The 72,089-nt window shown below is 45.9% G+C and overlaps 2 protein-coding genes and 1 pseudogene across 2 annotated transcripts; 1 reads left to right on the top strand and 2 right to left on the bottom strand.

Annotated features, from left to right (window-relative positions):
* The first annotated feature begins 22,610 nt into the window (after nucleotides 1-22,610).
* On the top strand, nucleotides 22,611-24,004 carry LOC123143679 (GDSL esterase/lipase At1g20120). Its single transcript, XM_044562632.1, has 2 exons — nucleotides 22,611-23,005; nucleotides 23,126-24,004. The coding sequence occupies exons 1-2, from the start codon at nucleotides 22,681-22,683 to the stop codon at nucleotides 23,899-23,901; spliced, it is 1,101 nt and encodes a 366-aa protein (XP_044418567.1). The 5' UTR covers nucleotides 22,611-22,680; the 3' UTR covers nucleotides 23,902-24,004.
* A 9,938-nt stretch (nucleotides 24,005-33,942) lies between these two features.
* On the bottom strand, nucleotides 33,943-36,639 carry LOC123143678 (uncharacterized). The gene is made up of 2 exons (XM_044562631.1): nucleotides 35,152-36,639; nucleotides 33,943-34,218 (listed from the first exon to the last, which is right to left on the bottom strand). Exon 1 carries the CDS (start codon nucleotides 36,485-36,487, stop codon nucleotides 35,156-35,158), a length of 1,332 nt encoding a protein of 443 aa, XP_044418566.1. The 5' UTR covers nucleotides 36,488-36,639; the 3' UTR covers nucleotides 33,943-34,218; nucleotides 35,152-35,155.
* Nucleotides 36,640-37,589: 950 nt separating this feature from the next.
* LOC123143677 (disease resistance protein RGA2-like) lies at nucleotides 37,590-41,744 on the bottom strand (annotated as a pseudogene).
* Nucleotides 41,745-72,089: the final 30,345 nt, after the last annotated feature.

The following is a 72,089-nucleotide window of genomic DNA, read 5'->3' as shown; positions in this document are numbered from 1 at the left end:
TATACATGTTCCTATGACTATGAGATTATGCAACTCTCGTTTACCGGAGGAACACTTTGTGTGCTACCAAACGTCACAACGTAAGTGGGTGATTATAAAGGTGCTCTACAGGTGTCTCCGAAGGTACTTGTTGAGTTGGCATAGATCGAGATTAGGATTTGTCACTCCGATTGTCGGAGAGGTATCTCTGGACCCTCTCGGTAATGCACATCACTATAAGCCTTGCAAGCATTGTAACTAATGAGTTAGTTGTGGGATGATGTATTACGGAACGAGTAAAGAGACTTGCCGGTGACGAGATTGAACTAGGTATTGAGATACCGACGACCGAATCTCGAGCAAAGTAACATACCGATGACAAAGGGAACAACGTATGTTGTTATGTGGTTTGACCGATAAAGATCTTCGTAGAATATGTAGGAACCAATATGAGCATCCAGGTTCTGCTATTGGTTATTGACCGGAGATGAGTCTCGGTCATGTCTACATAGTTCTCGAACCCGTAGGGTCCGCACGCTTAAAGTTCGATGACGATCGTATTATGAATTTATGTGTTTGATGTACCGAAGGTAGTTCGGAGTCCCGTATGAGATCGGGGACATGACGAGGAGTCTCGAAATGGTCGAGACGTAAAGATCGATATATTGGACGACTATATTCGGACATCGGAAATGTTCCGAGTGATTCGGGTATTTTTCGGAGTACCGGAGAGTTACGGGAATTTGTATTGGGCCTAAATTGGCCATACGGGAAAGGAGAAAAAGGCCTCAATGGTGGTCGCGCCCCTTCCCCATGGACTGGTCCGAATTGGACTAGGGAAAGGGGGCGCCCCCTTCCTTCCTTCTCCTTCTCCCTTCCCCTTTTCCTATTCCATGTGGGAGGTGGAATCCTCCTAGGACTAAGGAGTCCTAGTAGGACTCCACACTTTGGGCGCGCCCTATGAGGGCCGGCCTCCTCCTCCCTCCATCCTTTATATACATGGCCAGGGGCACCCCATAGACTCACAAGTTGATCATTGATCTCTTAGCCGTGTGTGGTGCCCCCCTCCACCATAATCCACCTCGGTCATATCGTTGTAGTGCTTAGGTGAAGCCCTGCACCGGTAGCTTCATCATCACCGTCATCACGCTGTCGTGCTGACGAAAGCTCTCCCTCGACACTCTACTGGATCGTGAGTCCGTGGGACGTCACCGAGCCGAACGTGTGCAGATCGCGGAGGTGTCGTACTTTCGATACTAGGATCGGTCGATCGTGAAGACGTACGACTACATCAACCGCGTTGTCATAACGCTTCCGCTTATGGTATACGAGGGTACATGGACAACACTCTCCCTCTCGTTGCTATGCATCACCATGATCTTGCGTGTGCGTAGGAATTTTTCTTGAAATTACTGCGTTCCCCAACAGTGGCATCCGTGCCAGGTCTATGCGTAGATGTTATACGCACGAGTAGAACACAAATGAGTTGTGGGGCGATAATAGTCATACTGCTTACCAGCGTGTCATACTTTGATTCAGCAGTATTGTTGGATGAAGCAGCCCGGACCGACTATGCGTATGCTTACGCGAGAATGGTTCTACCGACGTGCTCATGCACAGGTGGCTGGCGGGTGTCAGTTTCTCCAACTTTAGTTGAATCGAGTGTGGCTACGCCCGGTCCTTGCGAAGGTTAAAACAGCACTAACTTGACAAACTATCGTTGTGGTTTTGATGCGTAGGTAAGAACAGTTCTTGCTCAGCCCGTAGCAGCCACGTAAAACTTGCAACAACAAAGTAGAGGACGTCTAACTTGTTTTTGCAGGGCATGTTGTGATGTGATATGGTCAAGACATGATGCTAAATTTTATTGTATGAGATGATCATGTTTTGTAACCGAGTTATCGGCAACTGGCAGGAGCCATATGGTTGTCGCTTTATTGTATGCAATGCAATCGCCCTGTAATGCTTTACTTTATCACTAAGCGGTAGCGATAGTCGAAGAAGCATAAGATTGGCGAGACGACAACGATGCTACGATGGAGATCAAGGTGTTGCGCCGGTGACGATGGTGATCATGACGGTGCTTCAAAGATGGAGATCACAAGCACAAGATGATGATGGCCATATCATATCACTTATATTGATTGCATGTGATGTTTATCTTTTATGCATCTTATCTTGCTTTGATTGACGGTAGCATTATAAGATGATATCTCACTAAATTTTAAGATAAAAGTGTTCTCCCTGAGTATGCACCGTTGCCAAAGTTCGTCGTGCCCAGACACCACGTGATGATCGGGTGTGATAAGCTCTACGTCCATCTACAACGGGTGCAAGCCAGTTTTGCACACGCAGAATACTCAGGTTAAGCTTGACGAGCCTAGCATATAACAGATATGGCCTCGGAACACGAAGACCGAAAGGTCGAGCATGAATCATATAGTAGATATGATCAACATAGTGATGTTCACCATTGAAACTACTCCATCTCACGTGATGATCAGACATGGTTTTAGTTGATATGGATCACGTGATCACTTAGAGGATTAGAGGGATGTCTATCTAAGTGGGAGTTCTTAAGTAATATGATTAATTGAACTTAAATTTATCATGAACTTAGTCCTGATAGTATTTTGTAAATTATGTTGTAGATCAATAGCTCGCGTTGTTGCTTCCCTGTGTTTATTTTTGATATGTTCCTAGAGAAAAATTATGTTGAAAGATGTTAGTAGCAAAGATGCGGATTGGATCCGTGATCTGAGGATTATCCTCATTGCTGCAAAGAAGAATTATGTCCTTGATGCACCGCTAGGTGACAAACCTATTGCAGGAGCAGATGCAGATGTTATGTATGTTTGGCTAGCTCAATATGATGACTACTTGATAGTTTAGTGCAGCATGCTTAACGGCTTAGAATCGGGACTTCAAAGACGTTTTGAACGTCATGGACGATATGAGATGTTCCAGGAGTTGAAGTTAATATTTCAAGCAAATACCCGAGTTGAGAGATATGAAGTCTCCAACAAGTTCTATAGCTAAAAGATGGAGGAGAATAGCTCAACCAGTGAGCATGTGCTCAGGTTGTCTGGGTACCACAATCGCTTGAATCAAGTGGGATTAATCTTCCAGATAAAATAGTGAGTGACAGAATTCTCTAGTCACCATCACCAAGTTAGTAGAACTTCGTGATGAACTATAGTATGCAAGGGATGACGAAAACGATTCCTGAGCTTTTCATGATGATGAAATCGATGAAGGTGGAAATCAAGAAAGAGCATTAAATGTTGATGGTTGACAAGACCACTAGTTTCAAGGAAAAGGGCAAAGGGAAGAAGGGGAACTTCAAGAAGAACAACAAGCAAGTTGCTGCTCAAGTGAAGAAGCCCAAGTCTGGACCTAATCCTGAGGCTAAGTGCTTCTACTGCAAAGGGACTGGTCACTGGAAGCGGAACTGCCCCAAGTATTTGGCGGATAAGAAGGATGGCAAAGTGAACAAAGGTATATTTGATATACATGATATTGATGTGTACTTTACTAGTGTTTATAGCAACCCCTCGGTATTTGATACTGGTTCAGTTGCTAAGAGTAGTAACTCGAAACGGGAGTTGCAGAATGAACAAAAACTAGTTAAGGGCCAGGTGACGATGTGTGTTGGAAGTAGTTCCAAGATTGATATGATCATCATCGCACACTCCCTATACTTTCGGGATTAGTGTTGAACCTAAATAAGTGTTATTTGGTGTTTGCGTTGAGCATGAATATGATTTGATCATGTTTATTGCAATACGGTTATTCATTTAAGTTAGAGAATAATTGTTGTTCTGTTTACATGAATAAAACCTTCTATGGTCATACACCCAACGAAAATGGTTTGTTGGATCTCGATCGTAGTGATACACATATTCATAATATTGAAGCCAAAAGATGCAAAGTTAATAATGATAGTGCAACTTATTTGTGGCACTGCTGTTTAGGTCATATTGGTGTAAAGCGCATGAAGAAACTCCATGCTGATGGAATTTTGGGATCACTTGATTATGAATCACTTGATGCTTGCGAACCATGCCTTATGGGCAAGATGACTAAAACTCCGTTCTCCGGAACAATGGAGCAAGCAACTGACTTATTTGAAATAATACATACTGATGTATGCAATCCGATGAGTGTTGAGGCTCGCGGCGGGTATCATTATTTTTTGACCTTCACAGATGATTTGAGCAGATATGGGTATATCTATTTGATGAAACACAAGTCTGAAACATTTGAAAAGTTCAAAGAATTTCAGAGTGAAGTGGAGAATCATCGTAACAAAAATAAAAGTTTCTACGATATGATCGCAGAGGTAAAATATTTGAGTTACGAGTTTGGCCTTCAATTAAAACAATGTGGAATAGTTTCACAAACTCATGCCACCCGGAACACCTCAACGTAATGGTGTGTCCGAACGTCGTAATCGTACTTTACTAGATATGGTGCAATCTATGATGTCTCTTACCGATTTGCCACTAACGTTTTGGGGTTATGCATTAGAGACAGTTGCATTCACGTTAAAACGGCACCATCTAAATCCGTTGAGACGACACCATATGAACTGTGGTTTGGCAAGAAACCAAAGTTGTCGTTTCTTAAAGTTTGGGGTTGCGATGCTTATGTGAAAAAGTTTCATCCTGATAAGCTCAAACCCAAATCGGAGAAATGTGTCTTCATAGGATGCCCAAAGGAGACAGTTGGGCACACCTTCTATCACAGATCCGAAGGCAAGACATTCGTTGCTAAGAATGGATCCTTTCTAGAGAAAGAGTTTCTCTCGAAAGAAGTGAGTGGGAGAAAAGTAGAACTTGATGAGGTAACTGTACCTGCTCTCTTATTGGAAAGTAGTTCATCACAGAAACCTGTTCCTATGACTACTACACCAATTAGTGAGGAAGCTAATGATGATGATCATGTAACTTCGAATCAAGTTAGTACCGAACCTCGTAGGTAAACCAGAGTGAGATCCGCACCAGAGTGGTACGGTAATCCTGTTCTGGAGGTCATGTTACTTGACCATGACGAACCTACGAACTATGACGAAGCGATGGTGAGCCCAGATTCCGCAAAATGGCTTGAGGCCATGAAATCTGAGATGGGATCCATGTATGAGAACAAAGTGTGGACTTTGGTTGACTTACCCGATGATCGGCAAGCCATAGAAAATAAATGGATCTTCAAGAGGAAGACGAACGCTGATAGTAGTGTTACTATCTACAAAGCTAGACTTGTCGAAAAAGGTTTTTGACAAAGTTCAAGGTGTTGACTACGATGAGATTTTCTCACTCGCAGCGATGCTTAAGTCTGTCCGAATCATGTTAGCAATTGCCGCATTTTATGAAATCTGGCAAATGGATAAACAAAACTGCATTCCTTAATGGATTTATTAAAGAAGAGTTGTATATGATGCAACCAGAAGGTTTTGTCAATCCTAATGGTGCTAACAAAATATGCAAGCTCCAGCGATCCATCTATGGACTGGTGCAAGCATCTCGGAGTTACAATATACGCTTTGATAAGTTGATCAAAGGATATAGTTTTATACAGACTTGCGGTGAAGCCTGTATTTACAAGAAAGTGAGTGGGAGCACTACAAAATTTTTGATAAGTATATGTGAATAACATATTGTTGATCGGAAATAATGTAGAATTATTCTGCAAAGCATAAAGGAGTATTTGAAAGGAGTTTTTCAAAGAAGGACCTCGGTGAAGCTACTTACATATTGAGTATCAAGATCTATAGAGATAGATCAAGACGCTTGATAAGTTTTTCAATGAGTACATACCTTGACAAGATTTTGAAGTAGTTCAAAATGGAACAGTCAAAGAAAGAGTTTCTTGCCTGTGTTACAAGGTGTGAAATTGAGTAAGACTCAAAGCCTGACCACGGCAGAAGATAGAAAGAGAATGAAAGTCATTCCCTATGCCTCGGCCATAGGTTTTATAAAGTATGCCATGTTATGTACCAGATCTATTGTATACCCTACACTGATTTTGGCAAGGGAGTACAATAGTGATCTAGGAGTAGATCACTGGACAACGGTCAAAATTATCCTTAGTGGAATAAGGATATGTTTCTCGATTATGGAAGTGACAAAAGGTTCGTCGTAAAAGGTTACGTCGATGCAAGTTTTGACACTAATCTAGATGACTCTAAGTCTCGGTCTAGATACATATTGAAAGTGGGAGCAATTAGCTAGAGTAGCTCCGTGCAGAGCATTGTTGACATAGAAATTTGCAAAATACTTACGGATCTGAATGTGACAGACCCGTTGACTAAAATTATCTCACAAGCAAAACATGATCACACCTTAGTACTCTTTGGGTGTTAATCACATAGCGATGTGAACTAGATTATTGACTCTAGTAGCCCTTTGGGTGTTGGTCACATGACGATGTGAACTATGGGTGTTAATCACATGGTGATGTGAACTATTGATGTTAAATCACATGGCGATGTGAACTAGATTATTGACTCTAGTGCAAGTGGGAGACTGAATGAAATATGTCCTAGAGGCAATAATAAAGTAATTATTTATTTCCTTATATCATGATAAATGTTTATTATTCATGCTAGAATTGTATTAACCGGAAACATAATACATGTGTGAATACATAGACAAACAGAGTGTCACTAGTATGCCTCTACTTGACTAGCTCGTTGATCAAAGATGGTTAAGTTTCCTAGCCATTGACATGGGTTGTCATTTGATTAACGGGATCACATCATTAGGAGAATGATGTGATTGACTTGACCCATTCCGTTAGCTTAGCACACGACCGTTTAGTATGTTGCTATTGCTTTCTTCATGACTTATACATGTTCCTATGACTATGAGATTATGCAACTCTCGTTTACCGGAGGAACACTTTGTGTGCTACCAAACGTCACAACGTAAGTGGGTGATTATAAAGGTGCTCTATAGGTGTCTCCGAAGGTACTTGCTGGGTTGGCGTATTTCGAGATTAGGATTTGTCACTCCGATTGTCGGAGAGGTATCTCTGGGCCACTCAGTAATGCACATCACTATAAGCCTTGCAAGCATTGTAACTAATGAGTTAGTTGCGGGATGATGTATTACGGAACGAGTAAAGAGACTTGCCGGTATAGAGATTGAACTAGGTATTGAGATACCGACGATCGAATCTCGGGCAAGTAACATACCGGTGACAAAGGGAACAACGTATGTTGTTATGCGGTTTAACCGATAAAGATCTTCGTAGACTATGTGGAAGCCAATATGAGCATCCAGGTTCCACTATTGGTTATTGACCGGAGACGTGTCTCGGTCATGTCTACATTGTTCTCGAACCCGTAGGGTCCGCACGCTAAAAGTTCGATGACGGTTATATTATGAGTTTATGTGTTTTGATGTACTGAAGGTAGTTCGGAGTCCCATATGAGATCGGGGACATGACGAGGAGTCTCGAAATGGTCGAGACGTAAAGATTGATATATTGGACGACTATATTCGGACATCGGAAAGGTTCCGAATGGTTCGGGTATTTTTCGGAGTACCGGAGAGTTACGGGAATTCGTCGGGGAGTATATGGGCCTTATTGGGCTTTAGGGGAAAGAGAGAGGAGAGGTTGGGCGCCCCCCAAGGCCTAGTCCGAATTGGACAAGGGGGAGGGGCTGCGCCCCCTCCTTCCTTCTCTTCTCTCTCCCCTTTCCTTGACTCCTACTCCTACTACTTGGAAGGGGGGGAATCCTACTCCCGGTGTGAGTAGGACTCCTCCTAGGGTGCGCCATAGAGAGGGCCGGCCCTCCCCCTCCTCCACTCCTTTATATACGGGGAGGGGGGCACCCCTTGGAGACACAACAATTGATCTCTTGATCTCTTAGCCGTGTGCGGTGCCCCCCTCCACCATATACCACCTCGATCATATCGTAGCGGTGCTTAGGCGAAGCCCTGCGTCGGTAGCAACATCATCACCGTCATCACGCCGTCGTGCTGACGAAACTCTCCCGTGAAGCTCTGCTGGATCGGAGTTCGCGGGATGTCCTCGAGCTGAACGTGTGCTGAACTCGGAGGTGCCGTACGTTCGGTACTTGGATCGGTCGGATCATGAAGACATACGACTACATCAACCGCGTTGTGCTAACGCTTCCGTTTTCGGTCTATGAGGGTACGTGGCCAACATTCTCCCCTCTCGTTGCTATGCATCACCATGATCTTGCGTGTGCGTAGGATTTTTTTTTTGAAATTACTACGTTCCCCAACACCTCTGCCTTTCCATTCTCGAGCTCCAACACCCAAGTTCTCGTTTCTTCCACCCTGAGCAAGCTCTCAACCATGTCCGCCTCTGGAGGCCAAGGCAAGTGGATGGCTTCCTCCGTCACGGGGAAGGACATCGCCGAGCTTCGGGAGGCCGGGTATCTGGCGAAGGAGATCGCCCACCGGCTTCCGGCCAAGGGACAAGTCATCCCCACACCGAAACCCAATGAGAGGGTGGTATTCCTCCCTCATTTCGTCCGCGGACTAGGGTTTCCACTCCACCCTTTCGTCCACGGACTTATGTTCTATTACGGGCTAGATTTCCATGATCTAGCCCTGAACTCTTTCCTCAACATCTCGGCATTCATTGTCATGTGCGAGGCTTTCCTCCGCGTCCAGCCCCACTTCGGTCTGTGGCTTAAGATCTTCAACGTGAAGCCGAAGGTGGTGGATGGCCAACACGCAAAGTGCGGAGGATCCATGGTGAGCAAGTTGCCCAACGTCACATGGCCCAAAGGCACGTTTGTGGAGACTGTCAAGGAGTGGCATAAGCTGTGGTTCTATATCACAGAGCTCCGCGACGCCACCTGGGCCGCGGCTCCCGAATTCAAGTCCTGGGCTCCAATGCGGCTGACCTCCTGGATGGAGAAGGGCCCAAATTGGTCTTTGTCGGACGAGCTGATGGCGCTGCAAACGCGCATCCAAAGCATGCTGGACAAAATCAAGCTCGTCGACGTGATCCAGGTTATGCTAGTTCGCCAGATCCTCCCCTGCCAAAGCCGAACTTCCCCTCTATAGGAATTCGATCCGGAGAAGCACCAGACCTTGGTGAGGCTCTTCGGCACCATTCACGAAGACGCCTGGAAGCTGCTCTTCAAGGGCGACGAGAAGCCGCCGGCCATAGACTCGGATCGTGGGCACGATCTTCCCACCCCGCCAGCGCCGTAAGTCCTTCACATCTCAAGGCGTACTCTCTACCTGCTTGTCCAAGGATGGCAACTAAACTTTGCTAATTTATCCTTTCAGGAATGGACGGAGAAAGCAGACCGAATTCACAGTTCGGCTCCGCTGCCCGAAGAACCAGTCATCCCGCTTCTGGCGAAGATGCTGGTCCCGGCGCCCTACCAGCCACCGGAGAAGAAGGCCAAGGGGGGCCGGGGTGGCCCCCGCCGCAAGGGCGCTTCGGACGTGATGTCCGAAGACAAGACTCACTCCTCTGCCGCCGAGGATGATGATGAGGAGGAGGAGGAAAGCAACCCTCCCCCTGATGTGGGGAGGAAGAAGAGGGCGGCCTCCACAAATCTGGAGGCGGAGGCGCCCAAGAAGGGGAAAGGCTCCCTCACGGATAAAACCGCGTGGGACGTCGACAGCAGTCCGGAGCGACGCCCCCGGAGCAAGCCCCTGGCCGCATCGTAAGTACTGACAGTCTCGTACTCGCCCGTGTATCCGGCCTTTTCCTCCTCATTGTATTAACATGGTTAATTGTGCAATTGCAGTCTGGCCCATGATAGCTCCCAGCGATCCTCATCAAGAGGTTCGTTGGATTCAAGGGCGATGGCCAGCGCGTCACCGCCGGCCGCTTACTCTCCCACGGCCAAGGGCGACGCCGAGGTGCTGTCGCGAAGGACTTTCCCAGGCCAGGGAGGGTCTCAGGAGGTTGTCAGGGTGGCGCCAGAGGGCGAAACCTCGGCCGCCGGACACATGGGGGAGCAGTCCCCCATGGAGACTGGCAATGGGGGCCGTATTCAGTTCGGCCCCCGTCCAGATACGGTTCTGGAGACCTACACGGCTCCGGAGTCCGGCGTGCAGCCTCCTTTGAAAGACGGAGGTGTGTCTATCCCACCGGTGACCTCTGTTCAACCAGAGGCACCGGACAATCTTCTGGAACCGCTCGAGGCGCTTCCATTGTGGAAGAACACCGTATCCTTATGGGTACGGTGATTGAGAGGGTTCAGTCTGTCAAGAGCGGACTGACCGAAGCCTGCAGCGGCCTGCTGACAGGTTTTGAGGTAAGCGATGCAAGGGAGAAAATCTCCATATAGATAGTAGCCCCTGAGACACTGTCCGGTGTTTGGAAAGCAAAACCGGACAGAGGATCAATTCATTTTTGCAGGAAACTAACTAAACGTGTCTTGTATTAATGAGCAGGCGTCGTTACTAGCCGCAACCTCACACGCTGCCGAAGTCTCCGGACTAAAGCAGAGACTGGAGCGGGCCGAGGAGGAGCTCGACCAAGCGAGGAAGCGGCTGGAGGACCAGCAAGGTATGTATTGACTCGCTGTGTATTCGGAAAGAATAAATGATGTGTATTGACCATAGTATTATGATATGTGCAGGGGCGACGACCGAGGTCGAGGCCCTGAAAAAGGCCCTGGCCGAAGCTGAGGAGAAAGCTGCCAAGGAGCAAGCCGCCCGTAAGAAGCTCAAGGCCAGGGTCAACGAGGTCCAGCAAGAGCTCCAGGACGCTGTGAAGAAATGCGAGGCCTTGGAGTGCGATGTTTCGGCTCAGGAGGCCGACCTCGCCAAGGCCCGCCAGAGCGCGGAAGAAGCCCGGGTCGAGGCCCAGGGCGCCCTCCAGGAGATCCATGAGGCCAGGAAGATCGCGGCGGGTAAGGCGTTTAGTATGCAAAGCAAGTATGTGAAGAAGCAGTATGTCTTACTAACCCGGATTTGGAGTTCTCCAGGGGCGTTTGCGGATTTGCCGCGTAGTGTGTCAGACGCTGCGGAGTTCTTCTGAGCCGAAGAAGGGAGCTCAACGGAGAAGCTGTTCTGGTCGCAATACCTTGCGCCAGAACATCCAGTGCCCTTCACCGATTAGCTAAAGCAGCTGGTCGAGCTGCATAGGGTGGCCGAACTGGCCATGAAGGATTTAATAATCCGGCTGTGGCCTGCCGAAGCTATACCCGGCAGTTACTTCGGACTCGTGAAGCGGCTGGTGAATGCCTGTCCTCGGCTGGACGTCATCAAGCGGTCGGTCTGCATCGAGGGCGCGTGCATGGCCTTCGCCCGCGTCGAGGTCTGGTGGGCGAAGATGGACGCCGTCAAGCTCGTCACCGAAGGACCGCCTGAGGGCAAGGAGCACCGCACGCCAGAGCGATATTTTGAAGACGTCCTGGAGGGGTCCCGCATTGTAGCGACGCAGTGTGCGAAAGACATTATCTTTGAATGAATATATTCATATTGTCTCTGCCATGTACGATGAAACAAAGTTGTTATGTAATATAATTAACGTTATGTTTAAACAATTTTACCTCCTCTGCGGCCGTTTTGTATGAAATCTGAGAGTTGGCCAGTCGTCGACTTCTGCCCCCACGTAGGTAGTACGGGGGTGTTCGGGATGAAATCTAAACACTCTTAATTCAATTGTTTGGTCCTTGGAGGAGGTGTTTAGCGCAACGAACCAGACAATCAGACTATGCGGCTTTAGCACTCTCACTTAGCCATAGGAGTTTGAAAATAAAAATGTGAGCGCAGCCCCTAGTATCCGGACTAGAATGCTATAGGCACCTGACCGAGTAAGTACCGGTCCCTCGCGTAATGCGGAAAAAATCTCTATCGATTTGAAACCTCCGAAGAGCTTACCGGCTCTCGCCACATCATGACAGTCAGTTTTCGGCTTTCTCTACTGAGGTGCTCCTTCGGATAAACCAGGGCACAATCGCAGTAGTGCTCCCTTTACTACTTTAGTCGATATAGCGGAACGTAAGGTAGTAAGCACAGGAGCCGGACAACCCAACTATTGACCAAAAACATGATTCGGAGCCAATGCATATAGTGCTAAATTCGGAGTGCCAAACTATACTGTAAAAAGTGTTCGGACTTTGTTGTCATAGTGCGGGGCGCTATGAAGCCCGTGGCAATTTGAAACGTACCACAGTATACAAGTGCTATCTGATAAGCTTATTAATAGTCTATCCTTAATAATAAAGCACGGATTAACTCCTTGGGTTCAACGTCACACTACGCTTTCCTCAATTTGAATTTAAAACATATATGTGAGGTGGTACTAATTCGGAGAACCAAGTCGTGTGCATCAACCAATGCAAACGATGCCCACCCGTGCGCTTCGGCCGCGAGCAGGAATAGAAGGAGGCGGTCGAGGCCACTTGCCGGAGATGGTCCTTCTCCTGCTGTGACGCGGGCATGCTAGGTCGCAGCGGCGGGCGTGGGTGCACAGATTTCGGCGAACTTGATGCGGGCGTGACGGCAGCTCTATAGTGGCAGCGCCATTGTTGTTGTTCTGAGTTCTCCTGTTCAACAGAGAAGACAGAGGGTGAGGAGAGAGATGAGACTGGTGGTAGAATTGGGAGGGAGAAGCGCGGGGATCTTGCTGCTGTTGCTGCAGATCGCCGGCGGGGGTGACTGGCTCGACCCACTCGGGTTCGAGCTGCGGGAGAGGGGCGCCTCGGAGGCTGCCTGCTTCCTCAACGAGGGCGCGATTGGATCTGGGGGGAGAAGGGGGCTGCGCTCTGCCGCTGCTTTTTTAGGGGAAAAAGGAAAGCGCTGTGCTGTTTTTTTTTTGAACAACGCTGTGCTGTTTGTTTTCAAGTCTCTGGATGGAGATGGAGAATTGATCTAATCCAGCACATTGTAAATGCCTCTAGCCGCCTTGCGTGAGATGCACACGCGTCCACTAGGGGTCCCACGCACCACTACCTCATCCTGGTCCAGTTGTTTATTTCCACCGATTCCCACCCACATGCGACCTCTCCTGCATAACACCCATACCCACACCAAGTGACACACAAGGTTTTTTTAACAGGGGAAGGGATCCGAAGGACCTAGAAGCTGCAATAGATAAGAAAACTACAGCCGGACCCTATTTCTCTACTCTTATAAAAAACCGAGTTGGTGATAATGGTGTGCCTGCCATCCTGCAATATAGACCGTTCGATTTATATCTGAGGGATAGAAAGCAAACTATGGCAATTTTGCAAAAAGATACCCGCACCCCTCTCCACATTTACAAATAAGGCCTTCCCTCGTTTATCTTTGTCTCCCACAAGATAAACAACTCGTATAAATGCATCTTGATGTTCCGTACAACGCATGGGCCTCTTGCTAGTCATTCTTAAATGTCTGAAATGTCTGCTTGGTCCGGTTAGTGTCCGATAAAAAATTAACCCAACCGGACCCCTTATTTTCTCCTTAATCGCCCGGATTGACAGGAGTATCTCAACCCGGGACCAAATTTAAGAGCAATATAAGAGTGACCGGAAATGCCAGGGCACCTAGGTCCATGTCATAGTCATTCCAGACTGTGCCACCTATGGCCACCCACTCCTTCTACCACGGCAATGGCGCAGGCAGAGGAGACGGTGCCTCACGGCGGCGGCTAGAGCTCGTGCCCACCGGGGATGGAGCTCGTGCTCGTCGGGGTTGTTGTGCCGCGCCGGGGACAGTGTCGGAGCCCGTGCGCGCCGTGGCCGAGCCGGATTTTAAACCCCTTGCAGTTTGTATAATTAACCCGCTGTCCATCTTGAACAAATAATATATTTTTAAAATACTCATATCTTTTAAAACCCTAACTACAATTTTAACATGTTATATATGAAATTTGATTAGAAAAATACATAGAATATAAATATGATGTTATTTTACCTATTAAATATTTTAAAATACTATTTAAGATGCAACCTTAGTCAATAGCGCACGGTCCATCTATCTTTCTTTCGTACCGTCACCGACCCATATTGCAATAAACACCTCATCAAAGCTAAATTGGAGGCGAAAGAAACCGTCGATAATTGTGCATGTACGCCTCGGTAGAATCCTGCATGAAAAAAAGAAGATTTTTCATCTTATGCCGAGAAAGAGAGACCCTCAACAAGACCTATTGGGGGTCTTAGTCAAGGTTATTGGGTTAAGGCCATGCAGTATTTTATTCTTCCATTGCAACGCACGGGCTCTTTTGCTAGTAAAAAAGAAAAACAGAAAAGGAGTAAAAGCAATAAGCAGGGGCCCTAAAAATTGGGCCGCAAATTGTTTCCATTATGATTTGATTAATACGTCAAAGCGCATTGATACAAGTAGTGGGATAAGCAACAAGCTATTTGACATGCCACGACCAAGGGAGAGCTGCGTGTGGCACCCTGGAGACAGGTAGAGTGGTTGTTTAAGAAACCACTTAGAAATCCTCCTCTACGTCCAAGCTGACTGCCGGCTTGGTGTATTTGTCCTTTGAAAGGACCTGCGATCAAGTCGTCAGGGAAGGCCTCTGGAGAAGAAACCTGGAAAGCAGAAAAGAAACAGTGAAAGTATATGTGTCCGGGAGCGGTCAAGCCGTATTGCGGATCACAAGCTAGTTATGCCTCCGCATGTCCCCATGGTATTTTGAGTGTGTAGTTATGTACACGTGGTGCGAATGCCGCCACTTTATCGGGACTGGGACGGAGGCCCAATTGTTAGTCGAGCTCTTGACGAGCCGAGCTGTCCTGCTGCAGAGTAGTCCGGACCCTCTTGATAGTGTCCGGGGGCTCGGCCGCCGAATTAAGGCCTTGCTTGAAAAGTTCGCTCTGTACTTTTGCTGCTAGGGCAGCGGTGTGCTCCTCGGTACGGAGGGAGCGTTCCGTATTTCCATTAACTGTTATGACGCCGCATGGTCCGGGCATCTTGAGCTTGAGGTAAGCATAATGAGGGACCGCATTGAATCAAGCGAATGCAGTTCGTCCGAGCAGTGCATGGTAGCCGCTGCAAAAAGGGACGATATCGAAGATTAGCTCTTCGCTTCGGAAGTTGTCCGGAGATCCGAAGACAACCTCTAGCGTAATTGAGCCCGTACAACCGGCCTCTACCCCTGGTATGACTCCTTTAAAGGTAGTCTTTGTGAGCTTGATCCGTGATGGATTAATGCCCATTTTGCGCACTGTATCCTGATAGAGCAGGTTCAGGCTGCTGCCGCCGTCCATAAGGACTCGCGTCAGGTGGAATCCGTCAATTATTGGGTTCAGGAGCAATGCGGCTGAACCGCCATGACGGATACTGGTCGGATGATCCCGTCGATCAAAAGTGATCGGGCATGACGACCATGGATTAAATTTTGCGGCGATTGGCTCTATCGCATAGACGTCCCTGAGCGTGCGCTTGCGCTCCCTCTTGGGGATGTGTGTAGCATATATCATGTTCACCGTTTTGACCTGGGGGGGAACTTCTTTTGTCCCCCTGTGTTCGGTTGCCGGGGCTCCTCATCATAGTCCTCGCTTTGCGATCCCTTTTCTTTGTTCTCGGCATTTAACTTGCCGTCCTGTTTAAAAACCCAACAATCTCTATTGGTATGATTGGCTGGTTTGTCTGGGGTGCCATGGATCTGGCACGGACGATCGAGTATGCGGTCCAGGCTGGATGGTCCCTGATTGTTTCTTTTATATGGCTTCTTCCGCTGACCGGACTTGGAGCCACTGAATCCGGCGTTGACTGTCGTGTCATCGGTGTTGTCACCATTGCTTCGGCATTTGTCTGCTGCGTCGGAGCTTGCTGTTGCTATTTTTGACCTCGGGGGTGCCCGTTTCGCTTTCTGTGTTTTTGCTACGGGCCAGCCAGCTATCCTCACCCGCACAAAAGCGGGTCATGAGTGCCGTGAGGGCTGCCATGGACTTCAGCTTTTCCTGGCCGAGGTGACGGGCGAGCCATTCGTCACGGATGCTATGTTTAAAGGCCGCTAGGGCTTCGGCATCCGGACAGTCGACGATCTGGTTCTTTTTAGTTAGGAACCTAGTCCAGAATTTCCTGGCTGACTCTCCAGGCTTTTGAACTATGTGACTTAAGTCATCGGCGTCTGGTGGCCGGACATATGTACCTTGGAAGTTGTCAAGGAAGGCTTCTTCCAAGTCCTCCCAGCTGCCAATAGAATTTTTAGGCAGACTGTTTAACCAGTGCCGAGCTGGCCCTTTGAGCTTTAGTGGGAGGTATTTGATGGCGTGAAGATCATCTCCGCGGGCCATATGGATGTGGAGAATAAAATCCTCGATCCATACCGCGGGATCAGTTGTTCCATCGTATGATTCGATGTTTACGGGTTTAAACCCTTATGAGAATTCACGATCCATTACTTCGTCAGTGAAGCAAAGAGGGTGTGCGGCGCCTCTATATCGGGCCGCATCGCGACGTAGCTCCAATGGAGTCCGTCTGTGGTTTTCGGCCCGGGCGTGACTAGGTTTGTCACGTCCGAATAGGTAGCCGTCGTCGCGTGTCGAAGCACGTCCTCGCGGTCAATAGATCGATCTTGTGTGTCCTGCTCTACTATCCAGGTCCTGCCGAAGGTCATATGTGTAACCCCGAGCTGTTTTATCCCTGCCTTTACGGCGAGGTGGGGCGGTCTAGTGTTTGGCTTGAGTTGCCGCTTTATCCCGACCGCGTGGTGTCGGTCAGCCGCATTGCGCGATGATGCTACGGGCTCCGGCGCCTCGTCGTCGAACTGAGGTAGTAATTTGCGCTTCGGTAACTTTTGGCTGGGCATTTAAGGCCGTATTCTTCGCTGCCAGGACATCAGTCCATCTATCATTGAGCAGATCTTGATCAGCTTGAAGTTGCTGCTGCTTCTTTTTCAGGCTTCTTGCAGTGGCTATTAGCTGACGCCTAAAGCGTTCTTGCTCAAGAGGTTCCTCAGGCACGATGAAATCCTCGTTGCCAAGGGTCACCTCATCCTCGGAGGGTGGAAGATAAGTGCTGCCCTCCGAGTCGTCGTCTATGGCCTATTCGTCAGAGCTAACTTGCCCATCTTCCCGATCGCCTGTTCGGCCGTTTGTTTGTCGGGATCTTCTCTGTCTTTGGCACCGTCCGGAGTGTGATCGTCTCCTGTGCCGGTGTTGCTATCCTTGCTGCGGTGGGATTTAGAGCGGCGCCGCTGACGCGGGCACTTTGGTTGTGTCTTGGGAGGCTCGTCCTCAACTGGCTTTTCCTTGTCCTCGCCGCTATTCTCTTTGGGTGTATCCACCATGTATACGTCGTACGACGAAGTGGCCATCCAGCGTCCGGTAGAGGGCGGGTTTTGGCCATGCTCCTCATCTGCATCGTCGTCCATACCGTCGATGTTTTCGGAGCCGTAATCGAGCATGTCGGTTAAGTCCTCGACAGTCGCTACGTAGTGGGTGGCGGGTGGGAAGCGAGATTCCCCATCATCAGCCTCCGGTTCGAACCGGACATAGTTCGGCTATGAGTCCCCCGCTAAGGACAGATTTTTTAATGAGTTTAGCATGTTGCCTAGAGGCGAGTGCCGGAAGATGTCCGATGCACTGAATTCGGTGATGGATGACCGATCCAGCTCGATATAAGCGGACGCCCATGGTCCGGAACTTATCACCGGAAACAAGTCCGAGGTTCCGGAGACACAGATATCACCCGAAGTTGGGTCTGCATGCAGCTCTAACGCCGCGAACTGCGGCTTCCGTGGCGGGGTTGAGCTTCTCGTCCTTGGATGGCGCGGTCTGCTCTGGATCTAAGGCCGGAGCGGTTACAGGTGCAATTTCCTTAGTATGGTCCGATGACAGATTTAAATCATGTTCATCGTAGGGATAGGGAGCGGCTGTCGTGGTCTCGAATCCGTTGAAGATCAAGTCTCCGCGGATGTCCGCGACGTAGTTCAAGCTCCCAAATCTGACCCGATGGCCAGGGGCGTAGCTGTCGATCTGCTCCAGATGGCCAAGCGAGTTGGCCCGCAGTGCGAAGCCGCCGAACACGAAGATCTGTCCGGGGAGGAAGGTTTCCCTTGAACAGCATTGTTGTTGATGTTCAAAGAAGCCATCGAACTTTTTGGGGACGGCACAGTGGAACTCTCAATGAAAGCACCAATGTCTGTGTCAAAACCGGCGGATCTCGGGTAGGGGGTCCCGAACTGTGCGTCTAAGGTCGATGGTAACAGGAGACGGGGGACACAATGTTTACCCAGGTTCGGGCCCTCTCTATGGAGGTAATACCCTACTTCCTGCTTGATTGATCTTGATGAATATGAGTATTACAAGAGTTGATCTACCACGAGATCGTAATGGCTAAAACCCTAAAAGTCTAGCATGTATGACTGTCCTCGTTTCCGGACTATGCCCTCCGGTTTATATAGATACCGGAGGGGACTAGGGTTGTACAAAGTCGGTTACAGAGAAAGGAATCTTCATATGTGATCACCAAGCTTGCCTTCCACGCCAAGGAGAGTTCTATCCGGACACGGGGGAGAATCTTTGGTCTTGTATCTTCACAACCCATTAGTTCGGCCCATGTCCAACAGGTCGGACGCCCGAGGACCCCTTAGTCCAGGACTCCCTCAGCAGGGAGGTGGGACGAGCTGCCACGTGTGGTTGCGTTGTAACGCATCGAACTCCTCCTGCATGGCGGTGAACCAGTTGGGGTCGCGAAGAGCGGTCTGAACGGATGACGGGACCGGCGACGATGAGGAGGACGAAGCCGCACACAGGTACTCCTCCGTCGGATAGCGCGTGCTGGGTCGAAGGGCACCCGTGCGCGATCGCGCCGTGATGTGGAGCGGCGGTGCGTCACCAAGGGGCCGATCCGGTACTGCAGCGGAGGAGACCGAGGCCACAGGTGCGGCTGACATGGACGGGGCCGCATGCGGCAAGACCTGAGGGGCGGTGGTCGGGGCCGCGGGTGGCAGACCCGGGGCGGCTACGATCGGGGCCACAGTAGGCAGGCCCAGGGCGGCTGCGGGCGGGGCCGCAGGTGGCAGGCCCGGGGCGGTGGCAAGCGGGCCCGGGGCTGGCGCTGGCGAGGGCGGGGCCGAGGCGCCCGAGACGGAGGCGTGCGACCCCGAGGCCGTAGAGGCGGCCGAGTCCGCGGAGTTGCCCGACACCCAAACATCTGAGGCACTCTGTACGCCCACAGAGTCGCCGAAATCGGAGAGGGACGGGCGTGTGCGGCCGCCGCGAGGGGGCGGCAGCACGGCAGGTGGCCCGCCAAGGAGAGGCGGGGTCGACGAAGTTGGTGCGTCCGTGGGAGGTACCTGCTGAAACGGAAACACTTTTTCGTCAAAGTAAACATGCCTCGAAGTGATCACCCGATGAGAGACGGGGTCGTAGCACCGACAGCCCTTTGTGTTGGAGGGGTACCCAAGAAACATGCATGCGAGAGACCACGGAGCAAGCTCATGGGGGGCGGTGGAGGCGGTGCTAGAATAGCAGAGGCAACCAAAGATGCGAAGATCATCGTATGATGATGGAGTGCCATAGAGCAACTGATGTGGCGCATAATTCCAGTGAACATGGCATGGCCGAATGTTGTCGAGGAGAGTCGCTGTGGCAAGAGCATCGGGCCAGAACCGTGGCGGGACGTTGGCATGGAACAGGAGGGTACAGACGCAGTCGTTGAGAGTGCGAAGTACACGCTCCGCCCGCCAGTTTTGCTGCGAGGTGTAAGGACATGTTAGACGAAAGACAGTACCATGTGTGGCGAGTAGGTTGCGGACAGCAAGACTATCGAACTCTTTCCCATTGTCTGTTTGAAACGCAAGAATGGGTCAACCAAAATGCGTAGAGACAAATGAGTAAGAAGATGTAAGTGTTGAGAGAACATCCAATTTCTGCCCAAGGGGAAAAGTCCACACATAGTGCGTAAAATCGTCTAAGATGACAAGATAATAAAGATAGCCAGAATTGCTCGCAATGGGCGATGTCCAAACATCACAATGTATCAACTGAAAGGGATATGCAACAATAGTGGTAGAGTTGCTAAAGGGAAGGCGCACGTGTTTGCCAACACGGCAAGCATGACAAGTATGGTCATCGACCTTATTACAAGTGAAAGAAAAACTACGAAGAATATGACGGAGCGTGGCGTGATTAGGATGACCCAAACGAGCGTGCCAGCGGTCCACACCGGCAGAGAGGGCGACAGGGGCGGCGTCGGTGGAGGATGGTGGGTGGACCGGGTAGAGATCGTCCGAGCTGTCACATCGATGAAGAACCATCCGGGAACGGGCGTCCTTCACAGAAAACCACAACCATCAAATTCAACTGTAATCGGATTTTCATGAGTAAGACGGCGAACAGAGACAAGATTTTTGATTAAGTCAGGAGAAACTAAGATATGAGACATATTAATAGGTGTAGAAGAAGGAAAAGAAGTAGAACCAATATGTGTGATGGGAAGGGAAGAGCCATCGCTGAGAGGGCGGTGTTGGTGGGAGAGAAAGAGGTTAAGTTACCTAGGTTAGAGGACATGTGTGCGGTTGCCCCGGAGTCCATGAACCAATCGCCGCCATCAGTGTAAGCGTTGGGCGTGGGGGCCGACTGCAGTGCAGCTAGGAGGGCCGGATTCCAAGGCAGCGGGGCGGGTGTCGTGTTGTAGTAACCGGCGTCGGGTTGCTGCGGCGTAGGGGCCAGCAACAGTGGGTAGGTCGGGTATGCCCCGGGCTGCTGAAACGCCGCGAACGCCGCATGTGGCTGCGGGACGGCGTGATATGCCTGGTGCTGCGCCGATCGTGGACCTAGGATGCCAGGAGCGGTCGGGCGGGGGACCGACATAGAATATGCATGGACTACGCCGGTCCAAGGATTGTGCCCGTAGGCCCACGGCGCCACGGGCTGCTGCTGCTGCTGGACTCGGGGTGGCCCGGCGGAGTTGGCCGCCGGTGCTGGCCCTTGCACCCCCTTGCCGCGGCGATCGCCGCGTTCGTTAGGGGCAGCAGGCGCCGGCGCCCCCTGTTAGGGAAACGGGAAGGGCGGCTGGACCGGCCAGGGCAGCGGGAACGGGGCCACCGACTGCTGTTGGGGAGCAGCACCGCGCGACGTCTCGGCGGCGAGGGCGGTGTGAACCGCCTGCGCCCTCATCTTCTTCATCTCGCGTTCCTCCAAACGCAAGTAGGCGATGACCTTGGGAAGGTCGGGTTGGGGATGAGCGTGAGGCTGGCAGCCGCGTGAGTGAACTCCTCGTTGAGGCCAGCGATGAGGGTGCTAAGGAGAACATCGTCGGAGACTTTCTCGCCGATGTCGCGGAGCTTGTCGCAAGGACGCTTCAGGCGCAAGCAAAAATCATCCACGGAGGAATTATTTTGATGGCACCCGAAGAATTCTTGCTGAAGGAAGACGAGCCGCTGGAGCCGATTGTCGGTGAAGAGGCTATTGAGCTTCGTCCAGACAGCGTGTGCATAATCGTCATCCTGCACCACCGTGTAAAACAAGTCCTTGGAGATGGTTAAGAAAAACCAGCGAATGATCGTCGCTTCGACGGCCGACCACTCGGCGTCGAACGCCATGGCCTTGGAGTCAACAGTGTCGTCGATATGCTCCTGGAGATGAAACTCATGAAAAACAAGATGAAAGTATGTCTTCCATGCATAGTACGAGGAGTCCTCCTGGGAGAGACGGATGGGCACACGGGCGAGGATGTCGGCGTTGCGGATGTCTTTGGCGGGGATGGGGTCAGGGCCGGCAAACGGGTTGGAGTGGTTTGTGGCGCCGGACATGGGGGAGGAGGAGGAGTTGTAGGAAGTGAACGACATGGTTGCTATGTGAGGTTAGGGAAGTAGGGGTGGGCGGCGGCGGCAAGGGAAGGCGGTGGCCGGGATGGGGTGCAGCGGCAGGAGGGACTGTGGCGGCAGGGGTGCGTGGCGACAACTGGGCGGCGGCGGCGGCGGAAGCGTTAGGAAAGAGATGCGGTATCTGATACCATGTGGATTGTCGATATGTTCATTGATCGTATACTCGTAGCATACATAGAGTGCAAGGGCAAGAATATCTCAACCGTATCCGCTATACATGGAAAGGATCGGGAGATATCCGTAGACTAGGAAACAATAAAAGAAGATCCTAACTGCCTAAGTACATGTGATCATGAGTATCTCAACAACAATGCATCTTTGCTTAGGGTTGCACTCGACGCAGGGTGTAATTCTTTGCCTGAGATTTTCTGGCACTCGACGTAGGGTGTAATTCTAATAGTGTTAGCACAATATGTCTCACCACTTTTTAGGAATAGCTAGTTATTAAAGATAATACTAAGAGATGACTCATTATACACATACTTTTATTCTCGTATCCAAATTACATGAAAGGTTTAAGATAAAATTGTCTTATCAACCACATACATGCCCTTATACACTTTGTCCCAATGCATGAATGGGTGGATTTGTACAGAAACCGCCGTACGTATAGCATCGTTCATAACAGAATTCCTACAACCTGCTTCCTTTAATATAGTGTCATTCCATCTTGCCCTGACCTGGCCTAGACTTGGGCAAATTTAGCCTTCATCCAGAGACGAAGAAGAAAAAACCCAGAGAGACAGAGAGCATGTATCCCATCCATTCACAAATGTAACCCTGCCAAGGACATGCATGCATGTGACCACACCGGGTCTTCTTCATGATCTCGCATGCAACTGCCGTTTTCCTTTAGACGAAGTCACTTGGTGAAACGAGCAGCTGCGCGGCCTATTTATGCACACCACATCACAAATCTCGGGCGGTGTTCGTCCACGGTGGTTCCGGCTCACAACTCTCGCTGCCACTCACATGGCGGTCGCCACCGCGTCTGGCGTGATCTCCTCCCTGCTGGTTCTCGCCGGAGTCGTGGTCACGGCGCAGCCACCTCCTGCGGCGGGAGGGCCACCCACTACACCTCCGCCGGCGGTAGGGCCGCCCAAGGCGCCTCCGTTGCCGGCCGGGCCGCCTAAGTTCCCGGCGATCCTCGCGTTCGGCGACTCGGTGGCCGACACGGGCAACAACAACCACCTCCGGACGTTCATCCGGGCCAACTTCCCACCCTACGGCAAGGACTTCCCCGGTCACAAGCACACCGGCCGGTTCTCCAACGGCAAGATCAGCGTCGACCTCCTAGGCATGTCTACAATATATACTTTTTCCATGAAAATGCAGTTTCAATTCACCAGTAATAGTATCTCCGAAGCAGCCAAGGATCAACGATGGTTTTGTTTTGGAAACGCGTGCGTGCGTGCAGCGTCGGCGCTGGGCGTGAAGGAGCTGCTGCCGCCGTACCTGAAGAAGGGCCTCTCCGTCGAGGAGCTCAAGACGGGCGTGAGCTTCGCCTCCGCGGGCAACGGCTTCGACAACGCCACCTGCCGGACCATGTCGGCGCTGACGATGGAGCGGCAGCTGCAGCTGTTCCAGGAGTACAAGGAGAGGGTCGGGGGCAGCGTCCCGGACAAGGCCCTCTACTTCATCGTCACGGGCAGCAACGACATCGTGGAGCACTTCACCTTCGCGGACGGCATCACGGAGCCCGGGTACGCGGAGAACATGGTGAGCCGCGCCATCGCCTACGTGCAGTCGCTGGCGGACCTGGGCGCGAAGCGGATCGCGCTGGTGGGGGCGCCGCCGGTGGGGTGCCTGCCGTCGCAGCGCATGATCGCCGGCGGGCTCCGGAAGCAGTGCGCCACGGACCGCAACCAGCTCGCCCTGCTCTTCAACCACAGGGTGGGGCAGGAGATGGCGAGGCTGGGCGTCAGGCTCCCGGGGGTCACGCTCGTGAACGTCGACATCTACACCATCCTCGCCGACGTGATCTATCGGCCGGAAGCGTTCGGGTTGACCAACACCCACGACGCCTGCTGCGGCTACATCGGGCTGGCCGCCGCCGTGCTCTGCAACTTCGCCAGCCCGCTCTGCAAGGACCCCTCCAAGTACTTGTTCTGGGACAGCTACCACCCCACCGAGAGGGGCTACCAGATCCTCATCGACGCCGTCGTCGCCAAATACTTCAGATTCATGCACTAGCGATACCAACTTTCTTTTCTCTCTCTCTCTCTCTCCTCTCTTTTGGTACAGTAGTATAATTCACTAGCGAGTTTTTTTTAATAAGGGTAATAGGAGTACGTCATAGGAGCGCTCTACCTTTTATTTTAACTAGCAAAAAGGCCCGTGCGTTGCAACGAAAAAAAAGACCTAGCATCATAAATAAGCATATCTCAAGGCCCCTTAGCAGACTTGCACGTACTAAATATGCAATACTCGACAGGGGGCTAACGCCCACAGTTCGTACTAACACTGACAGTATGTATCATGTCCTACAACTCTTGAATCGCCAAGGTCCTTAAGCTAGGACAAAAGTATATAGCAACATGAAAATTAAAAAGAGATCAACATGCTAAAGCATAGGTCCTCCTGCAGAATGGAAATGTAAATCTGGAAAAAGAAGACATTATATTGAAAGATGAGCAACATTAGATCAATTGTCTAAATTGTGATCAAACACTGTAGAGATATATGATATGACAACAACACTGAGAATGTGATTGTTGTGAAACTTCAACGTGATTGTGCAGTACCTACTGAAGAACACCTTTGTGACATGGAAGTAACTACCATATATATGTGGCCATCCTTTTTCTATGTGAGCAAATCCAAATCAACCAAAGATATCTGAAACCACTCAATGTCTCGGTAGGCATATTTGTCATCGACATATTTATCGTATCTCGATGCTTCACTCTTGATTCTCTTGAATCCATCAGAATGGTCTTCTTGGCGCGGACTTTCTCCTTCATCTACTAAAAACCTGATGTCACCAAAAAGACGAATCAGCTTGTACACAAAACATTACATCACTGACAAATTTCTAAGATCAATATATACTCCTCATTGTGAAGAGTTAGAGCATATCCAAACTGAGAACAGTTAGAATATATCTAGCTAATCCTAACTGAGAAGAGTTAGAACATATCCAAACTTCCTAGCGAGACGTATGTATTTCTAGGAAGCTTAGGCCGGGTTACAATTATGTATGTAATGCCTTAGGAAAATCAAATAAAACAACAGTAAGGGAGCTAGCTACCTCACCCTTTGGTTCAAAGTTGCACAGTCTTGATGCCCGGGAGGAACATGCTGCCCAGAAACAAAAGTTTTGTTTTTGTAGAAAAAAACTTGTTTGTAAGCATGACTGAAAGTACTACCTTGGGTGCGGTATGGGCTGTCCTCATCCTGGTCTTCCAACGTGCTCAGCTTTGGCGGCAGCTGGCGACGTGGTTGCGAGGCTTGGGGGCCATGGCGATGACGTCGTCCAGGATGGCACACGAGCCTGTCAAGCTCGAGGATAGGGGGCTTCGGCAGTGGCAAAAGGATGCGTGTGTGGATGCTCCCTTAGCAGGCGTCGTTGTCGACCTGCTAGTCAACATTCTTCTCTTGCTCTGGTTCTGCTATTATGCGGGCATGTGGTTCTTAGTTTTAATTTCCCTGTCATTCTTGGACCATGACTGATCAATCACCACCATACATTTATATGATCTATTACTCCGTACTTGTTACTCTTGTTTCTTTGCATTGTTTGCTGCGAAAATTATAACTTTGAGGTGCAGATTCACAAGAATGTCAGGACAATATTCAAAATATTTTTTTGAGCTTTGTTCATACTGTTGGAAATATGCCCTAGAGGCAATAATAAACAGGTTATTATTATATTTCCTTGTTCATGATAATCGTTTATTATCCATACTAGAATTGTATTGATAGGAAACTCAGATACATGTGTGGATATATAGACAACACCATGTCCCTAGTAAGCCTCTAGTTGACTAGCTCGTTGATCAATAGATGGTTACGGTTTCCTGACCATGGACATTGGATGTCGTTGATAACGGGATCACATCATTAGGAGAATGATGTGATGGACAAGACCCAATCCTAAGCCTAGCACAAGATCGTGTAGTTCGTTTGCTCAGAGCTTTTCTAATGTCAAGTATCATTTCCTTAGACCATGAGATTGTGCAACTCCCGGATACCGTAGGAATGCTTTGGGTGTACCAAACGTCACAACATAACTGGGTGGCTATAAAGGTGCACTACAGGTATCTCCGAAAGTATCTGTTGGGTTGGCACGAATCGAGACTGGGATTTGTCACTCCGTGTAAACGAAGAGGTATCTCTGGGCCCACTCGGTAGGACATCATCATAATGTGCACAGTGTGACCAAGGAGTTGATCACGGGATGATGTGAGTTACGGAACGAGTAAAGAGACTTGCCGGTAACGAGATTGAACAAGGTATAGGGATACCGACGATCGAATCTCGGGCAAGTAACATACCGATGGACAAAGGGAATTGCATACAGGATTGATTGAATCCCCGACATCGTGGTTCATCCGCTGAGATCATCGTGGAACATGTGGGAGCCAACATGGGTATCCAGATCCCGCTGTTGGTTATTGACCGGAGAACGTCTCGGTCATGTCTGCATGGTTCCCGAACCCGTAGGGTCTACACACTTAAGGTTCGATGACGCTAGGGTTATAGGGAAAGTATGTACATGGTTACCGAATGTTGTTCGGAGTCCCGGATGAGATCCCGGACTTCACGAGGAGTTCCGGAATGGTCCGGAGGTAAAGATTTATATATGGAAAGTTGTTGTTCGGGTTCCGGGAAAAGTTCGGGTTTTTTCGGTATTGTACCGGGAAGCTTCCAGAAGATTCCGGAGGATTCCGGAGGGGTCCGGAGGTCCGGAAAATGTTCCACCACAACCAATACAGTAGCATGGGCTGTAAGGGGGCGCCCTACCCTTAATGGGCCAGGGGCACCAGCCCCCCCCCCCCCCAAGGCCCATGCGCATGGGAGAGGGGAAACCCTAAGGGGGAGGGCCTCCACTTGACTTGGGAGGCACTCCTCCCCCCTTTGGCCGCCCCCAAGCCCCATCTAGGGCTGGCCGCACCCCTTGAAGGGGAAACCCTAGATGGGGGGCGCAGCCCTCCCACTCCCCCATATATATTGGGGTTTTGGGGCTGCCCAACACATGAGAACGTCTCCTTTTTGGCGCAGCCCTATCCCTCTTCCTCCTCCTCCTCTCCCGCGGTGCTTGGCGAAGCCCTGCAGGATTGCCACGCTCCTCCACCACCACCATGCCGTCGTGTTGCTGCTGGATGGAGTCTTCCCCAACCTCTCCCTCTCTCCTTGCTGGATCAAGGCGTGGGAGACGTCACCGGGCTGCACGTGTGTTGAACGCGGAGGCACCGTTCTTTCGGTGCTTAGATCGGAATCAACCGCGATCTGAATCGCTACGAGTACGACTCCCTCATCCGCGTTCTTGCAACGCTTCCGCATCGAGATCTACAAGGGTATGTAGATTCACTCCCCTTCCCCTCGTTGCTAGATTACTCCATAGATTGATCTTGGTGATGCGTAGAAAATTTTGAATTTCTGCTACGTTCCCCAACACATACGAAAAGTAACATTGTAGGTTGGATTGCTAGCTCAAGGTGCATGAGAGATCTAAAAAAATGAAAATCTCCAAGGATCTTTTACCCACGTGCACACACAAATGGGCACACAACCAAAACTTATATCCTTTTAGTCTGTTGGAAAATGAAGATACTAATATGCTGGAATTCTAACCTTCAGAAAACTCCCAATCGTCATTCTATACGCACCTATACAGGGGCATTCTATGTACTTCTCCCAATCATCAATTTGCCGGGAAACTAATTATGGGCTGCATAAGCTACCGGATTCACAGAAATATGATGCACGTGTTGTTGGAGTTGCAACCAAAACAATCATTCATGCTCATCTTCTCTGAAGTTTGAGACAGTGGTTCTGTGAAGTCTTGCTAGCTGGTATAAAATGCGAACTTATTATATTACCACTGCCAACCACTAATGCGAATTCTTGACCTTGTTTCCCTCATAAAAATATTTCTCCACATGAAGTTATTTATAAAAAAGGGACAACTTTCATGGTTCTAAAGTTAAAACTACAAAAATAATATATAGCTCAAACTCATGCACACCTTCAGCTAAATAACTACAGAGACTCTGAGTGCAACCATCCATGCAGCATTGGTCTTACAAACAGCTCAATTATAAACACACCTGGGTCTGGCACTCTTGCTCAATGGATCTACCAGCCTCAGCTTCCCCCGCTGTTGCTATCTTCCATATTTTAATTTCCTCTCCAGTAGCTGTGTTATGTCCATTATCAGACCCTCGACCTGAAGAATGCATCAAACACAGTTATGTGATGCCTCATTGGCTCCGAAGTAGTATACTTTTTTTTCCGAGAAAACAGAGAAGTAGTATACTTGAAACATCATAACACACATGAGAACATTACAATTTCGTACATTATAGACAACTAATGGCTTGACTAAACTAACCAAGAACATGTTATGTTTGGTGTTTTGACAGCAAGCCATACTGCCATACACAGAGTAAGAAGCACATGTTATGGTTGGTGTTATGTTGGCTACTCTTCCAACTCAGGAGCGTCCCTGCCCGTATGGATCACCTAACCTTCTTCATAGGTGTCACTACCAGAAAAAACCTACACACACCATGGCCGCCGCCATGTCTACGGAGTCATGCATGCTATGGATCTCAGGCTCGACCTCACCTATCTCCTCCTCAACCGTGTAGTTGCAAAGGCGGCCGGCCAGGCGGCATGCTACTGCCAACGCCCCATTGGTGATCAGCATCAGGGCGACCTTGGCGTAAATGAAACGGTCTTTCCCCTGTTCTTTCAGCGGGAGGTATACTTTCCCAAAACTGAACATATGGACTTCTCATGACAAAATATTTGAACCCACCCAAGGATTTGAACTTATTTGTAGCGTGTATATATATTTTATTGTTTGTTAAGTAGCTGGGGGGATGATCTCCCTTTAATCTGAATAAGAAAAGTACAAAAGTTGTTTATCACTCTATCCAAAATTTCACCACTACTATATTGTTCCTGTAGTTTCGGTCTATTCCGAAAAATTGTAGCATCATTATTACCAACGTTCAGTAGCTCATTGCCTCTATATAAATTGGCCTTCTAGATTGTGATTCCACTCTTTTATAAATATTTGTAGGCCTTGAAAAGCATATTAACAAATAGGTGGCTAACACAAACTTGCAAGTAGAGCATGCTGTATGAGAGAGAGAGAGAGTAGGAGGAGAGAGAGAGAGAGAGAGTAGGAGGAGAGAGAGGTGGGGCTGCACCGTGCGTTACACATGAATATTCTTGTGGACATTGTATCAAACAGATGTCCTACAATTTGATGCAAAAACAAATCTCTAATGGCTGGGCAGAACAACGAATCAAAGGAGCAGCCAGAGCTTTCACCAGCACGCCACATGGAGGAGGAGCTGCGCTGGTCAATGGGACGGAGCTGGGAGGAGACGTGTCCCAGTCCCAACGTGGTCGGGGGCGGCGCGACTCACGGGGAGTGGAGTAGGGAGGAGTCGCCGGGGCGCGTGGCCGGGAGGAGGCTAGTGGCGCGTGGCCGGGAGCGCCGCACATCGCCGGCGGCATGGAGGAGCAGCCAGAGCTCTCACCAGCAGGCCACATGGAGGAGGAGCTGCGCTGGTCAATGGGACGGAGCTGGGAGGAGACGTGTCCCAGTCCCAACGTGGTCGAGGGCGGCGCGACTCACGGGGAGTGGAGTAGGGAGGAGTCGCCGGGGCGCGTGGCCGGGAGGAGGCTAGTGGCGCGTGGCCGGGAGCGCCGCACATCGCCGGCGGCATGGAGGAGCAGCCAGAGCTCTCACCAGCAGGCCACATGGAGGAGGAGCTGCGCTGGTCAATGGGACGGAGCTGGGAGGAGACGTGTCCCAGTCCCAACGTGGTCGGGGGCGGCGCGACTCACGGGGAGTGGAGTAGGGAGGAGTCGCCGGGGCGCGTGGCCGGGAGGAGGCTAGTGGCGCGTGGCCGGGAGCGCCGCACATCGCCGGCGGCACAGCAGCGAGGAGGCGCGGGGTGGGGCGATTGGCTGGGAGCGGCTAGTGGGCTGGGATCGGGGCAGGAAGACGATGGCGTAGGTGGGGCCGTGGGGGTGGATGTGTCGGGATTTAGGTTGGCCTTTTCTTATTTTTATTATTAACGCTTTAGTACCACCTCGTTTATATTATGATTTTGTTCATACAAATTGTAAAAACGTATTATGACATGAGAAGAAAGCGTATTGTGACGGTGAACCCGACAAAGTCAATCCGTGCTTTATTATTAGGGAGAGATTTAGAGTAAATTCCACTCTGTACTTGGTCCCCACTAATTCCACAAATTCTTTGAACATGCAACTATGTCAACTCACTATACCAAAATGCGTAAAAAAGATACATTTTTAATGCAACTATACCAACTCACCATGCAACAATTCATGAAAAAGACCCACCTTTCAAATGCATCATGCATGATACTCGTATTCGATATATATTTTACAACGTGTACATTAATCAGTACACAAGTAGCTTATATACATTTTAGTTTTAAATCTCATATTGTTAATCTAAATTGTTTCATACAACCAAATCTCATTTAAATAATTGCAACCGATTCCCGCGGTAACACGCATGATATCATCTCTAGTTGTAGTTACTCTTCTATTTTCATTGTTAAGTTCCCACAAAAATTGTATGAGGTAATATCACTGGGAGTCATACAGCTTGCACTAAATGTTCAGTTTGATGTTAAAATTTTGAAAATATGGATTTGTAGTCATCTAACTTGACATCACGTGCAAATACGGGTCACACAACATGTATGCGGAAGTATGAGCTGCTTGTGTGGCGTGCCATGTGCGTATGGCCCCACTGTCAGCCGGCGATGGTGCATGGCAACTTATTTTTGCAGAAAAAACCCTCTCTTTTTTAATAGCGCAAACAAGCACTCCCTAAACGCGGCTGGGAAAACTAGGAACTTATAAAATGGCACCGCCGAGATTCGAACAAACGATCTCAGAGCAGAGTAGCTCACACACTAACCACTCAACCAGGAAATTTTCTTCTGTCAATAACAGACAAAAGTTCTTTAATACGATGTTCTCGTGGACATCAGCCAAACCAAGGAATAAACGGAATTTTAAAATATTCACCAGCCGTCCAGCACTGACAATATAATCTCACTAATAAAAAAGTTAAGATATTCATGTGTTATAAATATTGCACTTACAATCGAAATAACGTACTTTTAAAAATATTCATATATTTAAAATCTTTTTTATGATTCATAAAAATTGTTTGTATAATTTAAATAATAAACATATTTTCAAAATTGCAATGCAAAAATATTATTTATACAGCTCAATGTTTTTATATCTAAAAATATTCAAAATTTAGACTGCTGAACATACAAACAAAATAACTTACATTAAAACAATCATGTATTATTTTATAAATATACGTATATTTAAAATGATATTTATGAATTATAAAGAATGTATGTATAATTTTAATAATTCAAAAAAATATTTTACTTATAAAAGCATTTCAGTAATTACACGCATATTTGTATAGCTCAAGCTTTATAATTAAATGTTTTTGTTTACTAATCATCGTCTATATATATATATGTATATATATAATATTTTAACAGACAAATTTTTGAACATATCTTTATTACTTACATTTTACAAATATCTTAAATGTTTATTACTTATGTTTTACTAAAAAATTGCATAATGCATTGGTTTAAATTTAAATATTTTATTTACTAATCATCGTTTGTATAAAATATCTTTTTAAAAATAGTGCGTGCATACTGGCTGCAGTATCTTCAGCGCATTTAAGCTCCACATGCGTCCGAATCCATTACACATACTGTTGTTATCCTTTCAAGTCATCGGACCATTGTTGGTGGAGTGGCTGGTCTGAATTGTCTCTAAATTGTATGTCGCCGGTTCAACACGCACAAACGCAATTTTTGTGTGTTTATTTTCGCACGAATGAGCAGTACAATGGTTGGCCTTTTTGTAAGTAAAATAAACGCGATGGGGTTTTCTGCAGAAATGCATCATGGTGGCCGGCTTTTTCCGCAAATAAAGAAAATACGATGGTGTTGTGCGTAAAACTGCGTTGGCCGAGTCTCATTACTAACTGACAGGTGGAGCATACACACGGATAAGTCCGCACACGTATTTTGTAACCGTATGTGCATGCTTGAGTCAACTTAAGTGACTACAATTCGTTTTTTCAAAGTTCTAGTACCAAAGTGAACATCAAGCGCAAGTTGTATGACTTCTAATGATATTACCACCGGAAGTCATAGAACTTGCATTCAATGTTCAGTTTGGTGCTAGAACTTTGAAAATACGGAATTGCGGTCACTTAACTTGACTCAAGCGTGCACATACGGTCACAACATACATATGTAGGCGTATCCGTATGTATGGTCCCACCTGTCAGTGAGTGGTGGCGCTCGGATGATGCATTTTTGCAAAAACTATGCGTGCATTTTTATTCACGGAAAAAGCCGACCACACGACGCATTTTTCACAAAATCCCCTCTGATTTTTCTTGTATAGAAAAAAAACACTGTATTGTGCAAATTAACACAAAAAATTAGTGCGCCAGGTATCAACCTCGCGACCCATGCTTACAATACTGGCCAGTTTAGCCACTCCACCAAACACGTTCACATGTCTATAGTTGATAATTTTTTTTTGAGCAACTACAGTTGATACGAAATGTATATGCACGAACGAAAAAGCATGTGGAGCTTACATAGGCTGCAGACACTATGGCCCATTTTGCACGCACTATTTTTTATGTATATTTGTAAAACATAAGTATTCTAAAAAGGTACTCCCTTTGTCTTATAATGTAAGACGTGGACGAAGAGAGTAAAATGTAAGTATAAAATTTGTTCAAATATTTGCGTCAAAATTATTATACATAAAGACGATTATTAGTAAATAAAATAATTAAATATAAACCTGTGTATTCTGTAAAAAATTGTTTAGCAAAACGGAAGTAATAAAGACATTTAAGATACTTTTTACGAAATTTGTAAAACTTAAGTAATAAAATTATGTTTGAATATTTGTGTGTCAAAATTATTACACAAATAAATAATCAGTAGTAATAAAACATTTAGTTATAAAGCTGTTTGGCTACGGTTTGGACCAAATGAGATTGAGTTGCTACACCGGTATGATTGTAATCCCCATGGTTGAGCAATAAAAATATTTAGCTAATGTGGACATTGATTTTTTTATTAAATAAATATGTTTACTAAATCCATAGACAATTATACATTCACAAATTACATTTAAATTATATAAAATTATGAATTTAAAATATTTATGAATATTCACTTGTATATTATTTTTACTCATGACTTATATTCAAAATTTTAGATGATTTAAATATTAGACATGATTGAATATTCATATTAGAATTTAAATTTTAAATTATACATGAACAGTTTTGAAAGTAGGTTATTTCCTTTGGATGAATATTTATAACACACGAATTTCTAAACGTTATTTTTATTACTGAAATTTATAAACAGTAGACATATTTATAACACCCGATCGAATATGTATTTGTTATCAACAGTAGACATGTGAATGTTTGGTGGAGTGGCTCTGGCCAGTGTTCTAAGCGTGGGTCGTGAGATTGATTCCACGCGTACCCGGTTTATGTGTTAATTCGCGCATTACAGTGGTTTGTTTTTTTAAGAAAAAAAGGCGTAGTTGTGGTCAGCTTTTTCCATGAATAAAAAAATACAATAGTGTTTTTTGTAAAAAAAATGTGTGGTCCGAGCGCCAGCACTTACAGACGGGTGGGGTCATACACGCGGATACGCCCACACATGCATGTTGTGACCGTATGTGCACGCTTGAGTCAAGTTAAGTGACTGCAATTCCGTATTTTTAAAGTTCTAGCACCAAACTGAACATCGAACGCAAGTTCTATGACTCCTGATGATATTACCTCCAAATTGTACGGGGTGACAAGCATGTACCATAGCACACATAAGTCAAAAACTGCAAGCATAAGAATAAAACAGAAATGAAACATATAAGCAACAAGATTTCTTCAGATATTCACAAGATTATTTTTGAGAATTTGAGAAACAACGAACATGTAGGACACACATGGATTTTCTATAAGGTCAAATTCACATCATGTCTTTCTTGCACATATTAATGCTAGACAAAGCCACATCATGTCTTTGCTTAAATACATTCAACATAACACTATTTCCATCCCCCGCAAAAAAAAACATAACACTATTTCCAAACAAATATTACTACATCGAGCCGACATTTTCACAGTACCGTGTTCCGTATATCCGCAGCAGACGCATGGCCCAGATAACAGACCTCGAAAGCAAAATGGGTTCATCCCTGCAGATATCAATAGTTACAACAAAGAAGAAAACTGATGTCGGTGCAATAAAAATAGTTGTTTCCGCTGTGCTCTCAAATTAATCCCAGGGCCATCTTATGAAATTTTGAGAGCAATATAAAAAATTAGACCAGCTATGCAAAACTAGAAAGTAAAGAGTAAACAGCACATAATTAAGCTGCTCATTCATGTTTCAGGAGCACCAGGGACATGTAATCCTAGTTCTGCAACATAATACTAATAGATTAGTAGAAACGCAACATTTCAATGCTAGATAAAAGCTTCAAGGCCCTCAAGCAACATTCTTATTTTGAGAATCAACATTTCCAATGAATGATATGTAAATACTAAGCCCTATAAGATGCACTACCATTCCAATAGATAGTCTCGGTTTTTATATAACATCAAAGCTGGTAAACTACAATCAAGCTTTCACATCTGAGATTTGGCATGGATAGGCTCAATTGGTGGAATTCAAACTAGCATAATCAAACACAGCGTGGACCAACAGTTGGACAGCAAAAAGTTAGACCCAATGATCAAACCAGTCTGGCTCTGGTTACCACCAGAGGACCAGAGGTGCAGTGTACCCAGGAAAACCAAGCCGGTTCCCTGGTTTTCAAAGGTAATATATTGTGTACAAAAAAGCTTTTCAGGTTATGCAAATTTAGTGGGATAAATGCTTTTCAAGTACGAATTTTTTTCCGTTACTTGCCCAGTCACTTGACATTTGTTGGACAGGTCAGAAACAAACCAAGACCATCTTCACTACTTTGACAAATTCTCCTAACAGAAACAGAATCAACCAAAAACGTCCTACATGCACAATTAGGACCGCGAAACACCACAAACAAAAACAGAATAAGATTTACCATTTCACAGGAGAGAATCTACAGAAAATAAGCAAGCACTTGGTATGAGAACAAGCTTACAACTTCATATAGTCGGTCTCGACAACGATGGGGGGAAGCCGAAGTATGGGAGGACGCGTTCGTGGTTGAAGCATGGCTTTGTCATCCTACAGATTTTCTTAAGTTCTGAAGTCTGGACCTCCACTGAAAAATAATCTATATCCCAAGTATCAGCCCATTCAGTTTCATGACAGTCCTGCTGAGATTCTGTAGTGCCTCCGAGAAATAAGAATCCCTCAGCTGCGCCAACGGTGAAATAGTCATATTGGCCAGGCAAGGATATAACACTCTCCAGCCGCCATTCCTTGGGAGATTCGCTGTTATTTTGAGTGGTATAAACAAGACGAAACGATCCATCTGGACTGTGATCACCAACAAGAGACAACAACTCAAGGGATCCTTCTCTACCCACTACAAAGCCAGGGAGACTTCTGGTCTGGCCAGGCCGAGTTCGGTGATGCATACCGTGTTCTGCAAGTGCGTGGCCAGGCAGACATCTGAGCAGCTCATCGAAGCCACTGCGATCGCTGATAGTGGAAAACTCCATTGTCCGTGTATCCAGAACAAGAAATTTGTCCATCCAAGGCGACGCCGAGTAGAAGCAGCCATGCACATGGTCGAAACTTGACAAGCCACGGCATCCTCCCGAATCAGAACAGTTCTGCAGCCCATGGGGACGGTCTGTGCCCAAAGAACTCCAGCTGGGAGATGCAGCTATACACCATTGCCGAGTAACGGACGAGAAGACGAACGCGACAACCTTGGTTCTGTAGTGCGCCATGCATATCACCCTGAAGGACGTCTCATCCTCATGGTCACCGACCGGGGCGAGGACTGGCGCCAATTCAGCCGGGCGTCCTTCCTGGGCGGTCATGTCGTCATCGGGCACGGGCGGCAGCAGCACGTAGCGCCGCGACAAGGGGTCGCACACGGCGAGGGCGGATTTGAAGGTCCTCCCCGGGACCCTGCAGTCGAGGAGGACGCGGCCGTCGCGGACGTCGCGGGGATGCCAGGGGCTGAGCCACCCCTCCTTGGGCTTGGGCACGAAGGAGTAGGTGAAGTCGGCGGCGTCGAGGAGGGCGCGGGCGAGCCGCGCGGAGGGGTGCGGCGCCTGGGCGGGGTGGAAGGCGCCGCCCCTGTCGTTGATGAGGCCGAGGAGGGGAGGCGGGTGGAGCTTGCGGAAGCGGCGGAGGAAGGGGCGGTCGGTGATGACGCGGCGGAAGGTGGCGCAGGCGGCGGACGCGCACGCGAGCGCCTCCGGGGTGGGCAGGCGGAGGAAGATCTCCTCCAGGATCTCGTCCGCGAGGAGCGAGAGGTGCGTCCCGCGGTCGGTGGTTGGTAGCACCGGCGAGTCCATGACGGGCGGAAGAATCGGGCGGAGAGGAAGGGGATCGGTGGTTAGGGTTTGACCGGATTTGGCGGGCCGGCCGGCAGCACTGGAGACCGGGTGGTGCGCTGCTCACTTGGAGCGTGTGTGCTCAGCTGCTCCCCACCGAGAGCACCAAGTTCGCGTCCGCTGCTAGAGAAATACACCGGTGCTCTCGGGTGCCAGAGCACCCTATATGTAAAAATAATTTAGTAATTTAATAAAAAAGTTAAAAAATCCGAATCTTTTATGGAATCAAACATGATTAAGTATTATAGCCACAGAATGACTTTCATTGTATCCTTGATCAAAGATATAAAAAATGCTATATACAAGTACTCCTATTTATGCTACCCCGCAAAAAAAGTACTATTTATGTTATATTATCGTCATAGCTTTATCTTTTTGCCCCAAAGTCAATAGAAATCATTTCTTGCCCAAACCTTTTATATGAGTACTTGATCATATTTGGCTCAAAAAAAGATTTAGAATTTTTTTGACTTTTTGAAATTACTAAACTATTTGGTGTACATAGGGTGCGCTAGCACCCAAGAGCACCAAGTTCACGTCCCCGGTTGCTATCTTTGTGCCACATCTATAGCCTTAGACCCCACCTTCTCCTCTCACAAAGTGCGCTAGAGCTCGTGCTGCAGCTGACTACAAGTTTACAACCCACTCATCTTCTCTCTCCTCTCCTCCACATCATCACAAATCTGAAGTGGCAACTCATATAGCCTGCTTAGTCACCCTAATATACTTGCTCTGAGCGGGTGGAAGTGTGGAGAATTTAGATGTTACTTCCTGCAGAGCCAAAAATGCTAAACCAGCGGGTTTACTACGGGCTAATTATAGACCACGTCTCTCACATACCAAATTCCCCCCTCCTCTAAATTTCACAAAGGGGGGGGGGGGGGCACTTCCCCAACTGATAGCCAACCACAAATTGCCATGTTGCAGTCCGTAAAATCTGTAGCATTACTCTCGTGGAGCTGTGTAAAATGCACCGAGCATGTGTTTGGTTGTAAAACGGAGTGGAATTTTTCGAAATGTTATGGTCCCATTTCACTAGCATGGCTGGTTTCGTACCTATGTTTAGCATGGGTCGTTTTTGTTCCCATGTTTGATTAGGGCATCACCAACGCGGAACCTCAAACCGCTTGCATTCATTCGGGATCGGATGGTCCGGACGTATTTTGTCATCCAATGCAGTCCCCCATTCATCCATGGACCGGTCCGGGCGTCCATTTTTTTCGCAAACCGGAGACAAATCAAGGGAACTTTACGGCCAAGCATGTGTCCGACAACCCGGTCACATCCTAAAATCCTATCCCTCACCCGCGCCTTCCCCGTGTGAAGTAAGGTGAGCTGGTACTGATGCTAACATCTCACAATGTTCGATTCTTATTTTCTTGATGGCTGGCACATAATCTGAGCATAGAAACTGTTCGAGGCTTGATATATTCCTGCACCCATCAATGGTTACATCTGCCAGGGAGAGGAAAATACCAACTGCAGGTATCTCATTTAAGTTTATGCCCTGTGAGATCACGGGATATGATATGCTCTTGAGTTCAAAACAACCTGCAAAAGTAAGTGATTTTAAGCTTGGCAAATTTTGTGGCAAAAGCCAGCTTGGGAGTGAGACACCAGCATAATTCTGGAGCAACAGAGACTTGAGACTGATAGGAGGTTGCAGAACTTCAAGCACTTCTATCACATTCTCCTGGATGGTTTGAGACCTCTGTGAATTCATATTCAGTGTCAACTCATCAAGATATTTCTTATTCTTTAGTTCAGCTTCTGCTGCCTGATCCTTACTTAGCATGCCACCATTAGCTATCTTCAAGTGTCCGCGAAACTGATTAAGTTTCTTTATTAAACTTATACGTTTTCCCTCCTCACATTTTTCTAGATCAAAAGTCATTTGACCCCCAGCATAATATGTTAATCCATCTGATTCGAATTTCTGCAAACTAGTCAACTTACCAAAGTCATCGGGCAAGTTTTCTAGCTTGCATTTCTTGGCATATAAAATCTGCAGATGATATAGCCAACACAAAGTTGAAGGAAGCCTTTTCATGAGAAGACCAGCTCTGCAGATTTCAAGGTACCGAAGATGCTTCCAGTTGCCAATACTCTCTGGTAACTCATCTACAGAGGCACAAGAAATCACACGCATGCGCGGAAGTTTAGTACACCAGTGATCCAGTACAAAGCTTGCTTTTCTCCCTAAACTCTTCTTGCAAATTAAGGTACGCAACTTCGTATACTTGCATAGTCCCAACAAGTTGGAATCGTCAAAGTCACTGCTAGGGAGTACATACAGATGACGAACATTCTGGGGGATTTTTATCAAAGTCACTCTTATTTCTTAAGATGAAGCAATGGTGCTCTGAAACCATTTGTGCCATGTCATGCAGCAAATCATGGATCACATATCCACCATTTACCTTTTGAAAGAAGGACCTTGCTACAAGCTCTTCAAAATACTGACAGCCAATATTTTGAATTGGAACACCACCTTGAGGTTCCACAAAGCCTTCTGCTGCCCAAATTTCAGCTAAGCATGCCTTCTCAAATCTGTAATCCTTGGGGTACACAGCGCAGAATGCGAAACATTGCTTCAAATAGAATGGTAAGTACATGTAGCTCAACCGAAGTGCAGGCAAAATGTCAGTCGGCTCTTGTCTCAACTCCCATAATTCACTCTCAAGTATAAAATTCCAATGTGATGCTTGAAGGTCCATGCTTAACATCCGTCCTAGAGTTTTGGCGGCCAAAGGAGAACCCTTCAATTTAGGAAGTATACTTCTGCCAATACGCTCTAACTCAGGATCATTGTCAGAATTCTCAGATCCAAATATGCATGACTTGAAGAAATTCCAGAAGACGTCATCCCTTAGACCTTCTAATATGACGGGCTCCATTGTGCGCACCCCCTCGGTAACCTTTGGACATCTAGTGGTGACCAACATCGCACTTCCCTCTTGGACACTTCTAAAAGGTGCAATAAACCTCTTCCAACACTGCTCATTTTCCTTCAAGGCGTCATCCCACATGTCATCAAGGACTATCAATAACCTTTTATTGGTGACAAGGTTAGAGAGAGCACGTTAAAGAAAATCCAAATTATCAGTTGTTACCTCCTTTCCAGTACAAGATTGTATAACTTCTTTAATTAACCTCTTCACGTCAAAGTCATCCGAGACGCAAATCCAAATTATCAGCTCAAAGTGAGACTTCACTCGTTGATGGTTGCAGATATGTTGGGCCAAAGTAGATTTTCCAACACCACCAATTCCAACTATTGGCAAAACAGGGAGACCATATATTCTTGATCCAGTACTAACTTGGTTGCTCACTGGTGCGCTGGTTGATGCACTGACTGAACTAGTTGCTCTCCTGCGTTTTGAATTTGCAGGTACATTGAGAAAACCCAATACCTGCTTCAGCTCCTTGTCACGACCAAACATTTTTGTTTCATTTGGCAAAGAAGTGGTCTCTGGCCTGACTAATTTGTCAAAGCGATGTGTAACTCCATGAAGCCCCATAGTGTCAATCGTTCTCGAAAGATGGTTCAACCTCAACTGGACATCATTCAGTTTGTTGAAGCTGCCTTGGATGACGGTATCAAAGAAGTCAATGAAAGGAAATTGGCTTGCATTGCCCTCCATTTGCACCTTCTTCTCGTACCATCTGAATTCATCAAGAAGGTCCTCGGCCTCAGACACTGCATCCTTGAGATTAGGAAGGAGACTGGCCACACCGTCGTCGTGGCTTCTCCACTCTGCTTTATTAATGAGGCTGTACATTGCAGGAAGAGTATCCCTGAGACATTGCAGGCCACTCTCCAACTGCAATACACGATCCTGAAGATTTTGCTCCTGTGAGCCACTCCATCGGGAGTGCAAAGATGAAATGGCAGATTTGGCCCACTGAAACAAAGTGACACATTCATTGAGGGCACTAATTATCCCAATGGCAGATAAGCTCATGGTGGCTGGAGTGTGGACACCTATATTCGTCCTGCAAGCAAACAGTGGATGCAGTTAGCAATGCTGAAGTATTTTTCTTCAGAGTTTTCTTCCAGCAAATGTTCCAATGAAACTAGTTCCAACGAATACATCTTCTACACGTCTTTGTTTTGTGGGCATAATTCTGTAGTTAGCAGCTAAGTGATGTTCTGAAGTTGTTTATTTTGGTGGTTAAGCTATACTCCCTCTGTAAACTAATATAAGAGCGTTTAGATCACTAAAGTAGTTATCTAAACACTCTTATATTAGTTTACGGAGGGAGTACTTAGTTTGGATATAACTTGCACGTGCATAGAGGTAAACAGAGCTTGGCGAGTAGCAGCATCACTCTGTGTATATGTCAGTAATCTTGTGTCATTTAGAGGCAGCTTAGAGCACCTGCGCGTGTGTTCCATTGTTACAGAACAAACAAGCTGAAGAGAAGATTTTGGGTTATGTATACTTTCTTGTAGAACTTCAAAATGGAGTTTCCATCCTTACTCTTAAAGCATTTCATATAATCATGACATATTCATTTTTTCCCTACAATATCTTGGTAAGAAAAAGGGCTTTCGTTGCCCTCTATATATCAGACGTTGAAAAAAAGCGTGACTACAAGTTTGGTTAAAATTCACAGAAGATGACACTCTGCTCCCGCATAATCTGCCAGCGCGTCCTACTCCTCTAGTAGGAATATACGCAGTGCCCATCTGAAAAAAAAAACATCTACGGTAGAAAGCAAAGAAAGGTGCGATAGATAGAGGGGAAGAACTAGAGCAAGGAAGGGCTGCGGCCGGCGACAGTGGATCCGTTCGTCGTCAAGTAAGGTAGGCAGTATGCGGTGGATCGCCCCGCCAAAAAAAAAGTATGAGGTGGATCGCGGGCAGGAGAAATCGATGCGTGGATCCGGTAAAAGCAAATCAAGGTTCCAAGAAATCGACGGGGGCCGGCGGCGCTCACCTGCATCAATCCCAAGGAGCGGCGGCGACGGTGGTGGTGGTGGCGGCGGCGACCCTGCTTCTTTCCCTCCCTCGACGAACGCAGCTCGCTCTGGAATGCACCGACAGCCTGCCTGGAGGGGGAGCACTCGCACGTCGTCAAAACCCAAAAGGAACCGCTAAAAGCTTTTCGGACGCGGTGGTTCGCATGTTCTATTTGGCTAAGTAGCTAGATCTAGTCTAGATGGGTGTATGTATGCGTGGTAGACACATACGAGACCTGCCATTCGTAGCTGCACCAAAGCACACATGCATGCTCAAGAAAGAGTCCGATCGGGCTAGCTGTTCATTATTCCAAGCTAGAGGTAACTAGCAGCCTGTGACTCTAGCTGGTGGCAAGCTCCGTCGTCTCGCAATACCTAGATTTCTGCACAGCAAGGTACTTTAATTCTTTTCGCTTTCTCGTCTCAGATTTCTTTTTCTTTTTTCTTTTGACGAGGGACTCGCCTCAGATATCTTTTTCGCTTTCTCGTCTCAAAATATCGAAAGTACTCCACTTTACTTGCTGGAGAACCAGTGAGACGAACATAACGTTCCAGTTCTGACTGCCTTTGTTTGTACCAGTACAAATTATGGCTATATATTTATTTTTTTGCGGTTGAAATTATGACTATATTTCATTTTGAACAGGCGGTTTTCTAGGAATGAAATGCCTCTATGAATGTACCATTCATATTGGTCGTATGCAAAAAATGCAGAGCTACAAAGAATAAAGTAGGAAAATTGAAATAATTTTAATGTAGCTTACCATCTTTGACAACAAAAGCATCCTCCTTCGCCTCCATGGCATCATCAAAACATCTGCAAGGGTCCATGCAATGTCGCATTCAGTTTTGCGCCCACATTAATGATGAGGACATCTCTGCCACAGTTACACCTGCCGCCACTCCTACATCAGTTATTCCATTCGGACCTATAGCTAGAGCACGCGCGCGTCAAATAAATGGCTAGGTACTATCACTCCTTCGTACATATGATTTGACTGACAAAAATACGATGCTACACTCATGTTCCGATTTGCTTGTACTTTGGAATAAAGGAGAGATTAGAGATGAAGCCAACTGTTCATTCAAATCGGATGGAGCTACACTACGTACATGCATGTCCATAGAATCCATTCCATCCATCAACCATGTCACATGCATGCATGTACCCAGGGAACCATCCATCACAGCCATCAATTGATGTTACGTGTACAAAGACAAAAGACACCAGGACCAAAGCACTTGGATTAGGAATCAACTACCAATGTGTGCACTAGAATATTTGGCTGTGCCAGAAGAGTCCGGCCCTGCCACGCTTCGGCCTGTACACGCGTGGACCTACAGCGGTCCGGAAGAAACACAGCGAACCGACTCGCCCGCAACATCTGCGTGTAATAAATAGCTATTATAGATTAGGGTTTAGATCGGGTTTTATTGTATTATCTAGCCATTTTACAATTCGCATTTACGAGACAGGTAGGACTACCGTCTTGTCAGATCTATAGTGTAACCCTAACTTTTCATCTAGTTCGTGTACTCAAGTTATCATCCGCAATTTCAGTTGCAATTCACCTTTGTTCTTGCTGGTTCTTCGGTTGCTTGCAGCAACTCGAACCTCGTTGTTTAGGTTGATCATGCCTACGGCAAGGTCAATAACCATCGAAGATTGGTTTAGCGATTGTCGAGGCGTATCGTCGGGTATGGTATAGCCGGATCGTCAAGGTCAAAATCCACTAAATCAATAGTTATCCCCACTCTCATCGAAAGATCAGGCCGCCGTCACATCAATTAATGTTGGAGAGCATTGCACAACTTGAAAGTTAAAGTACCAATATCTCTCTGGCGATTCACATTTTTTAAATATGCCACGTATTATTCTAATTATTTCGCTGACAGGTATTTCATTATTTCACTATTTCAAAAAAGTGATGTAATGTCCTTGTATCACATGCTCAAAGTGCCTTCATCAAGACGAGACGTATCCATGATAACTTCAGGTCACTTCTTTTGAGGCTTCTGGGAACTTATTGTGAAAATAAGTCAGAAGCCCAAAAGAACACATTTTGTGCTTGTGGCAATTTATTTCCATCACCCTCTCCCTTCACAATGAGAAAAAGCGCTCGTGGGGAAATAGTCGCTCGTCCCTCCCACACGATACGCTCTCCCGTGACTGAAGCTAGGGTTCGTCCGGCGTCGACACCGCTCCCGGCCTTTCCCTCCGGTGCCGCCGCCGCTCCTCGCCCTTCCCTCCGGCGCCGCCTCTCCCCGCCATTCCCTCTAGCGCCTTCACTCCACGCCATTCCCTCGGTCGCCCCCACGCCCGCCATGGACAACCTCAGCTAGCCGCCACCCATCACGGTGCTCCGGCCACCCTGCGCCGCCGGCTGCCCCGGTCATCTCATCCCAGTTTGCCGCCTCCCAATTCGCCCTCCGCGTCCAGGTCGCCGCCTCCCAAATCGAGCTACCCCGAGTAAATAGCATAAAACTACTACTTTACAGGCTATGTTCCAAAAAACTACCGGTTTTTAATTTTTCTCAGATAACTACCAAACGAGAGGTCGGCTGTTTCAAAAAACCCAAATCGTCGAGTGCTTATCTATTGACCGTGATTATGACAGGTCGGACCCACACCTAAACGAAACATTAGTTTGACTGTTTGTTTGACCTTTAGCTGACACGTGGGGCCCATATGTCAGTGTCTCTTCTCATCTAGTCATCTTCTCCTCTCTGCCTCCCTTCTTCTCCTCCACTCTTCCTGCCCGCGAAGGAACTGCCATGGCCGCCGGCCACACTGCCCACGCCGCCGTCCTATGCCAGGTCCGGCCGCCGCCCTATGCCACGTCGCTCCCCCCCTCCGCGGTTGCTGCTAGTAGGAGCTCGCCGGAGCCCCTGGCCGGCTCCTCCCGCGTCCTCTGCCTCGCCGCCAGAGCCGGCAACGCCGTCGACGCGCTCCACGCAGCGGGGGTAAGCGAAGTGACCGGGATCGACCTCGTGGACTTCCCGCCGCTCGTCCGTCGCGCAGACCCCCATCGCCTCCCATTCTCTGACGGCGCCTTCGATCTCATCTTTTCCGACGACCCGGCGGGGATCTCCGGCGCGCTCTTCCCGGCTCGCGTCGCCGCGGAGGCCGAGCGCGCTGTCCGCCGCGGAGGCGCCATCGCCCTCGCCGTGGAGCTCGCCGGCCCGCCATAGGGCCACCAGGGCTCGCTGCCCTCCATGGGGAGCCGACGTCCTCGCCAAGCGCAGAGGCGGCCACTGGCCCGATGGGGTTGTCCAGCACTGGTCGACGGCGGGTGTAGAGAAGCAGCAAGGCTGAGGAGCGGCCGGGGTTGATCTCCGGTGATCGCCAGTGGCGGGCGGCGGGCGGCTCGCCGGCTAGAGGAGGCGACATCGCGAGCTCCGGGCAGACCTGCGTCAATGGCTGCCGTGATGTGTGGCAGGGACCCGATTGCTTTTTTACAAACTTACAGGGACCTGATTGCTTTTTTAAATTTGTGTGCAGCCCCACCCCTAACGGTCAAACAAACGGTCAAACAATCAGAGCTCTTACACGTGGGGCCCGACTGTCATAACCACAATTAATCGTAAAGCACTCGACGATTTGGGTTTTTTGAAACAGCCGACCCCTCGTTTGGTAGTTATCTGAGAAAAATGAAAAACCGGTAGTTTTTTGAAACCATAGCCTATAAAGTAGTAGTTTTATGCTATTTACTCCTCGGTCGCCCCCACGCCCACCATGGACAACCTCAGCTAGCCGCCACCCATCACGGTGCTCCGGCCACCCTGCGCCGCCGGCTGCCCCGGTCATCTCGTCCCAGTTTGCCGCCTCCCAATTCGCCCTCCGCGTCCAGGTCGCCGCCTCCCAAATCGAGCTACCCCTGGCCAAGCTCCGGCAGTGTTTTGACCTTGACTCTGGCCATCTACCTCGTATGTATGAACATTTTTTATTGAGAGTGAAAATCGACGACATACTGCATTTTTTTATGAAGACTGAACATTTTTTATAGTGTGTGTGCTATGTGAGAATTATGTCATGCTTGTGTGTGCCATGTGAGACAATGAGATATTTGATAGATGATAACTGAGACCCAACATATTTGATAGTTGTAGGCAGTGAGCATTTCGTCTGTGAACATATTTGACAGTAGAAAGTGAGCATTTCGTTTATACGTGAGACAATAATAGTCCAGGGGCATTACAGACTTTTCACAAATCATATCACAGATAAGCTAAAAAAGGCATTGAAAAGAACTGGTTAGCTTATTATCTGGAGCTTATTTACAGCTTATTTCCACAGCATAGCTCAAAAGAACTGGCCCTTCATGTATGTGCGGAATCTTGCTCGCCGACTCCATGTGTGCAAGACCCTGGCCTTGCTATTCAAGCTTGACATCAGGAAGACCTTTTCACTCGGTGAAATGAGAGTACATTCTCAACCTCCTCCAACGGCGAGGCTTCCCTAGCACGTTTTGAAACTGGATTGCCGCCTTGTTCTGCACTTCTTCCTCGCGCATCCTCTTGAAACGGGATTGCCGGTAACCCCATTGCGCACGGGATTGGACTACGTCAGGAAGATCCGCTCTCCCCCATGCTATTCGTGTTAGCCATTGACCCATTACAAAAAATCATGGAGGTGGCAACGACTAAAGGTCTGTTCCACAGGATCCGCGACCGCAAGGCGGTGCTGTGAACATCCCTATAGACGGACGATGCGGTTGTGTTTATGGCTCCTATCAAGAAGGACATTGACAACCTCTCCAACATTTTGCGCGGGGACGTCATCGGCCTCGCCACAAATTTCACCAAGAGCTCCATGGTTCCAATCTGATGTAGAGGCATCAACTTATCTAGTGTACTGTAGAACCTTCCGGCGGCCCGTGCAACCTTTCCTTGAAATATTTGGGCCTCCCACTATCGGTGTGGAAGCTCAATGCAAGGCGGTCGACTTCCAGTTCTTGGTGGACAAGGTGGCCACCAAGTTGGTTCCTTGGGACGGTCAGAACATCACTTCCATTGGTCACGCAACGCTTGTCAAGTCGGTGCTCTCCTCACAGTCACTATACTTCATCACCTCCCTCATTGTTCCGCCAGGCACCCTCCGCAATGTAAACAAGATCGAGCGGGCCTTCCTTTGGCGGGCACGTACAAGACCACTAGTGCAAAATGTAAAGTAAATTAGGATTCGGTGTGTCGACCTCTTGGATTTGGAGGCCTTGGTGTGCTCAACACGGAAAAATTCACAAGGGCTCTAAGGCTACGCTGGCTATGGTTTGAGTGGAAGGAACCAAGTAAGATGTGGATTGGGTTAGGTAACCCATGTGACGAGATGGACTACAACCGCTTATATGCCTCCACCACCATCACCGTGGGAAATGGGGCGCGCACCCCCTTTTGGGATGCACCTTGGGTCCATGCATGATCAAAAGCCAAAGGACATTGCACCCCTTCTCTACGCAGCCTCCATGCACAAAAGTTGGAATATTAGAGAGGCCTTGAAAAATGATGCATGGATATGTAAAATTAACATCATGCCAAGTTTCTCGATAGCTCACTTCCAGGAGTTCGTCCGCCTTTGGGCCATTTTGCGTGACTTCCACCTTCAGGAAGATATGGAGGATGATATTGTCTGGAAGCACACCGCTAATGGTGCCTACTCCGCGGCCTCCGCCTGCGAAGCTCAATTCCAAGGCACCATCCGGTCCCCATTGAAATGCACTGTTTGGAAAGCTTGGGCACCGCCGAAGGTGAAAATTTTCGCTTGGCTCGCCAACCAAAATAGGATTTGGACCAATGACCGGTTGGCAAAACGTGGTTGGCAAAATTTTGGTCCATGCCTGCTATGCAAGCAGGCACCAGAGACTGTTGACCACATCTTCTACAAGTGTCGATACACGGTCAGATTGTGGGAGATGATAAAGGGATGGCTACAGCTCGGACATCTCGACACCTCCACTTGGAATCTCTTCCAGTCCGCAAACGATTGGTGGGTGAGTCAATCTGACAACAATATTCCAAACCGGAAGGCGATGGCTTCATTAACCATGCTTATCTCTTGGACCATCAGGAATGAAAGAAATGCACGCGTCTTCCGTCAAAAGAGCGCCCCACTGATGGTCCTGCTTAGAAATATCAAGGTTGAGGAGGCGGTTTGGGTCAGTGCAGGTGCCAAATACTTGGGGAACTATGATGCCGGGAGAGTAATGACTTTTGTATTGACGGTGTGTTGTAATGCCCAACTGTAACACAACAAACTCTATTCTCTTTTAATTAATAGACGAGGCAAATCTTTTGGTCCGTTTAAAAAAAGTGATATATGAAAAAATTATTATTTCAAAAAAGTGATTCCAACTATGTTTATTATTTAAAAAACCTATTTCATATATTTCAGTCAAAAAAGTTGAAAAATAATTAAAAATTCTTGATATAATAGAAATAGCATAAATCTTTTCTGAATTAATTGAAATATTTTTGAAATAACTGAAATAATTTTCGAATATTTTTATCACTTATTAAATTTGCTTCGATCAATTTGTGAGAGAGAATTTAAACAGGATATATAAAACATTATTTCAGTTTAAAAGACATAAGTTATGTAAAGTTTCAAAAGAAAATAAAGCATGGGTTAGAGACTTCTTTTAGGGACACCCAAGGGACATCTCATATATCTATATCTATACCTAATAATAAATGGGTTATTGGTTCTGCCGGTACGTCATCGAAATTACGCCCAAAGTTAAAAAATATAACCCATCGATGCCACCTATAAGTGATAAACCTTCTATACTGTGCTCCGCACGCTGGAACAAGACACAACATGCCTCTTTGGGCCAGCCCATGTCCGGGCGGCCTTTTTTCTAATTTTCCTTTTTCATCTTCTTTTTTCTACTTTTAAATAATTTGGGACTTCAAACAATTCCGAAAATTAAAAAAATGAAAACTTTGAGATAAAATATTTAATAATTCATAAATGTTTGTGGATTCAGAAAATATTCGCATATTAAAAAAATGTTCGTAATTTTGAAAACAAATGTTCATAAAATCAAAAAATATTCATGATTTTTTAGAAAAGCTCTTGTATTAGAAAATGTTAATTAAATTAATCAAAAAATCGGAAATTCAAAAAATGTACATGATTAAAAATTATCCTATAAATGCAAAAACTGTTTGTGACTTATAAAATAATTTATTTATTCATAAAATGTTATCTTATTCAAAGAATGATCATGCATTTCAAAAAATGTTCGTTAAATCAAAAAAGTGTTCATGAATTTCAAAAATTGTTCCACAATTTCCCAAAGAAATGCTCATCGATTCTAGAAATGTCCGCCTATTCAAGATTTTTTTTATTATTTTCATAATTTTTTAAAAAATATTTGCAAATAGTATAAAATGTTAATGAATTCATTTTTTTATGATTGTAGAAAATGTCTGAAAATCTATAAAAATGTTCATGATTTCAGATATGTTCACTAGTTTAAAAAATGTTCATGATTTTAAAAAATTGTCCATGATTTCACAAAAATGAGAGTGAAAGTGTATCTCGGTGGTGCAGCAAAATTTCGTCATGGCCATTGGAGATTATGATTTCTTTCTCCCATTGCAACGCATGGCCCGTTTTGCTAGGATTTATCAAAGAAAACAATAGGAAGTATAATGGAAAGAGTCTATGTCTTGTACAAAATAAAATTACATTGCCAAAACATACTAGCCTTCTTCTTTCTCCGATTGTACGACATCCGCCCAAAATTGAACATTGCACTTAACCAATAGTAAAGGAAAGAGACACACTGCTAATGCCTTCGCCGTACCAAGTTTTAAAGACCGCAATAACCACTAGCCCCTTAAGACGTGATCTAGAAGTCGTTGAAGAAGCATCAGTTGGAGCATCACCCAATGCAAAAACAGGCTTGCAATCCATCACCACCGATCCAGAGGGTTGGAGATACCGGACCATGCCGCGAACAACACAGAAGACGAAGATGTCGAAGTCATTGCACCAATGGTCAACCAATTGCTCTTCTTGAAGGACACACCAACTACCTTAGGAGTAAGAATTTATTGGTTGATTGTATCCTTAACCATTTCTTTATTTTCAAATATTTGAAGAGAACTAGCAGATCCGGGGACACAAACTCTTATAGGCCCTGTGTCTGCACGGGATCAAACGTCGTCGAGGTAACGAGAGACGGGAGAGACCTTATTCCAACACTCCATCGTCGCCACCACCTCGTTGATGTCGTTGGGGAAACAAAACCTAAGAAGGAAAAAAAGGAACAAACGGCTCCCCAAGAAACTTGGCAGCGACGGGTAGGGTTAAGAGAGGCTGCGTAATTGTGGTTGAATTGATCAGATGGGGTTTTGAGGAGAGATATTTGCCTTTCGCAAAAAAAGAAAAGAAAAAAAGAGATACTTGGGGGCCCATGTGCAGCTGTTTGTACCTCTCTTACACAGGAAGTGGTGGATTTTACTGTGAATAAAAGTGGTGGCACCCAATACATCGAATTACTTCTGGAGGGGGCATATGATTGCACGGATCTTGGCAAGTTTGGACGGTGTACCATTTGCTGGTAGCCCGAGTGCCTGATACTAGTTTGTTTTTTTAAAGAAGGATGTACCATCGGCCTCTGCATCTGGATAATACATGCAACCATCTATACATATACCTACCTATACTAATTACAGACTCCCACCACGTTAGTTAATAATTAGGAGCCATTAATCTGATGGGGCCGAGTTATTACGGTGTAGATCAATCCATAATTTTCTCTTGAAAATTTGGTCAACTGAGAAAAAAACTGCTATTAATCTACGGATTCTTCCTCCCGTATTAAAAGCAATCTTCCTCCGGCCCATAATAAAAGCACTCCATTAATCCACCGATTCTTCCTCCCGTAATAAAACAATCTACTCCCTCCGTTTCAGTTTACAAGTCCTACGCGTATACCTAGGTTGCCAATTTTATCACCCTAATATAAACTATATAACACAAAAATTATACCTTTTGAAAGTAGAAACTCCGAAGTTTATGTTGGTATATTTTTCGTAATATATGACTTGTATTAGATTTGTCAAATTGACAACCTAGGGGTACGCGCGCGTCCTGTAAACTGAGAGAGGGGTAATATATAACTTTGATTTTATAAAAAAAACTCTATCTACTCATAAAGTCTAACCGTCTCCTTCCAAAAACAAAGAAAAAAAATCTAATTTAATTGTTATCTCGCCCAATCTCGCAGTGTCACGATCCGGTGACCGCAGACCTGCAATCTCCCGTCATGTCCTCTGTGGAGGCAGCGCCGTGGCAATGGATCCAGCTCAACTCCAGGGCCGACGACTTTGACATGAGTTGGGACGTTACCTTCACGCAGCTCGAGGGGGGCACCAGTACCAGCGCCAGCGTCTGGCTGCAGGCCTGCAGGGCGTCCTTGCCTCATGCGGCACGTATGGCTGCCAGCCAAGACATCAGTGATGCCAATGACATATGATGCCCGATGGAGGAGGTTCAGTAGCAGCGCATCATGGGAGATGACAGGGGGGTTCTTCAATGCCGGAGCTCGAACATCAATTGTTGCCTGAAGCTGTTAGATACTGATGCATGTGCCCAGTAGTTAGACTCCTCCAAGGATGAAATCGATCCAAAAGTAATCCTTCCACCACAACAGTAACGTATGCAAAGTGGCCCTTTGTCCAACTCCAATCTTGATCCATCCATGTTTGAGGTGAGAGAACACCTATGTCGTTGTTAAATCTCTTTACTGGACTGTACAGATTTATAACTGAAAATGGAATAGCTGATGCCCCCCTGCACAGCTTTTTCGTCACATATGGATCTTATAGACCATAACACTGCAAGTGTGCATTGATGGACAGCGAGGACATATTATTGGGGCATGCAATTTCTGAACAATATTAGCATCCAGTGTCCTAGAATAAAAGACATGAAGAAAACAATCTGGTGAAGAGCTTCTGATCGATATTAGTGATGGGTAAGAATGGTTCCAAAGTGTCTTAAGTAAGAATGGTATATTTTGGAATTTTAGGTTATGATACTTACATGTAGAATGATTCCGAGACATTACTCTCCTTGAATTGCGTATTCAGATTTAATCATGATATATGTGACCAAACCAGGCAACAACACTGAGTGGTCTCAACTTTCAGCTCACATTCTTCCACTTACGCATATGCCCACACAGCTTCATATGTGTATTTTCTCATACAAGTGTTTGTTGAGCCACTCAAGATAGCTCTTGGATTTGGTGTTTCCTATGTAGTTACCATTGCATCCATGCATAAATAATGTTGGTTCCTTGACAACTTTCAGTATATTCATGGTTAATGGAAGCAATAGAAATTTGAAATTCAGTTAACTATATGTCTGTTTTCTTGAGGGATCAAGTGCCAGTCTCTGCCCCAGCTGAAACTTTATTACACAAAGATACATATCTTTGGGGTATAGGAGGCAGAGATACATAGCAGGCAGCGCACAACAAGGTAGCAGATTGACCCAATCTCACACAAACTGAAGCGCTGCACACCAAGAACTCAATGGAGCAGCAGGCAACCTACGAGGAATTATGATAGTTCAGTGCTCAAGGTGAGTGCTGAGCATCAGAACCAGCTGATGGTTGGAAAGAACACGAGCCAGAACAAGTACAATACGACCATATTGGCAAGGTGACAGTGAAGGCGACCAGGCGAAGCAGCAAGCTCTGTGCACATGCATTTTCTCTCTCTCCACTATCCTATTATATTTTGTAGTTGTGATGATAAAATTCTAACAGATTCTCCCCGAATATAGTAGTACTGTAATTTTTTTTCTCTCTCGGCAATTGATCTACAAGAGTTGGCTTCTGTGCATAGGTTCTACATCAGCCAAGATAATTAATCCGGTATTACATCTATGTTTACTGCAATAGCTGTATATTTTTACCAATTTTGGTCATCGTGAGTTCTTGCTGTTGATTATTTAATACAAGTGTATTGTCATAAGGTGTAATGTTGTAGCATATTTACTTGCACAATATCATGTATCATCCATTTGGTATTTGTCTTCCAAAATTAATCTGCTTACAAAATCTAACAGATCTGAAGGAGAATTCCTCATTTGGCATTTAGAAGACCAGGTGTCTATCTCTTGCATGCTGATATATCCTAGACTCAAAGATATATAAATGCAGAAGCTATGCACAGAAGACCAGATACCTAAGACTCAAAGCAACCATCTTAGGTTAAGAAATATCCATAAGGAAGCACCAACCTTATCAATCAGATCTTTGAACCAATGTGTCGAAAGGTCTAAGTAGTTGCAAACATTTCTATTGTATTAGAGAGGAGTGCACAAAGTAAACCGCCTGACCAGTATTTTCTTCGTGACAAATAACAGATTTAAATTTTATTAATGACTCCCTGCAAAAATCAATGAATTTAAACAAAAGAATATACCCAGGTGATAATCAATTGGTAATATTTCTACTATGTATGTGTTCTTTGACATTAAAATAGCCCGTGCAACGCACGGGTTGACGACTAGTTTTATTAATTATTCACAAAGCCCTTACAAGGTAATACATCAGTAACCTGAAACCACCATCTTGGCAACGCCTGTCGCTACTCCTATCCCCGTGATGAAGGGGTGCTGAATGTCCGAGCCTAATACCAAACAGACATCACACCAACACCTAACATATAATGCCGGATGCCCCATCCAAGACACAATACCTAGACTAGGTTACACACCGATCCGGCGCACTTTCAGTGGGCACCACATGTGCACGCTGTAAGGGTCGTCACCTCCTTCCTCCATCGATCCATCCTTAGGACAAATACTGACGCATCGACCTTGCCAGGCTTCTCTGCCATCGACGCCACCACGACGCTAGACAGCGTCATCCTCCTGCACGAGTCCATCGCCACCCATCGGACACCGAGTCTCCACTGCACCACGCCACCGAGATCTGCCGCCGTCGATGTGTAGGATGAAGCGCCGCTCCACCACCTACCGACGCCCAACCACCAAGCCGTCCACATGTTTGTCCAGCCGATCAATGTCTCCAAAGATGATGCCCCCACGGGGTGACGACAAAGACGTCGCCATCATCCGATCTAGGAGGCCCCTCAACGCCTCCAACGAGGGCTACGATGCCCACGGGCGCCGCCATCAATGGTAGCCTCCTCCAGATCTAAGGTTTCCCTCGGAAATAATGGAGTGAGAGGGACACCCCCACCATCGCCTCCAATGAGGAAAACGACACCCACGGGCGCCGCCGACGATGGTGGCATCCTCACCCACTTCAGCAGCTAGGCCACAATCTCCTCCTCCATTTGACCGCCGCCGGGAAGCTACCGCGAGGCAACACCCACCCCACTAGATCCCTTTGGACCGACGATGAAGACATCCAAAGATAGAGGAGGTCACATCGCTGCGTGACCGGCGCCACACTACTAGGAAAAGGCCTGCTAGTGGCGCACCTGTTTTGGCTACTAATGGCGCACTACAGGTGCGCCACTAGCATCACGCCATTAGAATTTTTTATTAATGGCGCACCAGGGAGTGCGCCATTAGTATATCCCACGGTGCGCCATTAGTATCTGACTTAGTAATGGCGCACCACATAGAAGTGCACCATCCTCACACTACTCCAGCCCGAGCACGCTTAACTTCGCAGTTCTATCCAACCCCAGCACCAGCTCACTTCACAGGCACTTGTTGATATATCTATCATATCAATCCTATTAAACCTTGTTGATGTCTAGGACTTTGTTCATGTTCATGAGTGTGATGAAATTTTGGAAAAATATTTCAAACTTCCCGGTCATATTACGTATCATATTTTGAAAAAAAATCCAAATTTTTTTTTTGAAACCAATTTTTTTTTCTGTTACTAGTGGCGCACCTAGCAAATGGTGTGTCACTAGTAAGTTTGAATTTTTTTTCATTTTCCCCCCTCTAGATCTTAAAAGCCCCGTATCTTTCGTTCTATTAGGTTTTTGGGGATTTTGAAGATGTTGAACGGGGTTCTTCCAGTTCAAATCGTATGTAACTTTTCGAGTAGATGATTTTTCATATAAAAAACTTTTTAATCCGAGTACGTATGCAAAAGTTATGCCCATTTTACAAATAAAGTCGAAATTTATATTTGTAAATTTTCCCAACAACTAGACCACATATCACATGGGAAACTTTTTTTTGACATTTCCATCATTTTCTTTTATTTTTTTCTAAAACTGAAAAGGCGGTCCACGGGGGGAGGGGGTGCATTCGGTGGAATTTTTGGGCAAAGTTAGTAATGGCGCACTGTGGGTGTGGTGCGCCATTACTAGTTAATGGCGCACCGTGGGTGTGGTGCGCCATTACTAGTTAATGGCGCACCACACCCACGGTGCGCCATTACTAACTTTGAAAAAAAATAAAAAAAATTGTTAGTAGTGGCGCACCAAGGGTGTGGTGCGCCATTACTAGTGTCCCCTCGGTGCGCCATTACTAGTTTTGAAAAAAAAACTTTGTTAGTAGTGGTGCACCGAGGGTGTGGTGCGCCATTACTAGTTTTGAAAAAAAATAAAAAAAATTGTTAGTAGTGGCGCACCGTGGATGTGGTACGCCATTAGTATTTGGACACTAATGGCGTACCAACGCATGGTGCGCCATTAGTATATAGTAGTGGCGCACGTGGTGCGCCATTAGTGTCCATATTATCTATAGCCCTTTTCCTAGTAGTGCCATGGCCAAACACACGTTGTCCCGAGGCGCCCACTCAAGATCCACCGTCATAGCCATGCCTTCAAGCCACGACGGAGGGACACCCCGCCGCTGCCATCATCCCCCCACACAGGCTTTGCCCAGCCGGGATCCGGCGGCGGTGGGAGGGGAGGCAGAGGGGAGTGGAGTCGAGGGGAGGGCGGACGGGATCGGGAGAGATCTGGAGGGGAGGGGACCATGATGACCATGTACTAGTTGCCTTCGTCTTCAGAAAGGACTTTGATGACCATGTACGCGCGAGGGAGTCAGTGGGTTTCGCAAACGTTATAAGAAGCATCGTGTGAGAGCAGCAATTCTTATAAGTTCCATACGATTAAGTTCCGAGGTTCCATAAGATCTTGCCCCATTCTGGCCAAAAGGAAAGAAGAGGTATGTGAGTGTTGGGTTGGATGATCCTAGGAGACAGGCCGTACACTGTCCAAACATTATCTTGATATGACCTTGTTTAAGTTCAAATTAATTTCCGGCAAAAAAAAGTTCAAATTAATTAATCTGTCAAGCATAGTGATGACCACCATATTTTGTCCGTGCGTACCCACCTTCAGCCATATAGCTGAGAATACAAAGACCAGACAAGCTAAGCTTCTTAGAATTGTCGAACCAATCACAAATTATATTCGCTTATTCGACGCTGGTAGTTTGTTTGTGTATGTAGTTATATATACACACCCTAGCTGTACATCACGCATTTTAGTCAGTTCTTAGTGCGTGCCGATTGAGCATTCCCATATCGATCGATAGAGTTGCCGGCCATGGGGAAGAAGGCCGCCGCCGTGATCTGCGGGACGGCGAGCGTCCTAGGCCTCCTCGCGGCTATCCTAGGATTCGCCGGCGAGGGCACCAAGTCCCAGGTACGCGTGATAATTAGCTTTCCTAGCTCCAGTATGCAGTAGGACAGGTGCCGCAGATCACGAACAGAGCTGACACAGTAGTGCTGGTGCAGTCGTTTGTTGGGTTCGACGGGGTGAGGTGCGTGTACCGGAGCACGGCGGCGCGGGGTTGCGGCGTCGCGGGCGCGCTGTTCCTCCTGGCGGCGCAGGTCCTCCTCGCCGCCGCCACCGGCTGCTCCGGCTGTTGCCGGCCAGAGACGCGGAAGATCCCGTCCGAGACCAAGCGCGTCTTCGCCGTCGCCATGTACATCCTCTCATGGTACGACGCATTACCCTTTCACTTTTTCTCTAGACTTTCTCTCTCGTGTCTAACGTGTAGTGTACACGCATGTGCGAACGAAGGATCCTGATGTTCATCGCGGCGGCGCTGTTTTTCATCGGCGCGATGTGGAACACGGCCGGGAAGCGGAAGCCGGCGGAAGAGACCAGCACCGCCGAGGACTGCTACGTGCTGCAAACTGGGGTGTTCGCCACCGCGTCCGCGCTGTCCCTCATCGTCGTCAGCTTCGGCATCGGCTCCTACTTCCTGCTCGGAGCGTCGGCGCCGCCACGGGAGCAGCAGCCGGAGATCGCTCTGGGGCAGCCGCCACCCTACTTCCAGGCCCAGCCCCAGCCCCACGGCGGCTATCCGGCCGGTACCACCTGGCAGACACGCGTTTGAACCAAGCTCTTCCTCGGCCATGGAATTTTGAGAATTGCTAATATGCAATATTGAATTCATGCTCCAGCTAACTCATCAAAAGTCTAAACTGATGGAGGGAGATGGGCAATATATTTCAACACTCCCCCTCACGTCTAGACTATTTTAGTCGTTGGACGTAGGATCGATGTAGGCCGCAGAAGAATTTGTAAAGTTTTAATGGACCATCTCATATATATCAATAAGATCAATCGAGCCTGTAGGAAACCAAAAGAGGATTTCTCTTAATCTTTTCTGAAAACTGTTATAGGTATAGATAATATAGGAATTTTCAGTGTAATCAGCTTCCTGTTGGAGGTGGCATTTCCGGCAGGAGTCAAATGTGATTTCTTTTCTGTTAGTTTAGTGATCAAGAACAGACCAACATATTTGGTGTCTAGAATTATACTCCTTCCGTCTTAAAATAAATGTCTCAAGCTTAACACAACTTTATACTAAAGTTAATATAAAGTTGAAACACTTATTTTAAGACGGAGGAAGTAGTTGTTTATGGTTCTCTCTATGAGAAGGGCAAGCAAGAGTTTGTATATGAGCCGCACAGACTTCTTGTTCATTGTCAAGCACCAGTCGTTGTTGAAGGGGATTTCAACTTATAACAGGTAATAGGAATTTTCAGTGGAATCAGCTTCCTGTTGGAGGTGGCAACTATGTGACACAAAATAATCTGACTCGCGATATATAGTAAGTCAATGACAGAGTGGTAGACACATAAACACTACTATAATGTGTAACAGTTTATGAGTTTAATCACAACAAATGTAAAATTTCACTACTTTTTAGAGTTTGATGTTAGATAAAATGACACATATAGATAGACTTTCTTAAATATGCTAACATTAATATTCACTTCTATAACCACATTTCTTTAAAAAAATCCCATGCCACATTTGTATTTGTATCTGTATTTGTAATATAAATGCAAATATTTTTCAGACATATTACCAAATACAAATACATAATATTTTGAATTATCCAATGTCACTTTCCACCCTTAGTTGCATGAGCCCGGATTTTCCAAGGCCCGAGGCCAACCTTGCCAACACGGAAATGCATGAGTGATTTGAGACAATGCTTCAACAAAATCTCGCGTTCCTTCTCACGGTCACACTACAAGCAAAGAAGACGATCTTACCAAAAGACGGGTCGATTTGGTGCCGATCAAATCACCTGGTCTTTCCCAACCACATTTCTCAATAAACCCTAGACGTCAGGGATCTTTAGCGATTTGGTTATGCCCCCGGGCCTAGGCGTGTTTGCTTGTCTGCCTAGCATCCAAAAACTCTCATAGCCTTTGGAGATGCACTAGAATGCAACTCCGTGCCAGCGGGTGTGGGAATGACACTTTTTGTTGGGGAACGTAGTAATTTTAAAAAAATTCCTACATACACGCAAGATCATGGTGATGCATAGCAACGAGAGGGGAGAGTGTTGTCCACGTACCCTCGTAGACCGAAAGCGGAAGCATTAACACAACGCGGTTGATGTAGTCGTACGTCTTCACGATCCGACCGATCAAGTACCGAACGTACGGCACCTCCGAGTTCAGCACACGTTCAGCTCGATGACGTCCCTCGAACTCCGATCCAGCCGAGTGTTGAGGGAGAGTTTCGTCAGCACGACGGCGTGGTGACGATGATGATGTTCTACCGATGCAGGGCTTCGCCTAAGCACCGCTACGATATTATCGAGGTGTAATATGGTGGAGGGGGGCACCGCACACGGCTAAGAGATCAATGATCAATTGTTGCGTCTATGGGGTGCCCCCCTGCCCCCGTATATAAAGGAGCAAGGGGGGAGGCGGGCGGCGTAGGAGGAGGGCGCGCCAAGGGGGGAGTCCTACTCCCACCGGGAGTAGGACTCCTCCTTTCCTTGTTGGAATAGGAGAAGGGAAGGGAGAAGGAGAAAGAAGGAAGGGGGCGCCCCCCCTCCCTAGTCCAATTCGGACTAGTCCATGGGGAGGGGTGCGGCCACCCTTTGGTGCCTTTCTCTCCTTTCCCGTATGGCCCATTAAGGCCCAATACGAATTCCCGTAACTCTCCTGTACTCCGAAAAATACCCGAATCACTCGGAACCTTTCCGATGTCCGAATATAGTCGTCCAATATATCGATCTTTACGTCTCGACCATGTCGAGACTCCTCGTCAAGTCCCTGATCTCATCCGGGACTCCGAACTCCTTCGGTACATCAAAATACATAAACTCATAATATAACCGTCATCTAACTTTAAGCGTGCGGACCCTACGGATTCGAGAACTATGTAGACATGACCGAGACACGTCTCCGGTCAATAACCAATAGCGGAACCTGGATGCTCATATTGGCTCCCACATATTCTACGAAGATCTTTATCGGTCAGACCGCATAACAACATACGTTGTTCCCTTTGTCATCGGTATGTTACTTGCCCGAGATTCGATCGTCGGTATCTCAATACCTAGCTCAATCTCGTTACCGGCAAGTCTCTTTACGCGTTCCATAATACATCATCCCACAACTAACTCATTAGTTGCAATGCTTGCAAGGCTTAAGTGATGTGCATTACCGAGAGGGCCGAGAGATACCTCTCCGACAATCGGAGTGACAAATCCTAATCTCGAAATACGCCAACCCAACAAGTACCTTTGGAAGCACCTGTAGAGCACCTTTATAATCACCCAGTTACGTTGTGACGTTTGGTAGCACACAAAGTGTTCCTCCGGTAAACGGGAGTTGCATAATCTCATAGTCATAGGAACATGTATAAGTCATGAAGAAAGCAATAGCAACATACTAAACGATCGAGTGCTAAGCTAACGGAATGGGTCAAGTCAATCACATCATTCTCCTAATGATGTGATCCCGTTAATCAAATGACAACTCATGTCTACGGCTAGGAAACATAACCATCTTTGATCAACGAGCTAGTCAAGTAGAGGCATACTAGTGACACTCTGTTTGTCTATGTATTCACACATGTATCAAGTTTCCAGTTAATACAATTCTAACATGAATAATAAACATTTATCATGATATAAGGAAATAAATAATAACTTTATTATTGCCTCTAGGGCATATTTCCTTCAGTCTCCCACTTGCACTAGAGTCAATAATCTAGTTCACATCGCCATGTGATTTAACATCAATAGTTCACATCACCATGTGATTAACACCCATAGTTCACATCGTCATGTGACCAACACCCAAAGGGTTTACTAGAGTCAGTAATCTAGTTCACATCGCTTTATGTGATTAACACCCAAAGAGTACTAAGGTGTGATCATGTTTTGCTTGTGAGATAATTTTAGTCAACGGGTCTGTCACATTCAGATCCGTAAGTATTTTGCAAATTTCTATGTCTACAATGCTCTGCACGGAGCTACTCTAACTAATTGCTCCCTCTTTCAATATGTATCTAGACCGAGACTTAGAGTCATCTAGATTAGTGTCAAAACTTGCATCGACGTAACCCTTTACGACGAACCTTTTGTCACTTCCATAATCGGGAAACATATCCTTATTCCAGTAAGGATAATTTTGACCGTTGTCCAGTGATCTACTCCTAGATCACTATTGTACTCCCTTGCCAAAATCAGTGTAGGGTATATAATAGATCTGGTACACAGCGTGGCATACTTTATAGAACGTATGGCCGAGGCATTGGGAATGACTTTCATTCTTTTTCTATCTTCTGCCGTGGTCGGGCTTTGAGTCTTACTCAATTTCACACCTTGTAACACATGCAAGAAACTCTTTCTTTGACTGTTCCATTTTGAACTACTTCAAAATCTTGTTAAGGTATGTACTCATTGAAAAAACTTATCAAGCGTCTTGATCTATCTCTATAGATCTTGATTCTCAATATGTAAGCAGCTTCACCGAGGTCTTTCTTTGAAAAACTCCTTTCAAACACTCCTTTATGCTTTGCAGAATAATTCTACATTATTTCCGATCAACAATATGTCATTCACATATACTTATCAGAAATGTTGTAGTGCTCTCACTCACTTTCTTGTAAATACAGGCTTCACCGCAAGTCTGTATAAAACTATATGCTTTGATCAACTTATCAAAGCGTATATTCGAACTCCGAGATGCTTGCACCAGTCCATAGATGGATCGCTGGAGTTTGCATATTTTGTTAGCACCTTTAGGATTGACAAAACCTTCTGGTTGCATCATATACAACTCTTCTTTAATGAATCCATTAAAGAATGCAGTTTTGTTTATCCATTTGCCAGATTTCATAAAATGCGGCAATTCCTAACATGATTCGGACAGACTTAAGCATCGCTGTGAGTGAATCTCATCGTATTCAACACTTTGAACTTTGTCAAAAACCTTTTTCCGACAAGTCTAGCTTTGTAGATAGTAACACTACTATCAGCGTCCGTCTTTCTCTTGAAGATCCATTTATTTTTTATGGCTCGCTGATCATTGGGCAAGTCAATCAAAGTCCATACTTTGTTCTCATACATGGATCCCATCTCAGATTTCATGGCCTCAAGCCATTTTGCGGAATCTGGGCTCACCATCGCTTCTTCATAGTTCGTAGGTTCGTCATGGTCTAGTAACATAACCTCCAGAACAGGATTACCGTACCACTCTGGTGCGGATCTTACTCTAGTTGACCTACGAGGTTCAGTAACAACTTGATCTGAAGTTTCATGATCATCATCATTAATTTCCTCACTAATTGGTGTAGGTGTCACAGGAACCGGTTTCTGTAATGAACTACTTTCCAATAAGCGATGAGGTACAGTTACCTGATCAAGTTCTACTTTCCTCCCACTCACTTCTTTCGAGAGAAACTCCTTCTCTAGAAAGGATCCATTGTTAGCAACGAATGTCTTGCCTTCGGATCCTATGAAGACACATTTCTCCGATTTGGATTTGAGCTTATCAGGATGAAACCTTTTCACATAAGCATCGCAACCCCAAACTTTAAGAAACGACAACTTTGGTTTCTTGCCAAACCACAGTTCATAAGATGTCGTCTCAATGGATTTAGATGGTACCCTATTTAACGTGAATGCAGCTGTCTCTAATGCATAACCCCAAAACGATAGTGGTAGATCGGTAAGAGACATCATATATCGCACCATATCTAATAAAGTACGATTACGATGTTCGGACACACCATTACACCGCGGTGTTCCAGGTGGCGTGAGTAGTGAAACTATTTCACATTGTCTTAACTGAAGGCCAAACTCGTAACTCAAATACTCTTCTCCACGATCGGATCGTAGAAACTTTATTTTCTTATTACGATGATTTTCCGCTTCACTCTAAAATTATATGAACTTTTCAAATGTTTCAGACTTCTGTTTCATTAAGTAGATATACCTATATCTGCTCAAATCATCTGTGAAGGTCAGAAAATAATGATACCTGCTACGAGCCTCAATATTCATCGGACCACGTACATCTGTATGTATGATTTCCAACAAATCTGTTGCTCTCTCCATAGTTCCGGAGAACGGCGTTTTAGTCATCTTGCCCATGAGGCACGGTTCGCAAGCATCAAGTGATTCATAATCAAGTGATTCCAAAATCCCATCAGTATGGAGTTTCTTCATGCGCTTTACACCAATATGACCTAAACGGCAGTGCCACAAATAAGTTGCACTATCATTATTAACTTTGCATCTTTTGGCTTCATTATTATGAATATGTGTATCACTACGATCGAGATCCAACAAACCATTTTATTGGGTGTATGACCATAGAAGGTTTTATTCATGTAAACAGAACAACAATTATTCTCTAATTTAAATGAATAACCGTATTGCAACAAACATGATCAAATCATATTCATGCTCAACGCAAACACCAAATAACACTTATTTAGTTTCAACACTAATCCCGAAAGTATAGGGAGTGTGCGATGATGATCATATCAATCTTGGAACTACTTCCAACACACATCGTCACCTCGCCTTTTACTAGTCTCTGTTTATTCTGCAACTCCCGTTTCGAGTTACTACTCTTAGCAACTGAACCATTATCAAATACCGAGGGGTTGCTATAAACACTAGTAAAGTACACATCAATAACATGTATATCCAATATACCTTTGTTCACTTTGCCATCCTTCTTATCCACCAAATAGTTGGGGTAGTTCCGCTTCCAGTGACCAGTCCCTTTGCAGTAGAAGCACTTAGTCTCAGGCTTAGGACCAGACTTAGGCTTCTTCACTTGAGCAGCAACTTGCTTGCCATTCTTCTTGAAGTTCCCCTTCTTCCCTTTGCCCTTTTCTTGAAACTAGTGGTCTCGTCAACCATCAACACTTGATGTTTTTCTTGATTTCTACCTTCGTTGATTTCAGCATCACGAAGAGCTCGGGAATTACTTTCGTCATCCCTTGCATACTATAGTTCATCACGAAGTTCTACTAACTTGGTGATGGTGACTAGAGAATTCTGTCAATCACTATTTTATCTGGAAGATTAACTCCCACTTGATTCAAGCGATTGTAGTACCCAGACAATCTGAGCACATGCTCACTGCTTGAGCTATTCTCCTCCATCTTTTAGCTATAGAACTTGTTGGAGACTTCATATCTCTCAACTCGGGTATTTTCTTGAAATATTAACTTCAACTCCTGGAACATCTCATATGGTCCATGACGTTCAAAACGTCTTTGAAGTCCCGATTCTAAGCCGTTAAGCATGGTGCACTAAACTATCAAGTAGTCATCATATTGAGCTAGCCAAACGTTCATAACGCCTACATCTGCTCCTGTAATAGGTCTGTCACCTAGCGGTGCATCAAGGACATAATCCTTCTGTGCAGCAATGAGGATAATCCTCAGATCACGGATCCAATCCGCATCTTTGCTACTAACATCTTTCAACATAATTTTTCTCTAGGAACATATCAAAAATAAACACAGGAAAGCAACAACGCGAGCTATTGATCTACAACATAATTTGCAAAATACTATCAGGACTAAGTTCATGATAAATTTAAGTTCAATTAATCATATTACTTAAGAACTCCCACTTAGATAGACATCCCTCTAATCCTCTAAGTGATCACGTGATCCATATCAACTAAACCATAAACATCACGTGAAATGGAGTAGCTTTCAATGGTGAACATCACTATGTTGATCATATCTACTATATGATTCACGCTCGACCTTTCGGTCTCAGTGTTCCGAGGCCATATCTGCATATGCTAGGCTCGTCAAGTTTAACCTGAGTATTCTGCGTGTGCAAAACTGGCTTGCACCCGTTGTAGATGGACGTAGAGCTTATCATACCCGATCATCACGTGGTGTCTGGGCACGACGAACTTTGGCAACGGTGCATACTCAGGGAGAACACTTTTATCTTGAAATTTAGTGAGAGATCATCTTATAATGCTACCGTCAATCAAAGCAAGATAAGATGGATAAAAGATAAACATCACATGCAATCAATATAAGTGATATGATATGGCCATCATCATCTTGTGCTTGTGATCTCCATCTCCGAAGCACCGTCATGATCACCATCGTCACCAGCGCGACACCTTGATCTCCATCGTAGCATCGTTGTCGTCTTGCCAACTATTGCTTCTACGACTATCGCTACCGCTTAGTGATAAAGTAAAACAATTACATGGCGATTGCATTGCATACAATAAAGCGACAACCATATGGCTCCTGCCAGTTGCCGATAATTCGGTTACAAAACATGATCATCTCATACAATAAAATTTAGCATCATGTCTTGACCATATCACATCACAACATGGCCTGCAAAAACAAGTTAGACGTCCTCTACTTTGTTGTTGCAAGTTTTACGTGGCTGCTACTGGCTTAGCAAGAACCGTTCTTACCTACGCATCAAAACCACAACGATAGTTTGTCAAGTCGGTGCTGTTTTAACCTTCGCAAGGACCGGGCGTAGCCACACTCGGTTCAACTAAAGTGAGAGAGACACACACCCGCCAGCCACCTTTAAGCAACGAGTGCTCGCAACGGTGAAACCAGTCTCGCGTAAGCGTACGCGTAATGTCGGTCCTGTAGGAGATATGCCCTAGAGGCAATAATAAATGATATTATTTATCTCCGAGTTCATAATTATGTTTATGTTCCATGCTATAACTGCTATGGTTCTCGAGTCTGCAATAACCACGAGGCTCGGAGGAAGACTCATATGCACGTGTGGAATAATAAACGGTAAAATGTATTCCTAGTCTGGCCTGTAAGACTAGCTCAAGTGTTGCATGATGGTTATGTTTTCCTGATCATGGGCATGTCTATGTCAGCAACCTTGAGGGCATAATGTTAAGAGAACATTTGTGTTGAATCGACCCGGCATGATGTTATGCTATGAGATTCATTCGTCACAAGTTTATTGGTACATAACACAGAGATGGTTAACGTTTGCATGATTCCTTAGACCATGAGAGTATCGAGTTTCTTCATGCTTGCTTCATGAACTTTGGGGTTTGTTAAACGTCATCCGTAAATGGGTGGCTATTACGGCGGCTTACGGGTTCATGGAAAAGTGTGTCAAGTAACTTGATAGCTCAAGATTGGGATTTGCTCCTCCGACGATGGAGAGATATCTCTGGGCCCTCTCGGTGTTACGGTATCCATCATCGTCTGGCCAGACACTTTGTGATTTGATCACGGGGATGCCGGAACACGATAACGAGAAAAGAGAACAATACCGGTAACGAGGTAACTAGCATAGTGGACAAGTTGTTGATCCACGGGAATGCCAACATGTCTCACCTCGGGTATTTGTAACATATCGCGAAGCAACAGGAATAGCACACGGCAACTGGAGGTTCACTCGAATATTTATTCGTGTGGGTATAGGGGTCAATATGGGTGTCCACGGCTCCGATGTTGATCATTGATCGGAAGGGGTTCCGGGTCATGTCTATACTTCACCGAACCTATAGGGTCACACGCTTAAGGGTCATCTATCTGCTGAATACTAGACAGGGAGTCTGAGAGAAAATCACCGAAAAAGTTTCGGACAACGGAATCGTACCGCAGAGAGAGGTCATCGGATAAGTTTGGATGATACCGAAAAGTTGTTTCGGGATACACCATTAAGTCAAATTGGTTTCGGCACATGCCTGATAATTCTTGGAGGATGCCAGAATCATTCTGGAAGCTTTTTGGAATTTTCTGAGATAAAAACCGGAAATGTTCCGGAGCTGCCGGAGCCACTTCAGATGCGTTTCGCAGATGAAAATCACTAAAACCGGAATTGTTTCGGAACGCGTTGAAAATCATTTTAGTGGGTACTGGAAATGTTCTTAGCCCACATAAATATTTTCAGTTCGATCAGACGCTGAAAAATGTCGTCGTGAATAGTGAAAATCAGCTTTATGGTTACTTTATGGAAAGCCACCTTTTGGGGCTTTGCTCCAAAAGATCTTGGGGATGACATGGATGGATAGGAGCCATTTTTTGGGCCCCTCATGGGGGTGTGGCCGGCCACATGGGGTATCCCCCCTTGGGGACCCTCTTGTTCCTTGGTTTCACTCCTAGGTCCTTGTGGAAGGACTTCATTCATGTGCATTTTGGGTTTTTTGTGAAACTACCCTACCCCCTTGGGATTTCCTATAAATAGAGGTGGAGGGGCAGCCCTCCACACTCATCCCTTGCTCTCATACACATGCCATGCATTATCTGGCTTCTTCTCTCCCTCCCACGAAAAGAGTTTCGTAGAGCCGTAAGGCTGTCTGGGTTCCGGCAGGAACTAGTTCTGGACGGCGAAGCCCTGCCGGATAGATGACACCGTATGTGTGCAACTCTGTAGAGAGATCGTAGTTTCGGTCTTAGTTCGTGAGTGCCTCCCGAAGGGCTGTCCATGTGACCGTCCGAGTTTTGAAGGTCCTCCCGAAGGGCTGTCCGAGTGACCGTTCGAGTTTCGAAGGTCCTCCCGAAGGGCTGTCCGCGACACCGTCCGGGGGGCTGTTCGACCGCCTCCCGGAGGGCTGTCTGAGGAGCAGATGAGGGTATACATCCTCGCGGTTGGGAGGTTGTAAATCCTAGCTGCGGGGATCTGCACCGCCGATCGTCATCGACTCTACTTCCCGCTGCGCTACGAGTCGGTAACGAAAAAGATCAAACCATGTATGCAGTCTCCATAGTGGTCCTGGGCTGGTGCGTAGGTCGGAAATTTTTTGTTTTCTGCTGCGTTACCCTACAGTGGCATCAAGAGCCGTGCTATGCGTAGATGCAGGTTTCGATCTAGAATACATGGAGATGTATGGGTATTGCATAATATAATTAGGTAGTAGATGAGATCTATTGCTGAAAATTATTTATGCGGGTGACAGATGAAATCTGTTACCCGAGGTTCTTGTTGCTTCCCTAGAATTTGCGTTTGCTCAATCTCGAGACAGCATGGTGGAATTTGACAAAGTTCTGGCAATCCGTGATCCTGATTGATCATGGAAGTGCTATCAGTTCTTTGGGTTCTGCCGTAGTCAAAAGAAAGATGAAATTCGCAGATGAAAGGGCATTGCAGATATGATCTGCACGGGGGTCATGCGTATGACGAAGTTTAGTATGGGGCTCGAGATTTAATTATCCCGTGTTTCATACACCCCGAGATGTTAATCTAGCAACCTGAATAATCATACTTGATGATGAACGTTGGTCGCTGCGGTTTAAGTCAAAACCTTAGAAGCCACGTAAAATAAATTTTGCATAAACCGATTAGAGGCGTCTAACTTGGTTTTGCAGGATGTGCATGTGATGTGGTATAGCAGTGCTCATACTAATTCGATTATGTATGAGATGACTATATGATGTAATTTGATTAACATGACCTGTGTGTCATGATTCGGCATGATGGCTGGAGCCATATGATTGCACTTTAATGACCTGCGTGTCAACCTTGTTGTAATGCATTATTTTGTTAGCTATAGAGATAGCAATATTATCTGGTGCATCGACAAGGTGGTGGCAATCTTCGCGAAGGTGAACACCGACGCGAATGCCGAAGACGAAGAAATGAAATACTTCTCCGTCAGAAAGGGCTATACCATATCATGCTATTATGAATTGCCTGAGATGTTTATCCCTTATGATGCACCCTTCTTGATTGCGCGGTAGTCGCTTTTATTAGGGTGATCTCTCACTTAAAATATCAAGTAGTTAGTGTTCTCCCAAGTGTAGCACCGTCACGGCACCTATCTTTTCGGGGTGCGCCATGGATGCATGGGTACGAACGATTAGAGAAGTGTGAGGCGGGTGAGGTCAGACCTCGCAGCAAGATCACTTGGTTGTCTTGACGTTCATGGCAGGATCGTCCTGAGCTCGGAACACACGCATCGAAAGATGAGCAAGAGTCACATAGAGATGTGATCGGCAAGTTGGCCTACCGATTAAAATTCCCGTTATGAGATGATGATTCTATGGCGATGAATTGAAGTCTGGATCTTGTATCACTCAAAATTAATTGTGAGAGATATTGATTTGAGTGGGAGCGCACTATTGAATTAACATGTTTAATTCTCAGTGCAATTAATTATGAACACTGCCTAAGTGTTTTTTTGCATAATAGTTGTAGAATAATGGCTCGCATTTCCACCTTCCCTATTAAAATTGAATAGCTGTTAAATATCTGGTTAAAACTTTACGATTGGTAACGTAATATGAGGATTGTCCTCAAAAGTGCCGAGAAGGACTTTGTCCTATCGCATGCTTTCTGTATCCTCCCGCTAATGTTATGGATCATGTGACTCTCATCCTTCGATCCAAAAGCTAGAATTCTGTTACGGTCAAGTGGAATATGGTTGCTTCCATGAAACCCAAACTTCGAAAGTTGGGATAGTTATATGATATTCATGGAACTGAAAATTATTTTCAGATACAAACAAAGCAATGTTTGTTTGCAAGTATTAGTAAAAGTGTTTACTATGCATTTGACTGTTGGGAAAGGGATCCAGAAGAACGCCTGTCATATAATGAAAGGTGAATAAAACAACAACTTAAAGAGAAAGGAAGTGTCCAAAGGGTGTTAGTATGACTTACACGCCTAGGAAGTCCGGGCCTAATGCCACTCTTAAGTTGGGTGCTTCTTCTGAGAGTAGGAGAAATACTAAAAGTTAAACTGTTAGAAGTATAAAGGCAAAAGGAAAGAAGACTGGAATATCCAGCTCATGTATGAATGTCATACAAGTTTTTGATGTATAGAAGGCTGGTCAAAGATATAGTTCTTGTGAATTATGGTTAAACATGTTAATCACTAATTCTTGGGTATTGTGAGTTCATCACAAAATTGCCCGCTCGATTGCATTCTGTTGCAACTCGATGTAAGAACTACTATGGCCTGAAAGACTAGCTAGAAATGAGGTTAAGGTATACACAGGGAACATAGTAAATGTTACTATACCTTCCATCGGTGTATTGCCGTCTGTATTTATTTTCATAATTCATTTAGAGTTTTACAAACTCTATCCCATTGCATAAGGTATCTTGCAAGAAGGTTGTTCATAAGAGAACTTTTTATGTTCGATGTTATGAATAACACAAGGGCCATACTTTCATTATGAATGAGATGTATGTTATGAATATTGATAATAATACAATACCTCTGGGTTTACTTTCATAATTCATTTTAGAGTTTCATACACTCTAGCCCATTGCACAATGTTTGTTGCAAAAGAGTTGTTCATAAAACAACAATTGTTGTTAAGTATTATGAATAACATGAAGGGCCATGCTTCCATCCAATATGGCATGTATGTTATGAATATTGATGGTAATATGACACATCCATAACACTGACGCTAAATGCCGCAAGACTAAAAGAATACCACACAAGTGTGGCACTACATTTGGTCACATTGGAGAAACCGCATGGAAAATTCCATTATGATGGATTTTGAAGTCTTCTTGATTTTGAATCATCTGACACTTGCAACTTTCCTCTGAAAAGTGAAGTGACTAAAATACCGTTCACAGGCCATAAGGAACGAACAACAAACTTATTAGTGATCATACATTTGATGTGTGTAGTCCGATAAGTGTTGTTAGTGGTGGATTTATTTATCTTCAGAAATGACTCAAGTAGATATATGGATATTTACTTGATGAGACGTAAGTCTGGATCTTCTGAAATCATTCGAAAGGTTCTCAAAAATGAAGTAGAAGTTATTGTAACAAGAAAATTATGTTTCTGCAATTTGATTGCACAAAGGAATATTTGAGTTACATGTTTAGCGAATGTCTGATGAGTTGTGAAAGGGGTTTCATAACTTGCACCTCCCGGAACACCACTGCAAGTGGAAAGTCTGTGGAGATGTAATCAAACCATTTATGACATGGTAAGGTGAAAGATGACATAAATAAATTTGCCATTATCCCTTTTAAAGTGATGCTTTAGAGACTGCGGCTTTTACACTGAAAAGAGCTACATCGGGTCTGTTGAAATGAAGCCATGGTATGGTACGCCCAACCATGTTATATCTTTTCTTAACATTTGGAATATGGGGCTTGTGTAAAAGGTTACAAACCTATTCCAAATCAGACAAGTGCTACTTTGTAGGTTATACCAAAATGTTGGGTATTCCTCCCTCACTATACCGAGGCAAATAGTTTTGCCGCAAAACGGTGTGCTTTTAAAGAGAATGGTTCTTTCAAAAAGGTGAGTGGGAGAATAGTGCAACTCGACGAGATAAACAGTATCTACGTCATCAGATCAAAGGAAAGAGACCTTGGAAGTAATTCCAGAGTTTCCTACTACGACTGATACGGAAGTCTCTACAATAAAATGTATGAACTTCGGTCGAACTTGCAGCTGAACCACGTAGGCAAGGCTCGTGCAAACCTCTCAGGTGCGCAAATGAGATATTGTTGTTAGACAACATCATGCCTACGATACACAAGGAAGCGTTGATGGGCCCTGACTCCGGAATGGGCTAAATGCCAATACAACCCGAGTTAGTTTCCATATAAGTGATTCAAGATTAAAACCTTGATACACCTTTCGGAAGACTTAAAGTCTAACGAATATTTATGGAACTTAAAACTGATACGGATAAAATGTTTTATCCATAAAGCTCGACTTGTTGAAATAACAAGTTCAAGAGTTGACTACGATGAGGTTGTTTTCATCGTAGCGATGCTTAAAGTCGGTTCGGGTTGAACTAGCAATTAATACATATTTCAATCATGAGATATGAAACATGGATGATAAAAGGATTTCCATCTGATGGAAATGAAAGCTAGGACTTGTATATGATACAGTCCAAAGTAATTTGTCGATCCAGAAGATGCTAGTAGGTATGCAAACTTCAGAGTTCCAGCAATGGACAGAAGAGAGCAAAATGGAGTTGGAATCTTCGGGTTTTGATGAAATGGTCAAAGGGGTTTTGACTTCATCAATGGGTAACGAAGATGCTTGTAATTCAAGAAAGTAAGTGGGAGCGTACTAATATTTCTAAAAACCTTATGTGCTTGGCACATTGGTAATTGGAAATAAATTTCTTGACACAAATTAGGACTTCATTTGAAAATAGTTTTTCGATGAAGTGCTTAGGCTAAATAGCCTCAATATTAGGCATGATGATCTATGGAGATAGATTTACCTAATGGGGCTAAGCAATGAATACATATTGACAAGATGGTAAAACCTTTTAGCATTTAAAACGCCAAGGAGTGATTCTTGCCAAAGTCACATGGAAAGAGTTTTTGCAAGACTCGGTGTCCCAAAACACTGATGAGTAAAATACATGATGCAGATTCCACACACTTTTGTGTTTGGATTAATCATGTATTCCATGGTATGTAAAACAACCAGATATGTCCGATACTCCCAAGGTGTTGCGAGTATGGATACTAAAGTGATCAAAGTACTGATCGTGGGACAACAGTGAAAGATGTCATTGAGTACTAGAGTAAGTACTGATGATATGTTTTCTTGTAAGCGGAGATCGTGAAGAGTTCGTTGTAAAATGTTACATCGATAGTCTTCATCTTTTCACCGTGCGATTTTCGATTTAAGTTAAGGGTTTTGTGTAACACACAATGTGGTGGCACAGTTAGTTGGAATTTGTTCAAACTAGTTACTGTGGCGAATTCTATAACAAGGGCTAAGTATGTTGACGCTTTAGAAGCGACAAAGAAGATGCTGAATCATATAGTTCATTCATGAACTTAGTATAGTTCCAAGATGGCTTTTGACAATGGGACACTACTGCAGGTAGTTGCTCCAAAACTCAGTCTGAGGAATCCAGGTTCGACCTGTGATTCACATACATACAAAGCCAGGTCCACACAAAATATGAATTTTGTGAAAACGTGA

This window comes from Triticum aestivum, chromosome 6D (assembly GCF_018294505.1).
Source record: "Triticum aestivum cultivar Chinese Spring chromosome 6D, IWGSC CS RefSeq v2.1, whole genome shotgun sequence".
In the NCBI taxonomy this organism is placed as follows: Eukaryota; Viridiplantae; Streptophyta; class Magnoliopsida; order Poales; family Poaceae; genus Triticum; species Triticum aestivum.
The sequence above is the reverse complement of the archived record's forward strand: the minus strand, read 5'-3'. Positions and strand labels throughout refer to the sequence as shown.

What these genes read in the sequence shown, in the direction of transcription:
- LOC123143679 (XM_044562632.1), top strand. Translation starts at nt 22,681, where the DNA reads ATGGCGGTCGCCACCGCGTCTGGCGTGATCTCCTCCCTGCTGGTTCTC. An exon ending in GATCAGCGTCGACCTCCTAG is followed by an intron (nt 23,006 to 23,125) that starts GCATGTCTACAA and finishes GCGTGCGTGCAG; the next exon opens with CGTCGGCGCTGGGCGTGAAG.
- LOC123143678 (XM_044562631.1), bottom strand. Translation starts at nt 36,487, where the DNA reads ATGGACTCGCCGGTGCTACCAACCACCGACCGCGGGACGCACCTCTCG.